This window comes from Pyrgilauda ruficollis, unplaced genomic scaffold, assembly GCF_017590135.1.
Source record: "Pyrgilauda ruficollis isolate IOZ18807 unplaced genomic scaffold, ASM1759013v1 scaffold7, whole genome shotgun sequence".
NCBI classification, from domain to species: domain Eukaryota; kingdom Metazoa; phylum Chordata; class Aves; order Passeriformes; family Passeridae; genus Pyrgilauda; species Pyrgilauda ruficollis.
Genome location: NW_024528821.1, coordinates 7,881,032 through 7,953,120, shown reverse-complemented (window position 1 = coordinate 7,953,120; position 72,089 = coordinate 7,881,032). Strand labels below are relative to the sequence as shown.

The window sequence follows — 72,089 nt, the reverse complement described above, 5'->3', positions numbered from 1 at the left end:
TGGGGCTTATAAGTTTAAATTCTCATTGATGCCGTGTTAAATTGAGAGAAGGAAAGTTTCTCAGCTAGATTTAGGTTGCACAGTATGCTAGATTATCAGAGGGTCTAAATGAAGCTCATGCTATTGGATTCAATAGAAGAAAACCCTGTTAGATACATTTAGCATCCAGCCCAGTAGTGTGAGCCATCTTCTCTGACACAGTCTGAGCTCTTGGGGAAAAGGGTTTACAACCACCTCTCTCCACAAAATCCTGCTTAAGCAGCAGCAACTATTTTAGAAATCTATGTTCCATTTTGCTCTAACACTGCAGCTGAAAATGAGTTGGGACAAAACCAATTACCAATGAAGCCTAAATAGCATTTCAGGAACAGCCTTTGGCCTTGCAGCCATCTTATATTCTTTGCTGAGGTAGAAAATTAAATTCATTAGATATATCACAACCTTTTTCCACCACCAAGCCTTTTCTTTCTGCTACCTGGCTGGAAGGCTCTGCCCCATGTTGTTAGATAAGCACCTAGTCAAAGAAATTTAATAATGTGTAGTTTGTGGAATTGATTATTGCCCAGTGTTACAAGTGTTCCTCTAAACAAGAAAAACTAAAGCTGTAGCTGGTGCCAAGACAGGAAACAGAAGCTCTGTCACTTTTATACTTCCTTCTATCCTCCAGCTATCCATGGGGAAGAACAATTTGAAGTCTTAAAAGAACTTTGAAACACTTTCAAAGCCCTCTCAGATGTTTCCAGAGGCCACCTCTCTTTCAAATTGTGAAGCAGAGTTAGGCAGGATTAGAAAGGATCTTCTAGGTAATTAATTTTCTGACAGCGAAGGAACAATAGAAGTGCATACAAATTCACAGATCACAAGGTTTCAGCTAGTAGTTTTTCGAAGAATTAAATGACAGGAAACAGGATGGCCAACATTTTTAATAATGTCTTCACATCCGTCTCAGAAAATTTGCATGCAGTACATTTTAAGGCTGTACCGAGTATTTAATTGCAGATAGTTCATGCCAGCCTGCACAATGCATTGAAAGTTTGACAGATAATTCAGATTTTCCATGGGCAAAATAATGCTGCTGAAACCACAAGTGCAGCAGCTTTAATTTTCAAACATACATTTTTTCTCTTTAACTTGAACATCCCCTTTTAGTGCAAAATAAAAGAACTCTATAATATAGCTGACCTATTTTTTATCAAACTTTAGTGGTATATCTATCCAGTCTAAGATAATTTACATTGATTTGAACAAAACAACAAAAGTTGAATGTGTCTTTCTGGGGGAGAATACACTGTCTTGTAATACAACAAAATAGAAGACAAAACTATTTTTCAAAAAACATATATGGCAGTATTTAGGATATACAAGGGATATTTGGTGAACCTACTGCTGAGTAAAATCAACAAGTTTAGCAAAATACAAATAAAATATAAATATTTTTGTCATCCTGTGTTCAACTTTGTCACCTAAAACTGATTTAGCCAGTACCTCTAGATTAATCACTTTGCCTTGCTTCGCATTCAATATACTTTCTACATAAGAATACATTGCCCAATGTTTCATAGGAATCACAAGCTGATCCACTGCTATCCCAGGTGTCTATAGAGGGCTGACAGAATTCCTGATTCACATTGGGATGTATTGCTAGATCAGGTCTAAGTTTACATTACAAAGAGATCCATGAGAACTGTAGTGTCAATCAGTGATAAGTAAATGGAAAAAGAAATTACATTTATCAGCATTTCTAAAAATAATAATGGAAAAAATCTCAGAAGACAGTGAGAATTTTAGCTTCCTTTCCTCAATTTTCCCTTTAAGCTGTTAATCCATCCCAGCCTAGATGATGATATGCAAGCCCTACAAAAAAAACTTAAGTATGGAAGGTGACAGCACTGTTCCAGCTGAAGTAGAATTTCTCTCTGTGAGAGGCAGAGCAGGGGCAGCAGCACACCTGGCTGAGCTGATTATGCAGATGTGGTGGCTGCTGCCTTCTGCCTGCCTCATGACAGAGCAGGAACCTACCTAGGAACATTCACAAGGTGAAGGAAGGGGATCACATCTGTGTTTCCTTCAGAAATCTGCTTTGAGGCTCAGCAAGAATGTTTACAAGGGTTTAACTGTTAGAGAGCAGTTTAGCTACATCCAGAAATAACCTGACTGCAGGCTGGAGAGCCAGATCCCTTTGGAATTCAGTACCTTTGGATCCAAGCACTATGAAACAGACTGCTGCCCAGCAGTAACCTTTCAATATCACAGAAACAACACAGAGAAAACATGCAATCATCTTTTCCACCGAAAATTCTTCTACAAGCTGTAATTTTGATAGGAAAAATTACATATTTTTGGAAGCCAGGAAGAAAGCAGAAGAAAACCTATTACATAGATCTCATGATAACTACTCTCCAGTCACTTGGGAAACACAACACTTGTCATGTATTTTCTTTTCATTTTACTGATCTTAGAGTACACAGTAAAAGAAACACCTGTAAAAACAAATGCAAGTGTGATTGCACATTCAGACACAGTTACGTTTTGCCACCCAGCAAAATTGCTGATGAAAATTCCCAGCAGGAGGTCAGGGAGTGACAGCCACTGCTGTCGGACAGGCAGAGGCACTATTTCTGTAACACAGCAGAGACAGCTGCACCTCTCAGACTAGAACTGACCACATCCTACAAATTCACCATGTAATTTGGTAAATTTCATCTTCTTGACTTCAAATCCCTTAAAAAGGTGCCCTGAATCCCCCTTCACACATTTCTCTGTACAAATTTACTGTGTACTCTACATGCTCTTCAAATCACATCTTGGGGGCAATTTGGCGGTGAGAGAATGGCTTTAGAACACATCTCATCCTTGTATACAGATGGGCACATGAGTACAGTGATCAACTGATGTCTCAGCCCACCCCTAAGCCCACCCCAAAGCAAGGCCTTGGTATGTCAAGAAAGAAAATTCAGGAAAGAAAACTTAGTATCTTTACCTTCATACTAGCAAAATCCTATTCTAGAAATGCAGAAACTAATAAAAAAAGGTAAGTAATTTGCAAAGCTCATATCCAATTCTATCCTATCTCCCTGGACAGAGTGGCAGTAACTGTGCAAAGTCTGAATTTAAATCCTAAGCTCTTTTTGGAGCAAGCAACAACAACTGGCAAAACTTGATGTGTTTTAACAGGAGGACAAAGACAATAATTGAACAGCATCTAAATGTTCTTTAACCAAATCTTTACCTATACATTATATCTGTTACTTCCTTCTTCTTTAATTTTTTACACCTGTAAAGCAAGCTTTTCCAAGTTTCTTTTTGCTTTGTATTAGCTGAATTTAATTGTAAGTGCTGAGAAGTCTTAGTCTCTCAGCTCATTAGTGAAATGCATCAAGAATTAAGTAGACAACTGACATTTTATCATTTTTTACCTTTAAGATTATTTTAATGAGAACAGATCCATTTTTCTAGTAAATTCATAAATAACTTTCCTCATAATGAATTGACTCTCCATAAAATTCTAAGATGGATTTGAATTTGCTAGGAGAAGGATGATTTCCTTCATAATTAACTCATGTATCAAAAGGGATCATTTACAATATCTGTGGTCAATCAGAGCTGTTACACAGCAGCAGACTAAGGCATGACTAACAAGTACATGAGGGAATCAAAACAGATAGAGAGAAAAGTCATAAATCTTTAGCTGACATCCTGAAATTCACATTTGAAATGGGCAGTTTTTATCAAAATGGTGGTTTGTGGACAAGGTACAAGCTCAAAGTCAATGTCAAATCTAGAATATGTAGCCAGCCTTTCCTCTCTTCAGAGAGTGGCTGGAGAAGCGAGCAGTGGCTCTCAGAGTACCCTTAGGCACCCATGTGGACAGAAAGGCACCAGAACCTAGTTTACTTCCATCAGCAGATTTTCTAAAATGCTACATTTCTCATGAGTGCCTCTGCAAATGGAAACATTGATTACAGAACATAGTAAAGAGATGGATACTCTATAAATACTTATGATCAATAGCATTCTTATCTTCCTTATCAACAGCCTCCACTCTAAAAGAGTGACTCCTCTCATCTGAGCTTCTCTGTCTAACCCAATTTGTTCCACCCCAGCAACTTTTTTACCCAGACCAAAACCACTCTCAAAATAAGGCTGCTTGAGCACCCGTCACTCATTCCTATGAAAGTCCCAGCAACTCCTCTCAGTGTCTCCCAATCCTTCTATGAATGGTTATGAACAGATTGTGTTGTCCCTTGGAAAAGAAACTTTGCAGTGTTCACCCATTTTTTAAACCTTAGTTCAAGGAAGTTTTGTTTAAACCTTTCATTAGTGCTACAGAGGATGTTGGCCTGAAAGACCATATCTACCTCTATGACTATTCAATATAAAGCATTGGGAGAAGCATAATAGTCATAAGAGGTGGGACCACACCTAAGAAGAGGAAAAAAGGGTGACAAATAAGGTCTTATGTTGAAATCAAACCAAAAAACTTTTTAAGGCCCAACGTCTCACATGAGTTAGGTCTGAGCAAGCTCTACTGCATTGATTTTGTTTCTATGACAGAAAAGGATTATAAATTAATATAAGCATTGTAAAAAAGTCTCCACTATAATTCTTTATTGAATTTTCCTTCTAATATTTCTTTATCCCTGATCCATCCTGCCTACTCATTCCTGTTTTTTTTAGTCTTGGCAGACAAAACATTATTATTCACAGTTAATATTACTATTAATTAAAAAGTGTGATAGTTTGTGTCTTTCTGGCATAAAGGCTTTCTCCAGGACCACATGGTGCTAGGCCTAACCTACAGCTCTAGAGGCAGGAGAGAAATGCTTAGAGTTTTGCACACCATATGGAAAGAGCAAAAAATAACCAGGAAGCACACAAAGGGACTGGGAACATGCCAGTATTTAGCAAAAGCATTCCCTCCAGTCTGAGGTATGCAGCAGCTGAAGGAGAAAGGATTTTTGGGTCAAGGCCTACTGTAGTTTACAGCAAGGGCTCATTTTGGCTCTCCTTGCCTTGGAGGTAAAATCTTGATTATCAGCTGCCACTTTGTGTTTAAAAGGCAATCGTTCAAACTTGATTTCTACACAGGGATAGCTCGCCCAACTAGAGGGTTAAATAAGACCTGTGATACAAGAATTCCACTTTGTCAGTGTAAGGAGACCACCCTTAATATTATAGCAAGGATTTACTCCTAATGAGAGCAAATTGTGTATACATCAACACGCTGTACTTATGAAGCTCTTTTACAAATATCCTCAATGGTTCCAAGCTGGGAACACTCTAATAGAAATGTATTCTACAATCTACATGCTAAATCATTCTTCTGAAGGTCATGTTTTTCCACCTCATTGTGTTTGAGTCAGCTCCTGGTAGACAGCCATATTTCCTGAGATGCAATGCCATAGAGAGCAAAATAAGGGGAACATTTTGGCCTATATGCAGAATATTTTTGCTTTCAGGGATTTAAATGCTCTAATAGCTACTTGGAGTCTTGCATAGGGCAAGAAATAATGAGGTTTGTAAGGAGCAGTCAAATAAAGAAAAATAAAATCAGCTATATTTGTGGCATTACTCTTCAGTAGAAGACTTTTTTTACCTAGAATTTTTGGTAATGTGACAACTAGTTCAAGAACCACAACATTTTGAAGAGGTATATCTGGTTTTTTATTTTATCTTTATGAGCCTGCTGAAACACAAATAAGAAGGTGTTTTATGTTCTCACATTCAATACTCATGCCAGGACACAATACTTGAATATTCTGTACTTCAAAATCAAATATATATCATCTTGGGTTTAAGATCCCAGATTTTCATTTACAATGTCTGTATTTTTCACTGTATGATCTTTATAATCTATTTACTACTGTCTCCAGAAGTATGTGATACTTTGTGTGGGAGACCAAAAAGACACACTGAGGCATTTTGCGGTTGGTTTTTTGTAAGGGTTTGTTTGGGCTTTTTTTCTCTTTTTTGTTTGTTCATGTCTAAATACAAAATGTTACATTAAAGCCAATTCAAAACCTCTGGTAATCAATAAATACTCCCTATTTATAATTCAATCAAATATAACTATTCACAAATCACGGTGAATTAACTGATCTGTTTAAATCTAAATCCAGACATCTATTTTTTAAAATAAAATTATTATTTCTAGTAATTTCAAAAAGCAGCATTTCTTTTATTGTGTATCAAAATTAGGTGATATTTAAGGCCCTTTCCAACCCAAAGCATTCTATTATTCTATAAAATTAAGCCTGCATTAAATTCTAGTGGTTTTTCTATTAGCAATCTTTTCTGTATTTTAATCATTTTGCAAGCCAAACTATCAGTTGCTCAAGCAGCTCAGGGTACATCTTACCCTACAGAAGCCCAAAAGAAAGATGTCATATTTTCCATGAGATAATGTTTCCTCCCAGAACCATAAGTACACTTGCACATGAATGTGTGATCACTAAATCTAACACAATCTGACTTAATCAATTCAGACAGCACTAATACCACTCACTTCCACTTTGCTGAGCAATTATTCAAATTGTACATTAGAAAACATGCTCTCACAACCATGGAAATTTTGATTTGGCTGAGACCCCTGGATGTCCACTCATCATGCCAGGAGTATCTGATAGATCGGCTCTCTTTAAATAATATCTGAAAAATAATCAAATGCCTGTTGAAAGGTGCTCAACTCCCACATGACATGTAAACTGGATCCTAAGTAATCGCACTAAAAGGCTAAATTCAGACAAACACAACTTCTGTCCACAATATACCTACTGCTCTATTTGTCAAATATTGCTCTATGTATTTCTCTACATATTTTTTAAATCCCAGCAATTATTCCAGTCTTTGCAGTGCAATAAATAATTGTCACTGCATTAATTATCATATTACAGCTTCTTAACCCTACAAAAAAGAGGGTTATCTGAGAAATCCACTCACACAAGCAAGAGGGGCTTAGTGACCTGTCAGGCTCTCATTGTCTCTAGGTCCTACCCTTGCCCCACCAGCAAACTGGGGATCTCCACGAACAGCAGACTGCTCGCTGCAACGACGTAGAGCACAGAGCCCAGCTGACCTTGGTCCAAAGCAGAGACAGCAGTGAGGACAGCTAAGGGACAGTGCTACAAAAGGCTGCCAGGGAAACCTTGCTGTGAATGCTAACCTCAGGAGAAGCATTTGTCACTGCAGAACAAGGTTCTGAAGGCACTCACCTTCAGGACAGATCTGTCCATTCTCCAGTTGTGAGTGAAGATGCCACTCAGCATCTAATGGATTTCAGTGCCAGGATCCTGGCAGGTTCTGTCATTCATATCATGGTGTTTCCTGCTCTGGGGAACCTGTGGCACCTCAGGTGTGCTCTTGGTGCACCTGGACACACCTCCCACTGATAGGGTAAGAGCAACACAGGCAAACTACATTATGAGTAAAGACTATAACCTGTTATTGCTACTAAATATCCTACTTTTAATTTCAAGAATTGTGATAAGCATTTTAAGAAAAGTGTCTCTGGAAATCCATAAACAAATGACAAAATGTTGCACTTATCTCCAAAGTAATTTTACAATTCTGTTGCAAATCTTTTTAATTGTAATTGATTATGTCCAATCTTCCCTGAGAATTTAATCCTATGATTCAGCTCAGTTACTCTATTTTGACTGACCTTGACTACATGAGATGCAACACTTATTGTTGAAATGGAACAAAATTGGTTCCCTCTTTTGAATGTTTTGAAAGATTAAGTGTGAAATTATGGATTGAATATCAACCAGAGTAATACCAAGGTCACGCAAGTTAAATCAGTTGCATCTGAGCACTCAGGATGAAATTGCACATTAAAGGCTTTTACCACAAGGCTTTGCTTTGATGCACAAAGCACTCGACTTTTCTGAAAAAGAGGGGAACAGCACAGGGGTAGCAACATAAGCTGCATGAAGCTGTTAAGGCAACTCAATAACCACAAACTGCCAAACATTCGTGCCATAGATTAAAAACTAGTCAAAGAATGTTGACCCTTCTTATGACCAAACTGCTAATTCTGATAAAAAAAAAAAAAAAAAATTAAAAAAAATATATATATCACTCAGCAATAGCCTATAATGAAAAAAATATATATATATATCACTCAGCAATAGCCTAGGCAACAGTAGGAGCCAAAACCTCCATTGCTGGGGCACAGCACATGCAGTTAAAAGAGTTACAGGGGCACAGGGAAACAAAGGCATTTAAGGGATTAACACAGAGGAAGCCATAACCTTCACATCAACACAGGCATACCCAAGCAGCCTCCAATTTAACTAATTGTGCCAGAGAAGCAACCTGATCACTGCAGCGCAGAGCTGAGGGGAGCTGCTGGTTCACTCTGCCTTTTCAATCCCCAAAGTCAAAAGGATTCAGGACAGGATGAGGACAGACAGTGCACAGACTACAGAGCCCTTACACTGCCACACAACTTTTCTTGGATTTGGTCCTCCTGCATGTCATGTTTTTCCTACTACAACTGGCATCGTGTTGATCTGTTTCTTTGCATGTTGAGTAGATCAAGTTTAAGACCATCTGTGAATCCCTAACCAGTGCAGTGCACATCCTAAATCCTGTCCCCATTTGTCCAAGTAACCCACATGTCTTTCAAGCCTCACTGACAAAAGCACAGAGGTACAAAAAAAAAGCACAGAGGTACAAAAATAAAGAATTCTCCAAGGCACCACCTTTTTCATTCGCCTTCCCTGAACATTAAATCCTCACCACCTGCTCCCTTTGCAGGTTTCTTGCAAGCTGCTGTTGTGCTTTATTTTGGGGAACTTCTTGAGCAGGATCCTTGAGCAGTGGGCCCGGGAGGTTTCCTGGTTGCCATGACAGCGAGTTTACAAGCCACATCCTTAGTCAGGGGAGCGTATGCTGCCTGTGGAAAGAAATCTAACCCAGCTGCACCTTGCTTTTCTTGCCTCACAAAAAGAATTAGTTTCTAGTCCTGAAGTGGGGTGAGGCTCCAAGGAGGGCAGGGCCACCCCTCCCATGCAGCTCTTGGGGGTGGTGGTGGCTCCGTGTCCCCGAGCTGTCCCTCTGCCTTCAGTCAGGCTTGGCTGAATCAGCCTGTGTCACTGTCCAAACCAACAAATTCAAAATGCTAAACACTGGGACAGTACAGCATAACACAGAGATGTGCTTTGATAGCAAATAAAGCTTCTGCATTATCTGGATCAGTAAAATCAACACCAAAACACGTAACTGATCTGTGCATCTCACTGCTCTCAAGATTTATATTTTATGTATTTTATGCAGTTCAAGAATTTCCTACTAGGTTTGTTCTTGCTTCTGACACTTTCTTCTTTTTCCCATCAAAACTGTAATGTAAAGTTCTATAGCTACTAACCCTGATGCCAAAGAACATAAAGCTGGAAAACTTGCTCTGAAATCAATAACATTTGGTAAAGAATTGTAATCCTTCTTAAAGGCAATACAGATAGAGTGCAGCACACTCAAATTCTTCAGGTTTCTGCAGTTATTTAATCAAACTCTTCTCACATTTAATTTCCACTACAGAATTTCTTGTACCACACCATTCCCTCAGTGTACATTCTGTCATTGGCAAACATAATTTCATTTTTGTAAATAGATTCTGTCTCATGTCCTTACAATTCTTCAACTGAAGCAATCCTATTCTGAAAATACAGCATTGATATACTTTCAAAACTCAAAGACTACCAATATCTGCAGATGACAAGGCAAAAAATTCTTGGATTTGCATATTATCCAGCTGATATCTTAATAAAAAGAGCTGAAATTCCCAGCTGATGGACACTGTCACTGGCAATTACATGGGGTTTGTCACCAAAGTCCCTGAGTTGATTTTCATATATCTGTTCACACAGTTAGCAATAAACTCTGGAGTTCTTGGGCCCCTCTTCACATCACTGCAACCTAATTGACTTAACTGCGCACCAACAAAAAAATTCAGCACAAAGTTTGGCATTACAAAGTTCAATGCCAGGTAACCCTCCAAAAGTAGAGCCAAGAGCACCACTAAGATATATTAAATATATTAAGAGGGAGGAAAAATTCTGGTACATTTAATTTGTAGACCAAAAGGAGTGTCCAGAAATGACATGTGTATACAGACGATGTACAGGAAAAATTTGTTCAAGATATTTTTCTGACAAATACACTATTTTCTCTTAACCCTGGTAAAATACCATCAGAATTCTAAGCAACTCCTCCAAAACAAAGATTGTCTATTACAAATAGATAATATCCAGAAAGTGGACCAGGCTTTGTGTTTTTATTAATGAAAAGTACCAGTATGACAAATATGGGTTTCCAGGTAGACCAATTACTTAAAATACAAATAAAGGGTACTATTAAGAAGTGTTTATTAGAGATCATCCATAATGACATTCAAAAAAGTTTTAAAAATTTGGTAATTTATATTTACTTATATATGCACACATACCTAGTTTTACATACCTAGTTTTAGTTAGAGGTTTTTTTTATTTTTGTAATTAAAACTAATACAATATTTTTTTTAAGTAATATTACTTCAATTTTATGAACTCCCAGTAATACTTTCTTTATTGGCATGTTCCTTTGGTAGGTTTTATGAATTTCTAGCAATTTCATTCTTGATCTCTTTAATTCAGCATGAGAAACATTCAATTTCTGTAAAGGCACTTTGACTCAAATTTATGTAAAGTAGTTTCAGTTTACTGATTGATGGTTTTTATTTCATATCATTTATACTCTAATTAGATTTTTTCCCCTTTTGAATAGGGTTTATGAATTCATCACAAGGACCAAGTTCTGAAAACCACCTTAAGATATGGGTTAACTAATATAGATAGGTTAATTACCATTATGGACAAGCGATCAAGTATCAGAAATTTTCTGCCTTCATCATGCTTCCTGAGAATTCAAATCTGACAAGTCACATGCTGGACTCTCCTTCTACCTAAACACTAGCTTTGAATTCTGGAAAAATTTAAACCCCAGAAAAAAGGAAAAAAGGGTCTTTCTTTGCCATGTTGTCGTACAGCAAAAAACCAAGAAACAGCAAAACTCCTGCTACAACTCACTGCCCTGTTTGTTCTACATCACTGCAGTGTTTTAAATAAGTGAACTTCCATTAAACAGGCTTAATATGAGTGCAGCAGCTGAAATCAATGATATTAATGTCTGATTCTTATCAGGTAGCAGCCAGAGGGAAATTAACCTTGTAGCTGAGAAGTGCACGTAAATCTGATTTCCAAAACTTTACACTTGATGAGCTACCTTGGGGGGAAATTTGGGTGGGTAAATGTACAGCTTTTCCACTGCAGGTTTCCATTGAATTTAGCAGTACTGCACACAAAACATCTGCATAGAAATTAATCATGAATACAGATGTTGTAAATTAAACTCCCTCAGAGATTTTATTACACAAATCAATGAATGATTTTCCCAGTATTCTTCAATAAAGCTCTAATTAGGAGTATATATCCCAAAAGATTTTCAATGAAATGCCAGACAATGCTAAAACAGGAATCCTGGTCTTTTGAAAACATGGTAAGTACAAATCTTTTTCAGTAAAATCTTTTGCTAACTCTGAAAACTTTTTACCATCCAATATATTTGAGATCAGTCATGTTGGTGTGGATGACTAAAGAGAACTGAAAAATAAGAAATCACTAAGATTAGTGAAACCCTCACCCTCTTTTATGGTCATTTACTGAAAGGAACTACTGCAATTGTCCTTTACTGGTTCTCACATTTAGAGATGACTATGGCAGTTTTTCAGATGAAATCTCCTTAAAAAGGAACTTTCTTTTATGACAGAATCAATAAAAAGGCCTTTTCATTCATAGCTAGAAAAAAAGGATTTGGAGGATTTGGAATACAGCAATTTTCCCTGCCTACCATTTTGAATTGGGAATCTCCTAATAATGAAACAAGCACAGCACAATGTCTTTTATTCAATCTGCTAAAACTGGGCTGATGACTGTAATATTCATGTAATGTACATGTTCAAATTCATTCCTGGGCACCATAACTAAAGGAGAAAGTCAGAGGGAAGACCATAAGTAACTGTATAAACTGCATTTCATATAGAGATAAAAATGCAAACTCTTCATTGTGCTACCTGTAATTCTAATAAAGACTATAGTTCCTTCAATTTCAAAGGTGCTTCAATGCTTCTTAGTACATGGTATTTTAATTTTTAACATTTCAGAAAAAATTTGGTTTGGATTAAAAATATTCAAGTTGGACTAGAAACTCTTGAAGGAAAATGTTAAAATTTATTCTCAGTTGTAAATAATTTTTACTAGGTTCCTTAAGAAATTAGACTTATTGTGTCTTGGTATTGCTAAATCTGCACTGAACTCTTAGCTGAAAGAATTTGTCTTGGAAATAAGAAGGAAATATCAATCTATATTGATATTTGAGAAAATCAAGAACAAAAATTTCTACTCAACATTACCCACATTTTACTTTTAAATTCATAAAAAGAACTGAATGATTTTTCTTTTAATTCAACTCAAAATTGTATTTTCATTATTTTGATGAATTTGTGGTCTCTACAACACAAGTGATCATCAGCCAAGTGGCTTAAAACAGAAATACAATTTCACTACTTGTTGTCATTAGCTAAGCACAGGAGTATATACTTAAATGCTTGGATGAATAAAATTTATTCTTGAATTCTCTGCTAACTCAAAGCTTTAAAAGTAAAATCCTAACTGAAATAACAGAGATAAGCTTTTGTCTCTTGTCAGTACTGACCAGTTGGACTACCAACACTGCTTCCTTGATATTTGGCATTTTAAACAAGACACAGAGAATGATTTACTATCATCTACCATAGGAAATACTGGCAATTGTTTTTGCATTTCAACAAAAATATTCCAACTTGAAAGAAAATGTTTAGATGATTTTAACATTATTTTTTAACTGAGCAGGGGTTGCAGGGGTGACCCTGAGCGGTGCAGGTGAACATTGTATTGGCATTCAGGGCATTTGTCACTGGTACCGTCAGAGCATGACACAAACAGAACCTGCCCACCAGAGTGGGCTGAGCTCATGCTGAACACTGGAGAAATTGTAATTGGGAGTATAGATTTTCAGCAATACACACTCTCACTGTGAGAAGGTGACTGCATGCTCCATCACACTGACCTTTAGGAAACGAAAGGCTCGGAAGGCTTATGGGAATAGTCCTGGGTCTGGTATTTAACTCCTCTAAACACACTCTTGTTAAGACATAATGACTTGAGATAAATTCATGGTGAAACTCCCTGGTTTATAGTAGTGCCTATTCATTTCCTTTGCCTTGCTTTCATCTGTTATCATTCAGTGCTCTACTCATCTGATACTGTTGTTTTGCTCTTTCTGCTGCCTTCTCTGACTTTTTTCACTTTTTTTAATGGTTTTTAGTAGCATAACCTTGAAGAGTCTCTTCATGTTTAAGTTAATTAAAAATATTTTTCACACCCAGTAAGCAAGATGTGACTCCATACTATGTGTGCTTAATGGAAGAAATATGCTTTACATGCTTCATTAAGTTATTTGCGAAATTGCATTAGTGCCATTCCATTAGTGTACCTCTTTCAGCTACATCTGTGGTCTGCTTTTGACAGACAAATTACCAGTTTCATAAGTCTATTTTGCTTTAGTAATGATCTTCTAATATGCTGAAAAATATCCATCTTAATAGTAATGGGAAAAGAAAATAATAATGTATTTTTCAATATAACAGGAACAAAATTATCTGCTGTGGGGCAAAATAATTACCAAATTTCTTAAAGCAAGCAATTACAGGTTATTTTGGATATTTCATTAAAACTACAACCTCACACAATACAGAAACATTAACCTTGAAATAAGATGTCATAATGAAGTCCGTATTGATTAGAAGAAGTGAAAGGAAAGTGTTTACTACATCAAAATCTTTTAAGACACCTACAGAATTTTAAAACAATCAAAATGATGTTGCATTGACTATGCACTAAATTGTGAGAGCATTTTGACACCTTTTAAATCTGTGCAGTAAAAATTCCTTTAGGAGAAGCAAAACATTACTGACACTGGGTGTGGACGTCAGTTAGAAGCTGGGATTTAACACAAGAGTGATTAATTTTTACACTGTTTCATAACAAGTTCCTATTTAAAATCATACCAAGCTAGGTGTCCAAGCCACGAGATGCTATTTTACAACTTCCAAGATTAATGATAATTTCCTGTTTGTTTTCAATTAGCTGTTCACTTAAGATCAAGGTCTCGTTATGCTAGGCATCATAAACACAAGAAATTACAGCCCCTGGCCTGGAGAAGTTACAGTCAAAGAATTTGGACTGTGCTGTGCTCATCTTCTGTGCTGGTGCAGGAGTAACGATGCATAATAGGTATTTCAGAAGTGTTATTAAACATGTGTCCACAACCTGCCAGAGTGAACAGGGAAAAGAGGATGAGGACAGCTGGAAAACTCATTTAATGTCCCTTTTGATAGCTCTTTATCAACAGATGATCAGGTGATGAGGATTCTGATATAGTAACAGATATCTACATAAATCATTTCTCTTTCTAACATATTGACTATTCCTGTCTTTCCTCTTCTCTGGTTGCTGACCTTCAAAATGAATTTGGGACCTCGTGTCAGGATTTAATTCAGTTATATTATGTGTGCTAAGATAGTGAGTAGATAGTAGCTGTCTCACTATACTAACAAAAATAACCTGAAGGGAAAAAAAAAAAACCACCTAAATTGATATTTATTAGAGTCATTCATTGTCGTATAATAAATCTGTATGCCAAAGCCCGAGTTTAGGAGCAGAAGTATGCTATGTCAATTTCCTGAGGGTATTCTGATATTCAGGGAGTGTATACTGAGTGGAAAACACACAACAGGGAAAAGTATCAATGACTGAGAAAACATGAACAATTACAGCATCAGTTGAAGGCAGCTGTCTCTACACATGTTGATTTTACTCCAAAATGAAAGACTCGGCAGGATTCTGTCAATAACAAAAATACAACAAGCTAGATGGCTGGTTTAGAGCACTAAATAGCAAAGTAGGGCAATTAGGCACGCCACAATTTAAACTGAATAGTAAATAGGTCAGGCTTGTTTTGCAGTTTCTCCGGACACTAAAATACTGCCTTTCAATATCTAGAAGGTACATGAAGCTGAGAAGGCTTTTAAGTTGGTCAACTCACAACTCTGTTCACTTACTAGATCTTGTTACTATCATAGAAGAGCACAATGTGTCTCACGTGGAAGAAGGAATATAAATAGTCTTGTTAAGATGAGCCTCTATATTTAAAATAATCTCATTCATTTTGTCTCCCCATATGACAGCTAGGACATCAGTATTCAGTATCACAAGGTTTCCAGACTCAGAAGCAAATCAGGCTGATCTGCAATTTTGCACCCACACCAGAAGGAGTTTCAGCTTTTGACTGTCTTACTTTAAGATATGTGATACATATGCATAATAAAAGCCAAGCAGTTTTTATGTGTCCCTGTAATACAAAACCTCCCTGTGCTCTACAATTCTTGCCATTATCTGGCACCTCCTGTTCTTCAGCTTTTGCTACAAGTGCTGGACCCCAAGTGCTGTGAGAGAAGTCCCATTATAAAGGCATGAGTTCAGAATTCCTGCCATTCCCTAGTTTTACTCCTTGAACATTTTGTAACCTTTCATTAACTGACTTACTCTAGACTTATGGTCACTTACTTCTACTCATAAAATTAAAGACCAACACCTCAAATGGTGTATATATAAAATTCCTCACTTATTTAGAGGCATGAACCACATTCCTGATACATTCATGCAGCTTGTGCAGCTTTAAAGGGCTTCAGGTAAGGGCAGAGCCACTGAGAATTTCCTCATGTAAAACCATATGTCAGGTTCATTAGTATATTTGCTTCTGCCATTTACGAGCACAACTGTAAATTGCACTCTTCCTGCCCTCACAGATTTTAAAGAATATTGACACAGGAGAGTGTCTGGCCTGAAAACAGCTCACAAAAGTCAAAGCTACAAGACTCACAAACACCTGGGACAAATGAACCACAGGGAAAGAAAAGTGCCATTCAGGAAAGGCTGGAAATGACTATTAATAGCTACAGACTCGTGACACTAGAAGAGCAGCACACATGGGTAGACAACAGTGCCCTACATTCACAAAAAGGTTACAGAGAGCACCAGCAGGCAATGAATCACACTCACAAATAGAAGAGCTGCTTCACAAATAAGTGGGTTTGGTGTTTTGACTTTCTTTTTATTTACTTCTTTGCAATAAAAATGCTGCTATTCTCTTCAACTATTGAACCCAAGAGTACTAAATGTTGCATCAGTAACACAGAAGTATAGAAATGTATAAAATTCAATATTTAAATAAGAAACTGATTTACAGACAGTATACAAACTTTCATTCTCCTCTTGAATCTTACAGACAACTCCTCCATGAAATATGTTCATTTTTGTAATACAGGGCAAGATTTTATGTTTTAAAGAACAAACATTATTCATCACACTTGGGATGTGAACAAAAAGACACATGAAGGAGGGTAAAGAGGTGAGTCTGGGCAAGGCAGCGTGGGGGTGCCACCTGAAAATAGACACTCTTCTCATTGCCTCTGTCTTCTTCAAGACTCAGAGCTATTCCTGATGTCACCCCCATAAAGGGTCCTCTGAAAAGCCTCCTGAGGACAGCAGGATCTGAAAGGTAATTTTTTTTTTTTTTTGACAGTAGTAAACCTTGAAGTAGAGTGGTTTTCAGTTTTGTGGATAGCTTTTTCCCTTCAAAGACTGAAGCAGACTTCAGTCAGAGGAACAGGAATAACACCCCTGTTAATGTACAACATATTTTAATGCTCTGGCTCCACTCAGGTAGTAGAATAATTATGTGTATTTATAGAAGCACTTATAAGAACCAGAGATTTGGATTTTGGCATGTGAGCAAAGTAATCCAATAAGAAGTGTTAAGGCCAGAATTTCTTGACCTTTATATTTGTCAAAGTTGTTGGTTCAATAAAGGTCAAGATGTGTGACAAAATTCAAGCCTGTCTAAGCCAATTAATGACAAGTAACCAGACCATTAAAAATCTCATTTATGCTGAGCAGTCAAGTGGGTTATGTGAGGGCACTCTGTACCTTAGATAGTCTACACAATTTGTTACAGGCTTGCTATAGGATAATAAAGGCCAGAAGGCAGCTGAATGAGAGAATACTTAAAGTTTTAAGATTAATAGGATAATCTATCTGGCTTGCCCAGCAGAGAATCACAAATAAATAAAATAGTAACACTTTCTTATTTAATTGCAAATATTGGTACTTCACAAGAAAATTATGAAAACAAAAGTTGAACATTAAGAATATCTGGATATACTGCACTGATAAAATGCAGGGGAATAAACTCTTCAACACAGCTATATGCAGTTCATAACCATAAGTGGTATGCACAAAGATACTAAAGAAATAGTTTGAAAGCACCAAACTGCTCAGGGGTCTCTTTCAAAGAGAGAGAATTGAACAAATAAAATACATGCTCTGGTTTTCTCTAGGATAGAGTTCACTTTCTTCTTAGTAGCTGGTATCATGCTGTGTTTTGGGTTTAGTCTGAGAATAATGTTGGTAACACACTGATGCTTTAGCTGTTGCTCAGTAGTGCTCACTCAGTCAAGGACTTCTCAGAGTCTCATGCTCTGCAGGGAGCAGGTGCACAGGGAGCCAGGAGAGAGCATGGCCAGGACAGCTGACCCAAACTGGCCAAGGATATTTGAAACCAAAGGACAGAAGAACAAGCACATTTCTCTTTTTTAGACACCCTGAATTTTTCCATAGCAACAAAATGGTATAACTGGTTCAGATATCAGTTTTTCTTGCTAGTAACAGCAATCATCGGTTCATAAAAACAGAATGTCTTGGGTTACAATGTAAGATGTGACCAAAAGTATGTATTCTCTTACCATCTTGATAAGCTGTTGAAACAGGCGGGGCAGTGTTCTTTATCTTCTCCATGAGTCATCCCTGATAACTCACTCAGGGGCCATTGTCACTGATGGACCACCAAGGTGTCACAGCATGACTCACAGAATTACAGCGTCCCTTTGTGAGATGTCCCACTCTGGGGAGAGGAACCAAGTATTCCTGCCTGTGTATAATCTGAGTTTTGGAATACTGTGGGCAGCACCTACCACTGGATTCCCAAAGCACAAGAGCTAAAGAACCACCATTGGAGAAGGATCAGATCTTTCTACAGGTAGATCACTTTGACAGAACCACATCCATCAATCCAGCAGGACTGCAGCCGCCATTTAATCACACTGCTACCACCAACCTGACCAACAGGGTGTCAGGTTACATTCTGTCAGTTTAAGCCAGTGTTTCTGTAATTTTCCAATTAATTTGTAGTTCTGATTTGGAATCTCTCACTGGTTTGCTTACAAACTAGTACAAATAAGAAATCCTGCTTTGCTAGATAAGGTGTGATGCTGGTGAAAGGAAAATGTCCAATAATAAAAGCCAGCTTGTACATATTTTCTGTTAAATAGGGGCATATAAACTATGGCTTTTATTTCAACTTGCACATAACTCTGTTAAAACCAGCACTAAATATTGCAAAGTATCAGTTGTATTTTTAGTCAGATTGTGTTCCAAATGGGTACAATAAAAATTCCTTCCACCACTTCCTTTGCAGGTAAACTCCTGCACTGGGATGCTCTCTGTGAAGAGGGAGAGTCTGTGTTATCACACTCAAAATCAAACAAAGCTGCCCTGGCAAGGACAGACTGACATCATGTCCATACTGCCTACACAGACATCAAACATGGACATAAATACAGCCAGGACAGAGCATCTGCCAGGGGGTAGAGCTGCACAGCTGGGAGAACAGCTAAGACATGGCACAGGGCTATGGGAGGCTTTGGGATGGTGGGCAGGGGATGGCTGGAGCCTGCAGAAACCCCAGCACAAGGAGCTGCAGCCCCAGGTCAGCCCCTGCCCGAGCTCCACAACAGAGCAGGAGATAATCTCATGCTGGGATAAAGAAAGAACCTGCCCACAGCAGCACCGCCCCGAGCAGCAAGGAAAGGCTCTGGAACAGAGAAGAGGCATCAGTGTTCTCTCACCCTCAAATGCCAAAAAAGGACACATTAGCAGCATTTTGAAAAAAGAAAAAAAAAAAATTGAAGCATTTTTTCTCAAAGTTGCTTAAATTATCTGACAATGCCCTTTTTTTTAATGGGTCATCATAACCTCCCTGAAGGCATTGCATTAGCTCAGTAAATTCCAGCTTGCAGTGCATCATTTTAAAGCAGACTGACAGACACCTTCACAGTAGGGTAAGTAGCTTTCAAGTTTTATACAGCAAACAAGTTTTATGTTGGTAATTGAACACTCTGTATCACATCTGCAGTGCTTCTGTGACCAGAGGCAGCAGGGCTGGCAGGGCTGTGCCCCAGCCCCATGGAATTCATACATGGAACACAAGGTGCTGCATTATCTTAGGCTTCAAATCCATTCATTTGCTACTTCTCACACACAGAAACTTCAACACATATGACTGTGCTTAATAAGTAAATATAATGATATATAATTGAATATCAATTCAACTGTAAAATGCTCAGTGTGCTGTATGAGCAGCTACTGATGTTGGGGCCTGGGATATGTCATAGTCTCCAGCTCTGGCACTTTCTGGAAAAGCCTGGCAAACAAAACTTAAAGTTACCTCCACGTGAAGCAGATACTTACCCCACACTTGACTTCCTTCTTCTGGTCCCCACACATCTCCACATAGCTGTTTTAGTGCTAAATCAGTAACTCTTCTCCCTTCCCAGTGTGTTCCCTTCAATGTGAAATTTAGACCTGTTCCTTACCCACATCCCTGCAGCCTCTCCTCAGCCCTGGCCAGCTCTTTCTGGCCCTCTTCTGTCCTGATGCCTCCTCTCCCCCTTCTCCTCAGCTTTCTCTCATTAATAAAATACGGAAGAATCTTCTTTATGTGTTTTTCCCATTTTGCTATAGCTGAATAAGTGGGATTTTAATCCTTGAAAAAATTTGTCTCCTAGTATTCATAAGGTTTATAAACTAGTGCTACACTTGCTATCTTGTGATGAATAGTTTTTTATCATGCATTCCATCTGTGACAGTAAAGCAATTCCTCACTAAGGAAAATACAATCACCAAAACACAGGAATTTGAAATAAATACATGAAACTGTTCCTTTACAGCTGTTATTTTTGTGAGTGTTGCCAGACATGAGATACAAGAAAACATGATATCTTTACATAGCCTTCTGCCACACTTCAACTTTCCTTCAAATTAGACCCACACAGGAGAGTATATATGAATATCTCCAAGAATAAGATGAAACTCTGCAGTGAACCATTCTTCTACATCAGCCTCTGCCAGGAAAGCTGTAAGCAAATTATCAGCCCAAAGTACCTAGAGTGTTTCAGGGATTTGGGAGGGAGGGCATTTCTTTTGTTGATTGGTTGGTTGGTTGGTGTGGTTTCTTGGTAATAAGTGGCAGCAATTACACTTGAAGGATCTGAAAGTTAATTCTACAAAAATCTAGCCTCTGCTTTTTACAAGGCAAGGTTACCCACATTTATAAGCTTACTTATGAACAATGAAATACTACTGGAAGAGAACATCTCAGAGTTAAAGAAAAAATAAACATTCTGAACATGTGCCAAACTCCCCACACAACCCAACAGCTTCCCATTCACAAGATTCAAAATATATTTCTAGGAATGAAACAGAAATAAATTTAGAGTAGAAAAGCCCCTCATAATTTCAAATTCTAGGTAGGAGAGTTAAAATTCCATTTGGTTGGAGTTTTTTTCTAATCTGTAGGATCTTAGTGACAATACAACTATGCAATTTTATTTTTTTTTAATCCAGAAGACACATTAAGTACTGGAGACTCTGCAACATCCAAATCAGAAACTCTGCAGAACACCAGTCTATTCATAAAGACCTGATTTGCACGTTCTCAGCACTTGGCTTCCTTTGAATGGTATGACTAAAGAAACTGAAAACTGTCTATTAGTATTTCTGTAATGCAATTTAATACATGACTCCTCTCTGCTTTTACAGGGATTAGATGGCACAATCTCTTTTCACACTGCTTCTATTTGAAGCTCCTGCTTCACAAATAGATACAACCCTGAGCTTCCCAAAACGGAAGGTAATGTATTTGTATTTCTTTCCAAACTTAATTCTTTTACTCATCTAACTTCAGAATGATTGAGGAACAAACAAGCTGCAGGTAAGCTGGCAGTTTTTTCGTTTAGAAGTGCATTGCACTTTTTTGTATTCTTCACCTTGCCTGGCATTTTATTTTGCTGACAGTTTCCTTTAACAGAATGCAACTTAATTATACTCAGCATTACCTGATCAGCAGGAGTTTGCTTCTTTGAAACTTTTTTTGTCCATTAAATGTATGAATTAAATCTGGCCCATAGCTACCTTTACAGTCTGCAATGCTTAATTTAACATCCATATTACATTATGTTCATACTCAAAAGAAATGTAATCTCAAAATGATTCATAGATGCTCACAGTTGCCTACATAATGAGCACTCAGAAGGCTAACAAAAATTGATTGTGCCCTGGGAATTGGTGCACAACATATAAACTATCTGTACAGCCTGAGTCAGTCTGCAAACTCCATACTGATGGCAAAGCTCACCCTTTCCATTCCTTATTCTGAACCACTCTTCAAAAGAGTTATGGGACAGGATCAACACTGAAGGAACAGCTTTGGGTGTCTCTGGTGTAACAGACACACACCTGGATCATCTCTCATCATAGGTAAATCTGTTTTCTGCTTAAAATTTGAGTTCTGTGTGGGATGGCAACTAAAACAAAGACCACCTGGCCAAAGAACTCATGAGAAGGGACAAGAGTAGAAGAGAATGCCACAGGAACAAAGAAATAAATCATTATAAATCAAGCAGTCTCTTGGTACAAAGTTAAGCTGACTTGCAGCAAAAACAGTCAGGCAAGATTCCGGGTGCCTGAAGAAACACTGCATAAAAGAAAGGAATGTTCCTGCCCTCAGTCGGGATGCTCCCAAAGAGTGGGGAGATCAAGGCAGCTCAATGCCCTGAATTGTCTCAGGCATTGATGCTCTCTGTATTCCCCAGAGCAGGAAGTAATTTGCTGTAGAATCTCTTTTTTACTAGCTCTGCTTCAAAGCAGACAAGAGTTATTCCCAGGGCATGGATTTGACCAGACTGTCAAACAGAGGCTAGCATTCCACTAAAGCCATAGCCTGAGCTCTCCCAGAGCAGGGGTACAGGCTCACACAAGGAGGTAGGAAGGGTCACAGAAGGAGGCAGAGAAGTTCAGAGCCTCCCTGTGCCCTCTCCACAGGAAGCCAACACTCATCTGGGACATGGTGAACTGGTTTCAGTTGTACCTCCTGATGCCAAGTCAGATGTGCCTGCCTACCTTCCAGAAAACACCTTTAATTGGAAGGTGGAACCTAAAGAAGTCCTAAACTGTGTAGTCAGCCTTGTCATTTTGACCTTGATTTTATGCTTTGAATAATCTCCCCATCACCATCATTTTCCAAGCCCGCCTTCCCACTGTGTGGCTGTAGCATATGATGGTGACATTTGCTTTCTGTTCCTTCTCTCAAAGCTGTTCTACTTTGTAGACCAGTTTTCAGAAAGAGAGAGAGCAGCATGGGGCAGAGCTCTGCAGGCCTAGAGCACTAAGCACAGAGGGCTGTACTTTCCACACCCCACTCCAAGGCCACTTACAAATATCATATACTAAATTATATTTGGACAAAATAACATTTCTCATATCTTAGAACAGAGCCATAATTGGCTCTAGAACTTTATCAAGCCCCAGGTCCTACCAGAGTATCAATTATAATAATAATGCCAGTAGTGGCTTCACAACTTCCAGTTCAGCCAAACAGCATACACTTACAGCTTCCCAACACTCTTCTGAGGATTCAGCTCCAGAGTGCATCTATTCAATTCCAGGCAGGATTGTGGTAGACAATTCTAGACTCTCTTTAATAATTAAATCAAGACATGGTATTTTGCTCTTCTTGAGTATGTCAGACTTACTGAGAGTAGTTGCATGCAGGCAGCAGTAATGCTCTTGATTTCTTGCTAATCTGCCTCAAAGGACACATATCCATAATACCAGTGACTTCAGCATGCTCATAATAGAGCAGAGTTTAAGCATCTACTTATGTGGGAAGATTTTCTTATATCAGAGCCATATCTTTTATGATAAACATAGATTGAAGTCCTATTTCTGATAACAATTAAGTCCTAAGCATGGAGGATTTAACTGCACATTAGAGCACTGCTGTTCTCAGAGGGAGTTTGTTTTCAGACATCGTGTCCAGCAGTCCATACTCAGGAACACAGCCACAGGTATAAGAGAAATCAGCCATCCTTTCCACAAGCTGCCTGGTTGTACCATGTGCAGAAACTCAATACCACCACATCTGCCACACTCTGAGTATAATTGCTACAAATTGAAAATAACAGCATTTCCTTTCTACATTGTTTCAGCCTCAATAGCTGCACAGACACCCGAGATTGAAATCAAGAGTTGTAGATGAGAAATTTAGATATAATTGAGCATGAAGCATCTCATTTCAGACAAATTGTTTTGCTTTAATACATACAAGTGTACTGGTGAAAGATGCTTTGAATTGCAAAATCCAATCAATGAAAGAGTAAAAGAAATTAGTTACATTTTGCAAAACACATAGGAAAATGTTTCCTATTGAAGTAAAAAGAACATTTCCTCTCTCATGAAGCAGGAGATTTTTTTAGTAACTATTCTACAGTACATAAATCACGTTCAGGCTAAAAGTACATGTGTTACAAGAAAGAATTTCAGTAGCCAGTATAGCTCAAGAAGTTCTTACCTTTGCTGAATAGCTAATTAGAGCACTCATTTATCATTCAAAAAGTCTCAGAAAAGCATGAAAAGGGAGGACAAAAGAAACAATAAATACATGTGGTGGTGAGACAGCTGAATAAGCTATGTCCTCACTTGAATTTAGTAAGTCTCAAAATTTAATGCCAAGGGAAACAGAGTGAAAAGACCATTGCAGGGAGGTTCTGCAGCGTGGCTCAGGAGGTGCAGGCAGCCTCTTGGGAGCTCATAAGCAGCCACTGTGCAAAAAGGCAGTAATTTCACTGAGTTTTACCTCTGCCATATTGGGACTGGCAGGATTTTGTGAAAAGCTGATTAAACTAATGGACTGTTTTACCTAGGGCTCATTTCTTCTTAGACAACTATCCACTTAAAAGAAGAGCTCTGTAACTGTTTGCAGAAGTGGGGTTTTATAGAACTTACAAAAAGGCATATTCCTGTCCAATACTTTACTGAAAACTTAGAGAGTTGCTATGCCTAAAGTATAACACCCAACCCAGAAGGGTTTAATGGTTTGAATAATCAATGCCTTCACCTTCCCTTCTACTTTTTTTCTATATGAAACATTGCCCAGAGTGTCTTTTGGGGGAATTTGTTGTGCAAGATGCTCCAGTTTTGGCAGATAATAAAAATCAGTCAGTTCATAAAAACACATCTTTGAGATGCTATAATCTCTCTGTAAAAGCATGTGTAGAAGAAAGGGGTCAGAAGAAGCAGGAGGGAAGGAGTCAACATATGAAACACTGAAAAAATTTCAGAGTCCTGGAGCAAGTAAGTAAATAGAAATAAGCTGAAAAGGTGAGAAGCTCATGAGCAACTACCCCATTCCCTTTTCTGATAAACTGTTCTGGTGGTGACACTGCTGGAGAGCACTGATCAAATCTGCAGGATTTGCAGGGCAGCCTGGCAAATTGTTCTCTGTAACGGAATCCATTATAAAAAATATGTGCTCCTAACCATAAAACTCTGGCTATAACCAACAATCTTATATAGAAAAAAAGTAGCAGTGAGAATTTATTAACTAAAATAAGTAGCATACACACCTGCAAGCTGCTACAGCCACATAATCTATTGCACTGTAACTGAGGACTATACAACAAGTGCTTGTTATCTCAAGCCATGTAAGTACTACAAATTCAAGACCTAAACCAGCCATTTGTATGGTATCAACATATTAAATTCAGGGCTGCTTTTGGAAATCCTTATTATAGAAAGACTGATTTATCTGGTGTGCAAGCAACAACTCAGTATAATGGCAAGCATAAAGCTAACAATATATTTTGCAAGATTCACTGTATGTATGTCGTGATATAGTTTTTAAACATGCTTACCACACTGTGGCTGTAATGTAAAATTTAGACAATGAGTTAACTTTGTGAATGCAAAAATCTTCTACTCCCTCCCAGTTTTTCCATTTATTTTTCCTTTAAAAAGACTGGATAACTTTTTAGCCGGTCACATCTCTAGGGAAAAAAACTCTTGATCCGTAAAACCTCTACTAATAATTTGACACCATTTAGCAATTCTGCTTATTAAAACTATTTACAAATTAATTTACAAAGTACATGAATTACAACACTTGTTACTTGACTAGCAAATGTGCCCACATGATCACTGTTGAGGTCAGTGAAGGGACACTAACAGTGCCTCCAGTTTATTCATTTGTGCAGAAAAACTTCCACCTCAGTTTCTTTAAACCCCTGAGTGTAAGTATCTGAAATATGGGGAAATAAAAAACAAATGTAATATAAAATTGCCAAGGTGTAGTGTCCTTAACTTTTCAGAAGTGAGGAAACAGCTAGTTTTGATTGAAAATAGAATTATTTTAGGGTGGTTAGTATTATTAACATGGAAGTTTTATTGCTCTTTAGGTGTACAAATACCCATGACTGTCTGTGGACCAGGTGTTCAAGTGTCTCCCTCCAAACTATAAAGTTCTTTTGCCTCCTATCTCCGCCTTAATAAATTTCTGATTCTGATTCACAATATCCATGGAAAGATCATATTTTTGATGAAGGATGTTATAGTTCATATAACAATAGGATATGGCAGACAACAATAGTGTCCCTTTAGTAAATGGCACTTGAGCACAAATTCCCCTCTATTGGTATACACTTCAAATGTTTTTCTGCTAAAAATTTAGCACAAGTTATTTAATACTGCTTTTGGTTACTTTAATTATTGTTTAACTGCAAAATAAACTTATTTTACGCTTGTGTCCAAGCCTAACCTTCCCCACACATTACAAAACTGCAAATTCTCTGTAGTTTATTTTTTAGTTGTAGATAACTGTTACATAAATTAAAAATGGCATTGTGAACTGAAAAGATTTTTGTTACTTTATAATGAACTATTCTTCTGTCCATAATATGTTGTATTCACAGCTACAGATTAGCACCTACTCATATCCACCCACATGCCAGGATGAAAAGGGAATGAGAACAATGGATATTTTGGATATTTGCCAACTATGGATGTATTGCCAGCTAAGAAAATGCCACAAGCAGAAGGCAGAGCAGGAAGCTCTCCTCCCAAGTGAGGGTTGAGGCAAGATCAATCTGCTTCTTGAAGTACTGAGGCCTTTCACAGAAATGAAAAAACAACATCAGCACACATCCTGGGAAAATTCCAGATAAAACCTCCCCACAGCATGGCAATGCTTAACACATCCTCAGTTGAAACAACTGCTACATCATGTCCCCGAGGCAACAAGAAGTCAGAAAAGATAAAACAATTCTTTTGTACACTGTATAGTTTTGCTGTGGGCTTGAGGATCCATCTGCCTAGAAGGTGTTTGAAAAATGAAAGGTGTTGTCTTGTTTTTAATTGTTATGAATGTTTTTGATCAAACAGTTATTGAAGAAACACAGCTATGATCCTACAACACTAACACATTAAATATTCTCTAATTTTTTAAGAACTTTAAAATAAATATTTAAACCAAATGAGGTGCAAAATGTCTCTGTTTAGTGCAAGCCCCCCATTTCATATTGAAATGCATCAATTTTGGTGCACCAGGCACTAACTACCCTTTTCTTTAACAGCATCAGCAGCAAAAACATGAGAAACCTGCTCAAGCCTGGAGTGTTATAACTCAACAGCAAGCAATGTGCCTTGGGCTGATTCCGTCAGGGGAGGTCATGGACTGGGAAGAATATTTAAAATAATCAATCCTCTAGGCAAGTTCAAGAGTGTAAGGGGAATAATGTAAGAGCTTTAAAGTCTCCTAGATCTATAATGTTTGTGTAGTGAAGTGAAAGGGCAGGAAGGTAGATTACTACACACAGAAGGAGAGTTTTATTTGGTTAAGAATTACCAAAATACTCTGTGTGAAAAGTATAGAGAATCTTAGCCAAGGAGTTAAAAAAAAGCAAGGCAGCCATCACTCAATTTTTGGAGAGAGTTTTTCAAACTCTGAAGGCCAAGCAAATCATCAGGTAAAGACAAAGCATAGCCACAACAACAGGCATTGAGTAAAGCTTACAATTGGATGGGACTCAAAGGTGCCACAACCAGGCTCCCCCATTTTGCGCCCTACTACAAGGAGGTGTAGCAATACTGAGATTCTGCTGTCTCTCTAATACCAGTTATGCTGTCACACAGTGATGGCCAAGGGGCTGGTACTCAAACATTCATTTCCCTTCCCTCATTAGAGCTGACCTACGCTACACTTCCTGTACTTTTGCATCCCTTTCTGCCTGATTGTTGGCAGATGAAGATTCCCTGTATCTGGAAAGACTCACCCACCATGTTAACACTAATAGGAACACCACTGATTTAAATAATGTCCTGTAAAGAATATGATGCCTTAAGATTTTAGCCTTTATATTTTTCAAATTCTGTACTGCATTAGTGCTTAATTCTAAGCTCCATATAAAGTGTCAGTTAACTGTCTTCACATTTTGTTCAGACAAAACAATCCCTCTGGGCCTGAGATCCAAAAACACCCTACAGCTTCAGGCCCCAAAATGTATAAACAAAAGGGAATTGTGGTAATAACTTCATTACCTGAAGGTGTAATTGGAGGATTAATGCCTGATATGTAAATAGACCAAACTTATATCTGGCTGAAAAACTCGTGACCATTGTCCAGCTTGGCTGTAGCCTCTGAGACTTCTGACTGCCCAAGGTGTGCCTTTTGAAGGCCTTTCATAAAAGTCTACTTTTATTCTCTTCACTTCGTCTAGCCTCTGTTCTAGGTAGCCACTCCAAGGCATCAAATGTACTCCCAGTCCTTGTGTTATGCATCTCCATTTGGGGATATTTCTCCCTCTGTTTCCAGCTGGTGACAAAGAGGCCATTTAGAGCAAAGGCACAGGTGAGTATGGGGGGTTAATATACACATAAAATATTAGATCAAGATCTTTGAGATTTATAACCAAAAAAATTGTTGGGGAGCCTTTACTCATCTTGATGCAATTCCTGCTACATTACTTGTTTTATTTATTTAAATAAAACAACACCTAGAGGGCAAATAAAACCATTTCCAGTCTTTATAGTGGGAGGTTTCCCCTCCATCTTTAATTCATGGGGTTTTTTTCAGCATTGACTGTAACTTGAATCAATGCACTCCATCGGGTTACCTGGTGATCATACTCTCTACAACATGCAGGTACAATGGAGTAAGTCAAAACCCAGGGACAGTCTCAATACACTCCCACATTATTTCTCAGATTTCTTTTACCTCCATCTTTTTAACCCCAAAAAGATGCTTGTAGTGTGCATACTAAGTTCAAAAGCACACAGCTCACCCTGACCACATAATAAACCTCAGCAAAGCCCTGTTGCTGTAGTGCTAAGAGATCCATACAGAATTCAAAACAGGTTTTCCTGAGCTTGTTTAATGACAACGAGCCCACAGCAATCAGCTGGCCACAACAACTATTCTGCACTCCACCCTTTTCCTTTAGGTTGTGTTTTACCCTCAGTTTTGAGGTTGGAAATCCCCACCACACTAGGGAAGGGTTGTGGGAAAGCAAAGAGTTCCACTAAAAATATCAGAGGCAGATTGTCTTCAGTGCAGCACACCGTAAGCAAGTTTTTAAAATGAAGCCTCCTTTTAAATAAAATGAGACCTTCAGGAAGCACAGCAGAAGATTATGATCCTCTTCATCTAAGTTTTGTACCAGTCTTAAAAATTATAAAAGAAATGTTGCTCTGAGTATTTCACTCATTTTTTACCATTATCCTTTTCTCCCCTTTCAGAAAAGGCTTTCAGTGTGTTGATTATATTTCTGTGCTGAGTTCCTGGAAATGCTTAATCTAAAATGACAATTTGACTAAATACGGTGGCTGCCATTTTATTTAGCCACAGGAGAGGTGAAAAGTCAGTCTGCTGCTTCACTTAGTGAAATGGACAATGTAACTCAGAGAATAGATACATGACATTTTCTGTCCATCAGTCTGTGCTTTCTTTTTACAGATTTATCTGCTATCTAAAAGCTAGTTGTTTACCAAGTCACCCTTATCTTTCTTCTTTGTGAAGCTTCACTGCAATAAATAAAAAGCCTTGTGTTTGATGTGCCTCCAGATCATTTTGATTTCAAATACACTCAAGATTTCATTTTGATTGCCCTTCCAAAAATTATATTTCATATTATGTCATAACATCAAAATATTCCAATAGAGAATACTGTTTCTGGGTTGGGTTTTTTTCCTGTTTGTTTCCCAAACAAAATTAAATGTCTGTCTTACAAAATTTTCAGGGCATCTTCACTGAATTAAAATGAACCAGAATTAATGGAGCTGCAGAGGGTAGCTCCAAAAGTAAACAGAAAGATGACCATAAACTCTGTTGTCTACCAATAACTTCCTATAACAGAAATTATTGTATTGATTAATCCACTAGTGAGACAGGTCTTAGAAAGATTATTTTCACTGTTCACTAAAACTCACACAATATTTACATGAGCTCAGAACTTCAGCTGACAAACACACTGATAGCAATGAGAAGTTTTAGTCTGATACAATGATTCTAGAAATAAAAATTAAGACGTTTGTCTGTCATAGTATTAGAAATTAGCTACTTTGCACAAACCTAGGAATATAATTTAGCTTTTTCCATTCACATGCAAATAACACTATTCCTAGTGCACAAAAGATATCCCAGGGAAGAAATTAAAACATTATAGAATCTAAGAGCAGGGTTATTACATGTCAACCAAGTTCTGTGCTATGCTTTGTTTCAGGTTCTGTGTGATATGACAGCTGCTTCTATTCAGACGTTATTTTAAAGGAAACATTTTCTGTAATTTCAGCTGACTCATTCAAACTAGCAACACTCCATTTTAAAATACCATTGAGAAAATGCAAAGCATTTCTTCACTGGAGACAGCATTCACTGTTCTAATCTAATGCAAATGTTAGTTAGAATCAACAAGCTTGCACAAATGCCAAATCGCTTGTCCCCCTTTAGATGATTTCACACCTAACATAGCAACAGACAATTCGTCAGAAAACACATTAAAAAGCATTTTAAAATGTATCACTGTGTATTATCTCTACGGTAAATAACACAGTATGTCCCAAATTGCTGTTCTAAACAAAGAAAAAACACAAAACCAATCCTGAAACACAAGGTCTGTGATACAAATTCAACTGGGACTAATATTGCAAACCCTAATAGAGACAGAACTCTGACATGAATAAAAGCTTTTTTCTAGTAAGGGACAGCCAACAGGTTGCCAAAGATGTCTTCCAAAGATAAAAATGTTAAGTAGTAAGACTACTTTTTCCAGCTACTCCTGTCTATGTCCCAGCCTATTTCATTACACAGAAGAGACATGTATGATAAAATAATTTATGCAAAAATGAGGAATTCACAGATGTCTGAGTAAAGGACACAGTGCCAAGATCACTTTGCCTTGTCAGAAGTTGCTCCAGCCAGGGCAAATAGCACTGTGTCAGTGAGAAAAAGGAAGAAAAGCTTGTGGGCTCAGCAGTGCCAGAACTGTGGATGAGGCACTGAGGGATGAGCCATATGGTGATAAGAAAGTGGCAGCCATTTAGGTGGCCATAGGAGGATTATTTGTTTTGTGGGCAGTGATCAAAGCTAAAACAAACAAAAAAAAAGCAGGAAGACTGGGGAAAGCTCCTGGTGCTGCCAACTGGAGCAGCTGATGCCATAAACCAGGTTAGTGATTATGCAGATAGAATCCTTTATAAATCTGTCCCAGCATATGGTGAACAGGAGAACAAAGATGGCCAAATTACTGCAGTTTCTATTGGCACTCCTGGAGATATCCAAGAGCTGTGAAGGAGTAGGACCAGACATGACTCTAAGACTGGTGACTGCTCCTTCAAGATGAGGATGATGAAGATCAAAACTGTTGCTCTCAGTGGGGTACTGTTTATAAGACAGCAAACAAAAAGGAAAAAAGATGAAAAAAAGCACCCCAATATCAAAGTGAGGATCTCTATTCATGTTAAGATGTGATCCTGGGCACTGATGGGACTGTTTTCAGTGCTTTGCAGCCAGGAAGGTCCCTCTCCATGCACGGGGGTTTGCACACCAATTTGACCCAGCTGAGACACATAAGCCAGAATTGCACACAGCAATTCTGAAATAACAGTCCTGGCACCTGCTTTTACCTAAGCTTCAGTACACCTTTCATCTCAGCATCCCCTGAGCCTTTTATTTTAACAGGGCAACTGCTCCTTGCCCTTTCATCCCTCCTGCCTACTTACAGGAATGTGACCCCAGCTGTTAACCCTCAATCTCGCTTTGTGCACTCCCCAGGCTCTCCTTCCACAAAACCACCCAGACATTATTCATCTTGAGGCTCAGGACAGGTGCTGCAGCAAGAATGGCAAACTGCTAGCTCAGTGGCAGGGAAGGTGAGCCCCCAATATACTTGGCATGTCCTGGCCAGTCCCAGTGCCAGCTCTTTCTCCATCTAGCAGCAGAGATGCTGTGTGTCACATTGTGAAATACTGATCCCATTAACTAAACCAGAACTTCCCAGCACATCACCTGGGGCCAACCAGCACTTGGATGGCACTGAATTGAAGACACTCCTTTGGAAATCTCACCTGGATGAAGTTTGCTTTGTTGGCTTCTACCTGTAATGTTTACCTTGTTTTATACTCTGCAAAACTGGGCTTCCTAAAAGCATCAGGGTTTGTATTCTAGCTTTCCTAGAATAAACAAAAGCCAGTGTACCCAGTGGGAACAAAAAATTTACTGTAAATTTGACTTAAACATGCCTGAACTTTCTGCACAGAGCAGATCATCAGTATGCACAGCAGACAATACTGCAGGACACAGAAACACATTCCCAAGGCTGTGTCAAATCCATCACTGGCTCTGCTAATTGATAAAAGAATGTTTGAGGCTGGAAGCCAGTTCAGGTTCATGTCACATACCCCTCCCAGACGGCACTGAAACAAGATACTGGTGCTTGGAGGAGCCACAGCAGGGTTCTCCTCAAAGACCTGTTGCCATCTGTTGCCAAACCACATCAGAAGGGGATGACAAGAGTCTTTAGTCCATCACCCTCTCATGTGCTAAGTGGAGAGACAAAAAGCAGCAGAGACATTCACATGCTGTCAAAAATTTCAGGGACAGATTAATTGAAGCTGGCAGAATGGGATGTGCTGGTACAAACAGACTGGAGTGAAATTACTCAATATTTGGCCAATTCAAGTATACGCAGTTGTCATAGAATGTTTCTGTAAGAACTTTTCATTGAGTTTTAATTATCCCAAAGAGGTGAGATGGGTGAGGAAACAGGCTACACACAAAGAGGTAAAGCTACACACAAACACCAATGTTGTGACATGTGCAGACCCTAAAGCAGAACATAAGTTCTGTGCCCTTTTCTGCAGGCTGAGACGTAGGAGATTCTTCCTCAAGTGAGCTCAACACTCTAACATATTTCACAAGGAAACACAAATCCATTAAGGACTAGCCTTGGAGAGGAGAATGTCACTATTTAATTCCACATTCTCGTTATATTTTCTTCCACATCAGTTGATTTTTTTGTCATTTTTTCAGGTCTTAATAGAGCATAAAAGTTACAACTTGCCTCCAGTTTGAATTTTTTTCTACTCTATTATAAATATTTATCAGGCAAAAAATACAAAGTAGTGAGAATGAAAAGAGGTAGTATTAAAGTATAGGATAAATCATTATGTCAAAAAGCTTGCAAAAATAATTGAGTATTCAATTACTCCAGATGTCTGTTTGTCCTTTCTGACAACAGAGTTGCTTGACAGGCACAAATTTATAACAGGTACAAATTTAAGTGAGAAACACAAAAGCAACTTCTGCAAGTGTTTATAACTTCAGAGGACGGCTGGCTAAAAGCAGACATATTCACTGGAGTTTCAGTCACATGACACTGAAAACTGATTATCAGAGCCATTACCACACCCAAACAGTGCCTCTTAGATTGAAAGCAAAAGCCAAAATGTAAAATCTTATCCCAGCTCATTAAATGCCTATTAAATAATAAAAATGCACCAGTAGTAAGTATTTCAGAATGACATTCACAAATAATAAAGTATATAAGGCAGGTTTTTCTCCCTAGTGTATTACTGTAACAAAGAGATGGGTTTTAGAAAGGTCTAAGGGGCAACAGCAAGTCACTCCTAGAATTACGGGTTTGTGCTATTTCTTACAGCTCCACTTTACACGGTTACTCTTCACACATGTCGTCACTCCACACAGGAGTGACAGAGCACCCAGACACAGATAACATCACACATTTACAGTCATAAAGCAAAAGATCACCAACCAAATAGCTTCTGTCACTGTTAAAATGACCACCAGCATGTCTGTCCCAGTGCCCAGAGGCAGACTGGACAAGCTGGTGGGCACTGCTCTCCCACAGAAAGCACAAAGTCTGCTGGATACTTAAGCAACAAATAAGGAGGGACACCCTGGGTGAGCTGTGCTGGGAAGCCCCTCCAACCACATCTCTGGCATCTTTTCCCACACGAAGCTATTTTGAAGCAGCCCAGCTCACACATCCCAATCCAAGACCACCTTCTCAGAGCCAGCTGCCCACCCCATCCCCAGCAGCTCCCATGGGAGAAAAGAGGTGTACCAGCCACATCAGAAATGAGGCCAGCTAGGAAACAAAAGGGGCAAGGCAGTAGATTGCAGAGGGGGCAAAGAGGCTTCTGCGTCAAAACCAGCCCAAGAGTAGTAACAATCAAGGCAGGAAAATCTGCAGTTTCAGCCAGTAGAGTTTTCTTGCCAGCACCTGTGCTCTGGAAGCCACTCACCATTGCATGTCTGAGAGGCACCAAGCATTGTCCCCTATTCATTTATCCCAGGTGAATCAAACTTACTGAATATAAGGAAAATTCCCTCAGCTGAGAGAGTCCTTTGAGCAATAAAACAGAGATGCAGAATACTTGGGCCATGCTGCTGTGCATCCCCTGCTGCTGTAGGTGAACCTGCAGCAGTGCATTTCTGGGCTTTGCAGAGTGCCTGCCTGCTGAAGGCTTTGTTACCAGCTTGTAGCGAATGGCTCTTGTTAAACAATGAGATATTTCGCTTTGTGTTTGCAGCACAACTGATACAAAGGAATGCAGAAACAATACAACACCACCAAAGCGAGTGAGGAAGTAAGCAGATGTGCCTCAGCAGCACACAAGCTTCCTGGCCATTTATTGTTTTCATTTACATGGTGTTTTCAGCTACAGCTGAAAGCATGGAGAGCTTGAATGTGTTGTTGCTTTGCAAATTAACCAAGGCCCATTTTCCTTTGTGTGATTTCTCTGAAATCACTCCCTCATTTGCCACATTTTAAAAGACTGCCTTTGCTGAGCAAGCAGTATGAAGATTTTACTTGAGCATTCATACAGGATTGAACCACTTTGTCCTTCTTGTCACAAACACCATTTGCACTAACAGTTGTGACACAAGGATTATCTGCAGAGGCTGAGATCTCTCCATGCATTGCCTTCCACCCAGCTTTATCCAGTGCCATAAAGCATTTCAGAATAGTAGGCTCATCACAGTCATCTTTCTGCAATAACCCTGGACACCTCAGACTTCTGGGCTCAGACTGCACAGAGAAACACCTGACCTCTGAGAAACAGCAGTATCTGACACTCAGCAGACACTAAACAGATGCACATGTGCAGTGCCATGAGGTGCTGCTTCTCATGAATTACTTCCCAGACACTTGGCTGATCTGTTTTCTCTACAGCTATTTACCTAGTTCATTCATTTTTCTTACTGGCCCCAATTCAACAAGAGGCTAAAGCATATCAGGACAGACAGGGCTTGAAGTCATACACAAGCTCATGAAACTCTGGCTGATGGTTTAGCCTCATCAACTCCACCTTTGTTATTGAGAGTGGTATGACGAGCTGGAAGCAACAGAGGCTGCTGTTTGAACAATTTAGCAATTAAGAAATCAAATGACACTCTGGAATGTGCTCTGTATGTAGATGTTTTCCACAGATTGTTGTTGCTGTCTTGTCTTGGAAAAAATGTGTCACAAAATGAGAATTATTTCCTTTTTCACTGTGGCGTAGACATGATATTTATATCAGCAAGCAATGCAAATATTTCATAAAAGCCTTTAATGTAATTCAGCTAACAGTGGCAACAGTAATCAGCAGCTTGCTTCAGACACTGAGCAATCTGACAGCTTTGATTGCATCTCAATATTTTGGTAAAAGCAGGGGTTGGTGTGAAGGGGTGGATTCAAAGAGCAGCACGATTGAACACGTGTGTACAGGGGACAATCACGATCTCTATGAAGTATTCATACTGTGCAAGAGAAAACAAATGGGAAAGAAAAGGAAGAAAAATGAGGTTCTTCAAATGTTGTCCATATTAAATGAATATCAATTGTACCCACTTCAATGAATAACTTCTGCCAGTAGATTTATGTATGTATGCTTTGAGATGGTACTGAATAATCCTCTCATTAACAAAAATAGTTGAAACATGACAGACTTAACTTCTGTTTTAGGCACCACTAACTATAGTTTGCATGTTTAGAAAATCATATGAACAGATACATACTGGCTCTAACAGAGGAGGATATTTTGAAAAATAAAGTTAGCAAAGTCAGGAATAGCATTCTTTATTCATTCATACTTTTAAAGGTGAACTGAGCAGTAAGTTGTTTTTCACTTAGTTATACCTCCTCTGGATTTAGCAAGGCATAACCCTAAAATATTTTCACAAAATATCTCCTGTGTTTTCCTAACCTAAAGCTTCATCAGTTCTGCAACACCCCTTAACTGTAATTATACTTCCTCTGGAATTGCACCCTAAATAGAAATTGAACTATTCATGCTGCAAATTGAAACTCTTCAATGCGAAGCCATACAAATAACTTGTGTTAGCATTAACCTCCTCCCAAAATTTGGTAAGATCACTCCTGTTTCTCAGAAAGATCATACTAATTGCTGTTATTTTTATTAAGTCCAGGCAAACACATTCAAACTAACAATTAAATGCTTGAATGACCCAGAAAAACTTCCCTTTAACCTTTACAGTAAGTGGATGACCTCGTGAAGACCCAGCAAGCCACAGGCAGAGGTGCTGTCTGTATTTGGGAGCCAACAGAGTGAGAGCAGGCAGCATTTCATGCCTTACAATCAGGGTTTGCACTTACAGAACAAAACAAAATCAATTTGGGGACTGTACAGCAAATGAGGACGAAACACACAAGAACAGTGTCCCAGGTTTTCTTTGGCCAAGGTACAAAGCACCCACAGACCAGTGATGCCAAGTTGCAATCCTGCTGCCTGGCTGCAGCCCTCTCTGAGCCCCTGCCATGGGCTCACCCCTCACACGGGACAGCTCCCCAGGAAGAGCTCCACCACCACCTGCCCCAGCCTCTCTGACAGCTTAGCCTTTATTGAAGAACTCAGTTAATTACTGTTCCACCCCCACTGTTTTTCTCATATCTTCTGGACTCTTGTACCCTCCCCTTCCACTTTTCTGCTAGCCTGTGCCACTGTAACTCATTAAACAATGCCTTGGGTTGGACTCAGATCTTCCTCATCATCACAGCTACAATAGACACCTGTAGTAGTAGTAACAGGAAAAATACTAGATTCTCTTTTTCCCCTAGAAAATACTGCTGTTGCATGTTAATTATTATTTTTCCTAAATACTGGTATCAACAGCAGATTTTACTGGTCAGATGCTCAACTTATTGTCATGGGTGTTGAGGCAGCAGGACATACAGAGACAGGACACGGTCCTTCTGCATTTCCATGCCCATTGGAATTTTCACAGGGAAGACACACTCCCCCACCCCACTGCTCATCTAAGCCAGAGTAAGGAAAATTCCAAATTCTTTGCTTGTTATGCTTAACATTATTGCTGATTATCTACTAAAGAAATCATCACTCAATAAAATGAAAACCTCTGATTTAAGTAGTGTCAGATTCTAACGCACTGTGTGCAAAATAAACAGGAAAACTCCTTTGCAGTAGGAAAAACCAGCATATATTTTTAGAAAAACCAATCCTGCAAGGGAAAGGAATGAGGCTGCAGGAACAAGCACACACTTTTCACCTCTAACTTCTACAATTTTGTTACGGAAAACTTTGGGACATTTACTCGGTGTAAATGTGTTGTTTCTGTGAACGAGCAGGGCTAGAATTAAATTATTTCAAGAGAAAAATTGTATTAACATCTGTTATTGAAATGCAGCACTATGATAGCACACTTTACACTGGGAACATTTCTACAAACATTTTTTTTAAATAACAGTGCCACTTCTCCTCCTCCTGAACAAGCTATTAATATCCTCAGGTAATCATTACCAAGAGAGTCCAACTAATTAATTGTTGCAGGCCTAGTTACACTGTTATATTTGTTAAAGGGACATGGTCATGATAACATTCACATTGTTCATCTCTAGAAAGTGGTAGATTTACAACAGAACCAACTTCAGCCTGAAAAAGAAAATTCAAAGAGACACCAATATGGCCTCTACATCAGGGACATTATTTACTTCCTAAGCTAGGAGCAGAGTTGTCATTGATGAAATGGCTGGAAATGCCTTTCCTTGGCCAAGGAAGAAGACACAGTAAGTCCATAACTCCTTCTGAATATTTCTCAACCACAGAGCTTGATAATTAGGGATTATTTACATGTAATTGTGCATGTTCACGGTATGCATCTTAAAACCCAGCAACTCTTCTGCCACACATCCAGGTGTGGAGCCAGGTCTCTCCTACTTTGTAAGGGACTCACCTGTAGGGTCAGCAGGGCAAGGTGACTCCTGAAATCAGCTCCAGGCAGGCAAGTGAGGCAGCTGGCAGCTATACTGGCTGAAGAAAGGCAATTCATTTTGTCCTGCTTTGTGAGGGTGTTTTTGTTGTTTGAAGCAATAAACAGGGTCTTGATGAAGAGCCTGAAAAGTGATCTGAGCATGTTGTTTAATCCTTCCTGCCTGTTTCCCTAGCAGTCTAAGCTAATCATGCCCAGCCCCATCTGAAATCTCAAACACACAACTACCTGCCTGCCTTACTTATATTTATTACCTAAAACAGCCATCTGCAAAAAGATGGATCTTAACAGTTCTGCACATAAGTCTAGGACAGAGGAGTGTGTAGTACTCGTACAGATATTTCCGGGTGAGATCTGTGCTCTTTAATTAAGCAAAACACAAAGAAGGACAAGAACAAAAGGCTGTAGCAACTGTGGAATCAGCTCACGCTACCTTTCTTGCCAGATGTACCGCTGAATTTTAATAGCTCATCCTGCTATTCTCTCTGCTCCAGTTTCAAAACCACATTACAGGCAAGTACAGTGTAAGGTTAGCATCTTCAAGAGTCCTTTGCAACTTGTTTTTCAAGAAGCAGCATCTGTGAATGTGATTGTTATCTGAATCCTTGTGTTACTCTACATCAGCTGTGAGAATGCTTATGCTGACTGGGAATAACAGAACATTTCCCTGCCGATTTGTGAGCCCCAACTCCACAGGCTGCCCATGGACACTTCACACCCAGTCTCCTTTGTGAGCTGTTTCATACAAAGGCATGAGAGCAGCCAGAGGATCCTAAAAGTAATTTCCATAAACTCCTATGCAGCAACACTGGGAAATTCTGCTTGTTGAAGTGCACACTACTAACACCATTTGGAAAGAAAAAAATATCTGAAACATCCTTAACTGGGCTGAAGTAGTCACATGCTCAGAAATGGGAGGTATGAAAAGAGTAATTTCTACTTATAATGATGTTACATGACTTAAAGATTTGAATGCAAGCCATGGGGAGAGAACATCTCTTATATAAAAGGAACTGAAATGGATCTCTTTCACATCTTCAGGTAATCCAATTGAGAAAAGCAGAACATTTATATCACTATCATTTTCCTTGCTGTGGCTACCACCCTACATATCTGGGTTCACACAAAATTAGAAAACATCCAGATAACTACAATTCTATGACTGGTGTTAAAAAACAGTGTTGAGAGAAGATGAGCATCTTTGCAAAAGCTGCCTGGCTTAAAGTCACCCCACAGTGCAAAGCAACTGAGATGAAACTTTAATGGGGGACAGATTGTTCCCACCTAATTATTAAGGACAGCTCCTCTTTTAAATGAAGGGGACAAGTTCAGGTTGCTCCAAGGGCTGGAGAGCAGTCACAGCCTCCTGGCTCCCTCCAGCACCCCAGGGAACCTAAGTCAGTGACCCAGTTTTTCAGACCTCTCCCCTCACTCTTCCCTGCCCCACTTCTGCTTCAAACCCTCAAGCTAAGGCAGGAAAATTTCTCAGCCTTGTACCAGTCTGAGAAACCCTACAGAGTTTTTGCACCTTCAGTTGCAGCTTCTGAGCTATTTACTCAGTTTGCCAGTGTGTGAGCAAAATGCCCAAGCAACAGACAGCCAAGGCTCCAGGACAGTGTAACCCAGCAGGTGGCTGGGCTAGGGATGGCCTGCACCGGCCTTTTGGGCTGCTAAACACACACCTGGGAAAACCAAGTCCTTAGCAAAAAAATTCTGTCCCAGCTACTACCACAGCATGAAGTAATCAAATACTCAGCACATAAACAGCTGGTTCTGAGACCCAGTGGGTGCCCAGACTCCCCTGCCTGACCTGTGTCTGGTCCTCATCTGTCCCCATGGAACAGAAATCAGCCACTGAGGCTACAGAGCAGAGATCACTGGGGACAAAACTGACTACCTCAATTCACCCAGCAATTTCTTTCATGGAAACTGTGTTTCAGTACCAGAACAGATTTCTGCAATATAATCCAAACACACAATTCAGCCAAAGTAACGATGTCTCAAGAAAAAAAAGAACAAATATAATTGAAAAGTAGTGGTTTATAACTGGGCTATAGTAGTTACTGGCCTCTTTTAATGGTGTCTTTTATCATCTTATTTTTTTCTTTTTTTATTAAAAGAAATAAATTTCGTTGCTTGTGTGTGTATAAAAGGATAAACAGGACTGGATTATTCAACATTTTCAGAGAATCTCTGCACTGATAACACAGTATTGTGAAGCAGCAACTAAAAAGTTGCAACTAGGTGAATTCAGTCTTTTCTTTTTGCCCAGGTGTCAAAAAGTCAATATTATGCCTTTTTTCTTCTCTTGGTTAATTATCATTGTCATCAACCCACTGGATGGGGGTGTAGTATAGATTTTACTCAAAGTGCCATTAGGCTATTAAATACATATTCTCTGTGACGAGTAATTTAAATTCACTTGAAGGCTTTTCTGTTTTTCAGATAAGTTAATTCAGTTGTGACAACAAATATGTAAAAATGTTGCCAATGAACATTAACTACATGTCTCTGCTATTTTGTATTTCAGTGGGTTGTCAAGGAACAGATTTACAGCAGAATGCAAAAAATGAACACTTCTGATGTCTAAACATGTTTAGATGGTACTTTACCTGACACAAATAAAAAATTGTTCATAATTTGCATTTATAAGGCTCAGTTGGAGCAACGAAGACTTTATATGAATTTATATGCATCAAAAGCCTATTTTAGTCTTTTGTGTGAGAAGCACTGTTTCATTACTGACAATTCCCTGGTTTTAATGGGTTCTATACTCTATAAAAATGCATGTTCTGAATTTAATGGGAAAATGCACTACAGGATATGAATGTATCAACAGGAATACATCATTGTAAATTATTCTTAAATCAAACGTTACAACATTCTGGCTCTAGCCAGCAGCAGCAAACAGGACAAGGATGCCCAGCAGCCACCACAGTCAGCACCACCACAGCCAGTGCCTGGGGCTGCCTGGTCACCACGGGTCTGCCGTCGAGGCAGCTCATTGCTGGCTGTGCCACGAATCTGTGTCACTGGGAGAATGACACAGGGGGGTTAATTTTATTCTTCGTTACATTGGTGTTGTTATACAGTGTTTTCTCTGTCTGAACTCTATGGCTGGTCATATGTCTCATTCTCTCATTCCCATTGGTGGTTTGCAGATTTATTACCATCCCACTCTTTGGAATAATCTATGTTAATTAGGAAATTAACACATTGCCAATCCTAAAACCACTATGATGACACATGACAACATGAAGGCAACCAATCACTTCAACTGAGTTTGTAGAAAATGAAAGTCAGTCAATGAAATCTTAAAGTTCTGACCATGTCACAGGTAAAAAATATGCTTTTAAAAAGGATTCTACTTTTTTGTGTATCACAAAATTATGATGACAATACATGCTAAAAAAAAGAAAATAAACAAAAAAAAATCCCAGAGTAGTCAATTTTATATTGACATAAAATACTTTTAAGGCAAGAATTTTCATGTATTTTCATGAAACATCTAGAACTGTTTGAAATATCTAATGAAAGTTAATAGAACAGAAAATCACTTTTTCTTCAGATTATTAAGTGTGCAAACAGGTTTATTGTCTTTTGAGGCAAAAAGTGATGTATAGTGGGAAACACCAGCATTTTGTTATTACAGGGACCTACTGAAAGGAACAGTTACATATGGGTTTTGTTCTGCAAATTGAGAGACATACTGTACTAAAGCAAGATGCTTACCTTGGGTAACATGAATTTACAATACAGAGCAGAGAGATGATTTAAAAGTTCTCCTCAGTGGCTTCATAAGCAGATATTCTACAACACTCATCCAATGCTTCCTTTGGCAGGCCAACAAAAAACAAAAACTGCAAAGTAAGCCTGAGTATTGAATGCTGAACATGCAGATGAGGTACTGGGAACTACACTGCAGAAATACAACAGTCCAACAGTGCTTAGAGAGCCAATTTATAAACAACCTTTATTGCTCTCCTCTGCTTCATTCTACACAATAAATCACTACAGTACATCCTAACATCTGTGACCAATGTTCCTCAGAGAACTCAGACAAGCATAACAAAGACAGATTTACCTGTACCAGTGAGAAAACAGCTACAGATGCAGGTTGAGGTGTCCAAAAACAACTGATATATTACTTAAATCTCTGTTCCTACCTTGAAAGTCTTAGAGAATTTGCATCACTGTGAACTATTTTCTGAGTCAATTCTTTCCCAGATATTTTCTCAGTGTAAGGAAATGAGCTCAAGACAGCAGGTGGGTAGAAGAACCGTTCAGGGCAATATGACCCATAATGTGCTCTACAAGAAAAGAAATCAAAGTGTTTCACATAACACATCACAGCAGTCCCTCTGAAGGTCTGAGCTTCCCATGTGCTAGAAAACCTCACTTCCCAAAACCTACAAGACAGAGAACACTGTAATTCTACATGGAGCCCTTAGTATTTAAGGAGCTAGAGGAAGGGGAAGAACTCCAACTCTCCTAAACATAGCCTTCAAAGAGACAAAGTGGGAAGAGAAGGTGCATTCCTTATGTCAAACCTTAACACAGTAGAGCAATAAATTCAAGCATCTGGTGTAGGATGTGCCAAGTGAGTGAGAAAAAACTCCAGTGCAGGGAGCTGTAACCTGGCAGGTGGGTAGGATGGGACATAGAGTGAGCAGGAGCTGACCCACAGAGTTCAAGCTTTGCCTTGTCTTGCAGGAAAGCAGGCATGGCTATCCCCATTTTAGCTGTGCAGAAAGAGATGAAGCACATTGTTCCTAGAAGCAACTAGGTCTGGCACAGAAGAAATTGCAAAAGGAAAGAACGAAGCCACGAATCTCCTAGTGTGCAGCTTCAGTGAAAGGTTCCTGCTCATGGTAACAGTTCTCCCTTATCCCACTGAACTGGGTTATTTAAAAAATGCTGCTTTTTATTTCTTTTCCCAATAGAAAATAACTCTATTTGCTCTACACATCACAACAAAACATTAACAAAACTTTAGCAATCACTAGAGAAAAGTGTCCTCCAAAATTAGCTCCGTATAAACCAAAAGTAACTCTTGTTATGCATGAAGGAAGCCTAGATCTGGAAAAAACAAATCTCTGCTCCCTAAGCATTTAAGGCTACTCCTTTTTTCTTGAGGAACTGAAACATTTTTTCTCTAGGTTTTTCCTGAAAACCCCCTTCCCTGCAAAGGAATGCCCATGATAACTGCTTAGGCACAGCTCTGCAGTAAAACCTCACTGCCACCTTTCAGATTTTCATCATTTTCGAGCTCTGCAGCAAAGCTGCAGCACATGCAGGCACCTCTCATGGTTATGGGTCCCTCTGGAAATGGCCATGCCAGGGAAATGAAAGGAAAACAGACCAGGATTTATTACACAAACCCATTATCTGCCTCCTTCTTTGACCTCCCCTTCAGTATGTGCTGTTTTCCAGCCTCTGCAGCATCCAAAGCTCAAACATTGCAGGACCAGCCTCTCCTGCAAACAAAGGGAGACCAGATGGAGCAAGCTCCCACAACCCAAATGTGGTTTCTAGACAGAACTCTATTGTTCCTGGCCCTGTGATGGATCACCTGAATGATCCCAATTGCCAGGACTGAGGAAGGGCAGTTCTGACCCCACCAATGCCCATGACCTGTAGCCCTCAGCTTCCCTCTGGCCCCTGTGCCCCAGCACTGAATTCCTGCCTTGGCAAGGGCAGGGAGATGGGGGAACTTGAAGGTGAAAATGGACATTGATGTAGAGAGGGGATGAGGAAGGTATCATGAAGAAAGCAAAGAGAAATTACTTAAGCCAGAAATTCAACTTGCTAAGTGTTGAATTCAGCTTGGTCTCAGTGTTGTCTCAAATCATGGTCCATTTCAAAAAATCGCTTAAACTCAGCTGATCTTTCCTGGCTGCACTTGCATAAAATATTTTTTCAAACATGAACCAGTTTTTTCCACCTAGTAACCATCAAGGCACTTAATAACTAAACATTGACTTTATACTCCCTCGGACTAAACTTTTTAAGCCACCAAGAAGATATGCTATATACGCAGCACAGCACTTTGCAGCTTGACAGATGGACTTACAGCAGTTCTTCCATCTCATTAGCAGAAAAATTGGGACTGTATCAGGGAGCTTTGAATGAAAACTGGAATTCAGTTCTTCTAGTGCCTTCTCTTCTCCTGCTGCGAGGCCAAAAGCACATGTTGTGACAGAAACCCAGAACAAGAAAGGGACATGAAGGAAGATGAAAAGGGACTGGGCTCCTTTTGGCAGGATGCAGAGCTGGAGTGCTGGATTTTCCTCCACCTTCACTCAAGGCCAGATCTGACAATCACACACTTTCTAGGCTTGCTTGTCCTTCTCAATGACAGCCATCTCAAGGAACTGATGGGTGAGATGTCCCAAACTCTTCCTGCATATTCTAAGCTAGAAACCAGAAACACTGCCACATCATCCTGCTGATAGAAAAGTCTGTGTAAAGTCTTCATTAATCTTCCTGCTTAGAGATGTTATACCTGGGTTTGATACCAACTCCCACAAACACTGAATAAGTGCCTTGCATTTCTCAAAGCTGATTCACACTCAAAGACTGAAATGCAGTTTTCTATTATTCTATGTACAAAAGCACACACACACTTTCTGGCTTACATCTGCTCTACCTTGGCTGCAGGCTTAGGGAAAATAAGACAGAACTGCTGCACATGTTTTATTGGCAAAGGCAGATGGTCAAACTGGAGACATGAAAAATCTCCCAAATGTAATTACCTGAGTGTCCCTGAGCCACTGGGAAAAATTGAAGTGAAATCTCTGATCAAATCAGGGAAACCTCTAAATTCAACCAACTGTAAACTGCTTACACAGACTTTTGCAAAAAGAGACCAGTAAAAACTTCCCAACATCATTCAAAGTCACAGTGATACCCTCAGGCCTCTTTCATCCTTCAACTATTCTTTAATATGCTGAGAAGTTTTTCAGTTGTTCTATTTTCTTCTTGCCCTCATTGGGCTGCAAGAGGAAACTGAATTTGTTTCTTCTCAGGATGTACAGAATTTGAGCAGAGGGGGGTATGGGGGTGGTAAGGTAATCAGAGGACCAGATGTATTTCACCTCTTACCTCCCTAACAGATGGGCAGCTATTCTTCTACTCACAAATCTGTATCTCAAAATGCAAATATGAGCCAAAGCCCTGAGGGAAATGGGCGTGAGGTGTTCAGCGGGTTTTTTCCATATGTTTTTGGTGAGCTCAGGTAGAGGGAAAAACTTCTGTCCCCATGCATTCAACCACAGCATTGAATACAAATTCCCTGAAATAATTTCAAAAGTAGATGCTAAAAAAAAAAAAAAATCTTTTCTCACCATGCACCAGCACAGGATTCTCCCTGCCTGTCACAGAGATGTTGATCTCTCTGGGATGGACACCCTTCTTTCAGAAGGGCCCACCACAGGTTATGCTGACAGCTCCATCCTGCCGGTTACTTACAAGTTAGAGTATTTATCCATGTCTCCTCCCATTTCCTAGTCATCAATGAGCATTTAGGGAGAAATAATCAGGACTCCCGTTTTTAGGAAAAGACAGATATCACAGAGGAATGCTGTTTCCTGACTGCCATAGCTGGAAAACAAGAAAAATTACAAACTCAAAGTCCTTAGGTTGCAGTAATGGTCCTACCTACAAATTCAGCTCTCCATCTGCCAAACTGGCCACAGCTCCAGCCAAGTAGGCAAAAATATTTCACATTTTGTAATTTAATTTACCACTTTACCAAATTTACAATTTACCACTTTAGCCTTAATCGTGCCTGTCTCTTCCACCTCCATTTTGACTGTATAAAGACAGAAGTCAGGATCCTTACACTGGGAAATTATAAAGAACAGCACTTCAATATACAAAAAAAAAAAATCCTTTTCCATCCACTGTTACAAACTGCAGCAGGGCAGGAGCTGTTGTTCACACAAGAGCACAGTTCCTACCAACAGTGCTGCTATTAGGCTGAAGGGAACAAATATTACTCTTCTTTCAAAAAGATACAGGCCAAGGTCAAAGCTTATGTCATCACCAACGCAAAACATGAGAAACATACACATTGCTTTCAGCAGGAGTACATTTTGCTGACATGCAGTTTTCTATTCATTTAGGACATTTCCATCTAAAATTAAAAGCCAGAGGGTACAGTCTGTGCTGACCTTCTTCTAACAATTAAATAGAACACAAAATCTTCGGGCTTCAAGGGAAAAATTGATGCCAATTTAGTCTTAGATAACACAGCATCAATGAGCCCAATCAATAGTGCACACAAGATAGTCAGTAATTTAGGCATCTTGTTCCATTTCTTTTTTGGGGGTATGCATACTAGCAAAGGAAAGAATTGCTATAAGGATTAAAGCATAGTAGACAAAAGCTGATAATTTACTACAATTGCAGCTCAGTATCACATTTCTAAAAAGATACTACCAGAGCAATTCATAGCATTCTCTGAGACTCATTTCCTCCACCAAGATCTTGAAAAAGTATTCGTCTCCTTTGGTTAGCTATTAATTGTACTAGGAACTTATTTATACTAAAGAATAGCCAATCCAGCACAAAAGGAGTTTATTGAATATTTTCATCTGAATAAAAAAACATGGTTCTGTCTGGGAGCAGAGCTATGCTGGCTGCATTACATTATTCTCAAAGTCAAATTCAACACATCAGTTTTCCAAGACTGTAAAAAATAAAGGGACAGAAATTGAAAGTACATTTAAGATCCTATAAAGCATGATTTATAAGGCAAATGCACATGATTACCCTGTATTAGAGGCATTTTATTTTATTATGTTTCATTTTCAGTAGATTTAGATTTTATTTTTCCTCTCCAGAAGGAGAAGTTCTGATTCATCACAATTTATGGGACTATTCTGACTGTTGCTTTATGGCTGCCTGATCCAGCTGTGTCTTGATGGAGGTGCAACTGAGTTCTAGAATTTGGCTCTTTTGCTCTTTTATGCAGGGGGTCCCCAGTGTCAAGAAAATTCAGTGTCAGACCACAGCTGAAGCATCTGAAACACCTCTCCCCTTACATGACTTTTTTTTGGAAGAGCTCTAGCTGACCAAATTTTCAAACGCTGTTCTTTCTTTTCTGAAAGCACTGGGCCCCACTAAATTTCTTTTAAACAAATTGCAAGTTATCATACTAGGCCTTGAGCTATACTTTATTCTAAAATAAAACTTTCAAGCCAAGGCCTTTCAGTGCCAGGCACATGTGACAAAGCCTTGACAAAGGACTGCAGCAGCTACAACAAATAACTCAAAACGAGCTGTTTAACAGGGAAGATGTAGCAGCAATCCTAATTCCCACAGCCACAGATGGCCAGGATGAGTTCTAAAGCAGAACACAGACAGTCCAAGGCAGATATTCCAGTGTTAATCATTTAGACTCTCCGTTCCTAGGACTGAGACTTTAGCCTCTATGCAGGTGCTAACCCCACACAGTCCTGGGAGTCTAGATGACTTCACACACCCTGGATCCAAAGAAGCTTTCCTGAGAAGAGGCACCTTCTGTTTTTGCAAGAAGTGAGGTGTCTCAAGATGTCTCTACCAGTACAGAATATATATTATAAAAGAGAGACAATAGCAAATTCTTCTAACCTGCCAATGATGTGTAAGCTCATGTTCTAGCTCCACACCTCAGGGTGTTCCTGTGCCCCTGGAGATAGGACATCATTTAACTGGGCAGACAGAGACCATTCTTAACACAAATTTCTGTTCCTGACAGCCCAGATAGGACAAGGTCATTTCCCCAAGACATGAGAGGCTTCACCTCTGAGTAGCTGCTTTGGTGGACTTAGGTGAGTAACAGGAAAATGCAATCCCCTAGAAACAAGATGTTGGCAAAACATGATGAACACAAATTTGTGTTCATCTTCCCTGGTTGTGCACCTGCAACGTTTAGTAAGAATTCTGTTTGCATTATGTACATTACATACATGCAAGAATAATTCATTTTTTAAACAGTTACTGTCAAGGAATCAAATTAGGAAAAGTTACTAAGAGGGAGACATTAATGTTGTCTAGTAGTGTTTTCTAGAAAGGTTATAACACAAACAAAAGCAAGCTGTCACTGAAGTACAGTGTTACTTCACATGGAGTAACATCTCCATGGTACTTAACAGGGAGAAACACAAGTCTGTGACCTCCATTAAAAAGAGGAACAAACCCACACGAGAAATATCTCTGACTACCTACTTGAGAAACAACTGAGAACTGAACCACTAAGATCAGACTCCTTCCACATGGTTCAAGTATGCATTGATTGAAAATGTCAAAGAATCAAAATCTCATTAATAGGAATTTGTCCTACATTGATCTGACCCTCCTTCCAGTCAGCAGAAATGTTGGGTTGTGTTTCTGCAGTGGAGAAATACCATAAATGGATAGTTAAGCAAAAGAGAAAAATATATTAAGCAGGAATACAGACACGTTTTTAGCCTCAGACAATGCAACAGATCTATGATCATTTCATTATTGAAAGTTTAATTATCCAAGCAGGTTGTGGGGTTGTTTGGGTTGGCTTTTGTTTTGTTTTTTTGTTGTTGTTGTTGTTGTTGTTGTTGTTGTTGTTTGGGGGTTTTTTTAAGCTTGGAAGATGATTTATTAATCCTGTTATATGGTTCCCATCACAAACTGAAGAGCTATTCAGCCTGAGTCGACTCCCACTCAGACCTGGTAAAAAACTGAGGTGAAGATGAAGAGAAAGAGGTTTTCAAATTACACCAGTCACATACTTGCCTCCAGTGGGAACACTATACATGGTAGCTCACCAACAGGTGAGGAGTTTAGGAGGCTTCAAAGCCCAGAGGCAATCTTTAAACACTCCAAAAATAAAGAGCAGCTCATGCAAATCTACATAGCTCCCAATATCACCTCATGCCAATGGGAAATGTCACTAACTTTTTCTACAAAGAAATGTATATTGAATAGCCAAAGAAAACTGCAGACTGCAGTTAAAAGGAAAGTTTCTATTTCTCAAAACAGATTAATCAAATAATTTGCTGACATGAAAAAGAAGCAAAGTATAGAATTTCTTGACCATCAGTTTAGGCACAGCCTGGTACTAGATGTTGTCACAAGTATCGTGCCCTCCTTTGCCTAAGGAAGCAAATCTTTGTTGTTTTCTCCCGATCTCTGCTGCAGTTGTCCCCAGCTGATGGGCTCAAGCCTCTCCAAAGAGCCCCTGTCTTTTCTATTGAAAGGAAGCATCTGCACTGAAATTTGCTCCACTGAAATATTGTCTCTGTTGTGACTTCCCTATGTGTCTCTAGGTGCTGCCTTTTTCCTGCTGCAACATCTCCCCCACCCCTTCCTTTTCAGCACACACACTTCTCAACCTAGACCACCTCTCAAAGTCCCACACAGCCACATTTCCTGCTATTCATTTCTTATTCATTCCTCTGCTCCACCATCTTTTCTTCCAGGTTATTTTCTCCATCTTGTAAAGCCGTCTGTTTTACATCTTTCAGCAGACAATGCATGCCTGATCTGAAGTTATTTAGTTATTCTACTAGAATACCACACAGATACCACCCCAAGCTCCCTGACTCTCATGAGCTGCAATTGCTGGAGCCAAAATCATCATTCACTTGGTTAGATGTGGCCCATTTTTTAAAATACTTCCAGTAAAATTGTGTTGCTCTTGTTTCTAATGTGCCTCCTGCATCTACTTTGGGAGACCACTGTTATAACCTTCCATTCCCTATTTTTTCTCCTCCTTCCATCCTGAATAATTATTTCCTGTTTGATTCTCATACCTTTAAGATACTTGTCTGGTTATATCAAAGACACATCATTGTCACTTAGCTAACTCATATGTCAGATTCTTCTTCCTTCCTGGTGTGAACTGTATTCCTAAGTGAGTTAATTTCTGAGATTGCCACTGTCTAGGAATGAATGCCACAGAAAGACTTTAATTGTGGGTTATGATAGTGCAATCACTAAAAAACATCTATGGCTACTCCTAGGAGTTAAAAATTATACAAGTCAAACGGTTTATTTTCAGTCTTCAGAGCAAACCAGGTGTCTAGTTAACGTCATGCAGCCCAAATTCATGACCCACAGAGAGAGAAATATTTCCACACTCTCTATCTGCTGCTCTCTAGAATTTTTGCTAATGTTTGTTGCCAAGCACCGATTGACTGCTGCTCTTTGCTGTTTCCTTGTCAGTGCCTCTTAAGCCAGGAAGCTTATAAAACATTTAAAAGCATGTTAGTGTGTCAAAAGTTTTACAGCAATAAATGAGATGGTACACACAGAGCGAGAAGTCAATACCCAGCCCTCATCCTTACAAACAGCTGTGGAGTCCCACTTTGCAGAAGGTGCTACAATGACACAACTTGGAGTCCAACAACTTGCTCCATAGCTTGATGGATTTGTCACTTGACATTTGCCACCGACACTTATGCACTCACAGACAAAACCAAGAGACTTGTTGCAAGTTAATTTCCTAGTTATAAACAAAAGATAATAGGACTTCCCTCTTTCACAAGGGTTTAGAGAGTGTAACTACCTTGATAATTACAAGGTGCTCAAAAACTATGGCATTGGGCCAATATAAAACCTGAAAATATTGATACCATAAGGGGATATTAATTTTGAAAATGTGACTTTTTGTCATCAATCCTTCTTAAGCTGGAAAGGGCAGATCAGGATTTTCCAATTTACAAGCTTGAAAATTGCAAATTGGAAAGAATTCACTTCTGCCCTCTACTGTGAGATAACCAAGTATGAGCGACAAGAAGACATGTTCCAATTTTATTTTCCTTTGAAAGCCACTTGCAAAAACTCCTGTTCTCTACAATTCTTACAGTGAATCACTGAAGTAGAAGACAAGCTCTCAATAGTGACGTGAAGATGATGAGTAGACATTCATTTCCATCAAACACATTCTTCAAATATGGCATTTTCTAACAAAGCAATTGTTTAGTGATTTTCCAAGGTAATGAGCCAAAACAGAATAATTAATGTCAATGGTAGATGATGAACCCTTAGATGTAGTAGGAAGCTCATTGCCATTAACACACATTATTGCATCTAATGATTCTGATTTTAGAAAGCTCCTGTAAGGAAACTGCATGACCACAAGCAATTACTTGCATTCTCTACATAGCAAGAAACAATCTGAGACAAGACCTTTGTTTCAATGTATTTGATTTGTGACAGAATTAATGTTGTGGAATTGAAGTTCAGTTCCAGATACTTCTTTGTTCGATTTCCAAACTCACAAGCATTACTACATTTCAGTTATGATTGAATACAGCTGTATCTGACAATGCAGGTTTAAATACTGTAGAAATATCTTATAGTCCTCCAACAATATTTTGTCTTTTAACAACTAAGGTCCTATAGAAAATGCATATTTGCTCATAAACAATGGGAAATATTGTCTTGCCATGAACTCTACCCTAATTAGTGTGATCTAAACTTAGGCATAGATCACACTTTAGTATAAACTGAGCTTTACTCAAAAGACATACTTTAAAACCATCGAAGCTGAAATTAATGTGTGGAGCTACAAGGCCCACATGCTCTCCCCACCTTTCCCTACTCCACTGTCTATCCCACATTATGTCTTCCAAAACCAGTTCCTTTATCACTACTCCTACCAAGGTGTTCAAGGTAGAGCATGTTATACACTCACAGACACATTGTTCTATGGTGAAATTCTACCTTTCTTTAGTCTGAATGGAGACAAAATGGAAACATTCTCCCTGCTGCCAGCTAGGTATGGAAATACACATAGATGTAGCTACTGCCTGTTTTCCTGACACAGTAAGTCATTCTTCATTACTGACTGCACACAGCACTGTACAGAGATACCCAAGAGAGTTTCCAAAAGCCACACTAGGTTCTAGAAGCCAGAGGTCAGCTCAACAAAGTGCCAAGTCAGGTACCAAAAATACCACTCCATTCCTTCCTGTACCATTGCTGGCACAATGGGCACATATTCATTCATGGGGACCAAACCTACCAGCCATTGTCAACATAGCAAATTTCACACAGCAGACACAGAGACCCTGTGGTGAAAAATACGTGAGGTAACTGAAAAATCCAGCTTTGTTCCTGGGGACATCAGAGTAACCAGCAAAGACAGGACTTCCCAACCATTCCGTGATTCTGTGACTTTGTTTCCAAAGTACAGGGATAAGTTTCACACTTGTTCTTGGAAGGTTCAGAATATATGATGTGATTTTGCTCAGTTACAGGCATCAGGCAGAGAATAAAAGTTCACATCCACACAAACTGGTATATCAGGCTACATTTAATAATTCAAAGTGTTCATGTGTCTAACATGCATGTTTCTGAAAAAAATAGCTGCTGTTTGACTGTAATTAGCTGTAGGACTTTCAATAAATTGAAGATTAAGTGCAAGGGCAGACAGAACAAATCTTCTGTAGGTCATTAGCAAGATCAAACACAAAACTGTCAGCATTTATGCACTCAAGGTTTGCAGGGGAAAATAACAGACTTGAGCAAATGGCAGCATTATCATTGCTAAGGTCACTTCTTAGAAAGGACATCCTCACACAAACCCAGGGCATTTCCCAGGTAAATGATATCCAGATCAGTTCAGTGCAGTTTCATTAAGACAGATGTTCACTATTCTTCCACTTCCTTTCCACTTTCACACCCAGGTTACAGAACAGGATGAGCAGGTCTCCCAACCTTTGGTGCAGAATATTCCTAGGAATATACCCTCCTGATATATTCATGTTGCATTCAACTCATTAATCTCCCTATTTGCCAAGGGCACTCAGAATTGAGCAATAGCACCAAAACCATCCATCCTTTTGTCATGAACCACCCCCTGGGATCAGCATAAACACCCACTCACAGCAAGAGGCCAAACCAGTGCTCACAAAAAACAGACTTGTGTGCTCCCAACACACCTACTTCTAACCTTTCTCTCAGACATACAACAGGGAAATTGGAATAAGAGATGCCCTTTGTATATTTCTATGTCTTTTGTGGGAAACTGCCCTGGTTTCCTGTCTCCATTCATCTCCTCCTGCTCTTTTAAGTCTATAGAGGGAGTTAATCTTTTTTCAGGGGGAACTGTAGCAGCATCTTATTTTTATGCTATCGATCATGGCAATGTCTGCGTGGAACACCTAATGTAACATAATTCAGTCTTGGAAAGTATGAAGACTGTCAGTCAGGGAAGTCTCTAAATGTTTTGATAGGAGCCTTGCCCCACAAAAGTAAGAAGAAAACAGTAAAAAAGGAGAAGCAAGGAGGAAAATTAAGCATTTTCAAATAATTGCCCTAGCTGCTTCCTAAAGACCTTGCAAAAGGCCAGGAGAAGGGAAGCAATAAGTGACATGCAGGAGTAACCTTGCAAACAAAGATGGCTCTTTCTGCAGCTAATTTCAATAGCAGACATGGTAACAGTCTGGGATTCAGATGGCAGACATCTGTCCAAAACTACAGATCTCCCTGATGTTCTCAATCAAGTCCCTTTATCTCAATTCTTCTTCCCATCCTTGCCTGCTCTTTCCTTTCAAAATGAAAGCTTTCAAAAAAAAAAAAAAAGTTTTGACAACAAAGACTTGTTCACTCCTCTTCATGTAACTGCATCTTTAACTGAAGTAGTAGTTTCAACATGTTACCAGAATATAGTTACTCAAAACATACAACAGTGGAGACGATTAAAACTGAAGCTATTGTGACCACTAGAAGGTCTGTTCAGTTATAACAGGAATTCCAGTATTCCTCATCTCCCTCTGTCTCCATGAAGAGCTCAAGAGAAGGACTGCCAGCCAAAAGGCAGGCACCTCTCCTCTTCCTTGACAAAATCAATTTCTCACCTCCCATGTGAGGTGTCATCTCTGTAACACTTGGGGAAGCACTCCTGGCAGGAAGATGCTGTGCAGGCAGAGCTGCTGCTAAGGCAAAATTGAGAGCAGAGTCTACACTGTTGTCACTGCTGTGGTGACACCTAAGGCACCTCTGCTTCTAGGTACACATCCAGCCTAGGAAAGTAGCCCCAGTACCATGGAAAATGGTATGGCTTTAGTTTAAGACTGGCCTCTATACTTTCTTTGTCAATAAATGAAAAAAAAAAAAAAATAGACTGTAAAAGCAAATAGGGATTTAGGACTTGTTTGAGGAATTTTTTTAAATTATTTTCTTCTACATCCTAGGTTCAAGAACAGCCTAAGAAATGCTCTTTAAAATTGTTTCAAGACTGATTAAAGCTGACAAGAAACTTCAGGTAGATGAAATCATCCTAAACTCAGAAGTTAGTCAAAGGCTGTGTACATTGTATTTGAAATCAATAATTCTGCACGATTTGCAGCCTAAGCTCCTTCCTCCTCTCTCACAGCAACAAAATCACATTTGGGAGAATGCTGTCAAGATCTATTCAGCATAACCAATAACAGCAGAACCCTGAGACAACTCCAGCTTTTGCACATGCTTACAAAGAGAGAACATACCATAAGCACTGACACCAAGCAGTCACCAGTGCTGGTGGGGTTGGCTGTCCTACTGAAGGCCAAGTTCACTCCAAGACCAGCTCATGTACCCCAAACCACAGCTACAGAGTCCTTTTTCTGCTGCCTTGCTGTCTTGGAAATTTGCTGTCTTCCCCACCACTTCTGACCAAAAGAGACATTTGAGAATCTCATATCCAGCCTTGGATGATACAAGGTGAACCTTGAGGCTTCCTTGTCAAAAGATCTGTACTTCTTCAGTCAGGGGATACATCTTCATCTGGGTTACTTCTGCTCATTCAAGACGCAAAACTATTGTTGCTAAGACTTGTCTGTCTCATTGCTCCTTTCTTTGACAAATAAATGCTTTTAGAATGATGTATTTGGTCAACACATTTAGTGTTTGCATTCAGAAGAATACAAAAAAATGGAAAAGGTTCTGCAGATTTCCATGGCACTATCATCTCACAATAAAAGTCTGTAGGATATAAAAATCCATATATTTTCCATTTCTTAATAGAGTAGTAAGCAAAATAAGATGTTTTTAAAGCTAAAATGATACAAAAGTAACCCAAACATATCTAAAAGAGTTTGTGGTGGTTTTACCTCTTATTTGACTAACTTGCTTCCAGCAGTTTCTGACCAAAGCCTTTATCAGTTTTCACAAAAGCAAAAATAAAGGTGAAGAATAGGACAGTCACACCAACTGACATTTGCACTCACAAATAGACGTATTTAATTTCCAACTTCAGAAATTAATGACAGCATCTATTAAATTCACCTGATCAGGAAAACACAGTTAAGTGGAATAAAACTAGCATATTCTAAAATATCTCACAAGTAAACTAATTTCAAGCTGGGATGAATTCAGGATCAAAACAGCAAGTGAAGTGGAAACAGAGAGCTGGACACTAGATCAAAGGCTCTCTGCCTCCAGACCCATATTTGCATTGCTACCAACAAGACAACCATTTACTTGTCATTATTGTCACCAGGTCATGAAAGAAATTATTATCTTAACTGTAACACATATTATTTAGTAAGAGTCCTTGTGTGATTCTCTCACAATAATTCATGCTTAAATTTATGGGAGGCATAAAATTCCTGTGGCAGAGTGCCTGTAAGGGAACTAATGTATCTTGTACGACAGTTATTGACAGCAAAAAGGACTCTTAACTTGCAATACTTCCTTGTTAATTGGTACCTTTGGTCTCAAAGAAAGCATATTAAATAAATGTTTTTCAGTAATAAATCTACTTTATATAAATATATAAATAATAATAACATATAAAGCAAATAATAAATCTACTTTATACCTTTAAATTTGAACCTGTTTTGCCCTTAGAGTGTTTTCTCCCAGTCCTCATCTCAACTCTTGAGCCCTTTGTTAATATTTTTCTCTCTCCTCTGCCCCACTGAGAGTGAGAGGGTGAGCGAATGGCTTTTGTGGGTGCCTGGCATTTAGTCAGTGTCAAACCACAATAAGCATAGGCAAAAATCTTTGCAGGATCAAGGAAACTGTTTATTCCACTTCAGTAAGTGCAACTTAACATTTCCCGTATGTATATAACATTTCCCTTAACATCTTGAGGAAGAATTAAGAGAAAACACAAAAGCAGGCAGAAACCAAATGAAGAACAATGGCTGGAAGCTGCAGATGCAACCTGAGTTTAGCACATGCACTTTGATATCTATAGTCACAATTTCCGTTTCTGCCAAAAGTTGAGGAACAGGGTGTTCAGGCATTGGCCTCAGGAACACAGTGAAACTTGGAGCAAGATTTGGGTAAAATGAATGTGCAACCACGGAGAAGAGGCCTGACTCCCTCCAGGAGAGAATGTCAGGAAAAGAGTTTGTCCGGAGAAATGATGTGCAGCAAAGGCTGCAGTTTCAGTCCTGGAAAATGTTGATGCCCACCCATCCAAGTATATCCACCTGATGATTTTTTTGTGTGTACCAACATTTTATGCAAAAATCACTTGGTGTTGATTTGAACCAGGAATTCCACCTAATGAAGCCTCAAAGGCAGTGATAAAACCTAGCACCCTACAGGTGCTGGAATGCTGAGCACAGAGTTGACAGCAAAGGGAGCCCAGAGTGGCCCTAAGGCCTTCATTATGAACTCAAGTGTTAGGCTACAAGATCTAAAAAAGAAACAAACCACCCCAGCCAGCAACTACTTGGCCAATTAGTATAAACTAGTACTTTGAGAGCCATGAGCTTTCCAAGGAAAAGAACTTCCTTATGCTATAATCACTCCTCTGCACAGGCACAGAGATGCCATTGAAAGATGTGGGGAGAGCAACAGCCCCAGCTGACAAAGTTACAACAGGAAAAACTGAAAAAATAAAAAACCCCAAGCCTTAAAAGTGACTGTGGGCTCCAGACCTTTCTTCACCTACTTTAACACAAAAGAAAAATTCAAGTGTGAAATAGAGACACTACACATCATAGGCTCAGATCCCATTCTGGACAAGGACTTATAGCCTTGTTCCCCCCAGGCAGCTCCTTGAGGACTGGTGTGTTCCTTCCCTTGCTGTGGGGCAAAAAGCTTCCAATACCTCAGGGGGGAGCAGGCAGATGACATCTCACATGGGAAGTTTTAAAACCGGCAACAAAAAATGAAAAAGATGACCTAATAAAGCTTCACCCTCTGAGCTGGGTCTCACAGGGATTGAGGCAGATGTTAGAGACCACAGAGTGTATCTGAGAAAGGACAAATGTACAATAAGATAGTCTGGCATTTCTGCTGAAGATCAGAAAAGTACACTGTTCCAAGCACAGAAAGAGCTCTTACAATTTTAGGAAACATATCATTAGATCACTATAATATACATTATTATGCACTGCCTGCTATGAAAGGGCAAAGAATATGTGATTTGGCATAAAACTGGGACAGTGGAGAGATATAAAACTTGAACTTGCACAAACCCCATCACTCTCAGTTAAACCAGCAAAACACTTTGAAGCAACAAAGTCACCGTGAACTGATGCTGTACCCACACACCTGTGACACTTCTCAAATGGCTGGAACTTCAGAGAAGTTGGATTTATTGCACTATAAACCATACAGAACTAAAAGCTTATATAATGCATTGATAGCCAAGGTTTGCAGTTAACCAATCAACATTTGCAGGCTTTTGCTTAACCTTTAACTAGACTGAAAGGAGTAACATCCCCAGGCCACCTTCTGCTCATGTTCTGGTAGCCAAATATTACTCATACCTGTCCCTTCAGGACAGTCACAGCTGAGACATTTTTTTCTATCTTTGCATGATCAGCATCATGTACCAGAACTCTTCCCTTCCTTTAACTCACAAATTTCTACAAACAGGTCCTGGCTTTCAAGAGCTCCCTCATTACACATCCAACTCTGATAGCCTTTTGTGGAAATTCAAAGAAAAAAACTTTTCAAAAGGACTGAGACATTTCTACTGGGAATACCTCAGAAATCTACACAAGTGTCCATGCTGCTTTTGTCTTCTGTGTTTTGTTCTTGTGAATAAGAATTAGCTGAACCAGATGTTCATAAGTGATTAAAATGTTAGGCGATAGCAGCAAATCAAATCAGCAGGTTTTACAGGAATATTTGCAAATACTTTATTGCTGTATTCACTCAACTCCAATCTGAGTTTCTTTGGCTCTACTTCTTTCTCCCACCAGCTACTTCTTCTCTTGATAGCTTTTAACAGATTTGTTGAAGTTTCATTCCTGCTGCAAGTCTCTGTTTTTCTTAGTATTAAATCTGGTTCTGTGTTAACTGCATATTGAACATTTTCAAAGAAAATCCCTTCACACTTTAATCTTAATGTGCGTCTTAAACACCCTTTACCTTCTGTAGTCAAGTACTAGAAGTTCTGTCACCCAGTTTTTATTCTTTTCCCCCAGTATATATTTTCAAACAAAACTAACTTTAGAAATGGGGGTTACAACATGATGAAAAACAGTCAAGATGGAACCACAGTACTTTCATCTCTGTATGAATCATCCAACAGAAGAAAACAAGGACACTGATTAGGCTTTTTGTGATGGAAAGCATGGTGAATGTTCTGCAGGTTACATCTAATGAGGGTACAATTTCACAATGGGCCCATTCTTTCCTGAGCACCTGGGTAATGTCAGTCAGGTGCTCAGCTGAGGGGATTGTGTGAACTTTACAACATAATAACTCAATGAAACAACACAGCATAGTGACTATGTAATGCTGCACTGCAGTATAGGCAGTGTCCTCAAATTCACTGGTTTATTTTTGTGTGATAAATGACTCTTACTTCTGTCCCTCAGGAAAAATGACTCATTGGCTCTTAGCTTCCTGCAGAGAAGTTTGATTCTGCTCTGCTCCACATCCTCTGTTACTACAATGTTTCCTTTAGGCTTTAGCTGTTGTCCAACCTAAGCCTTCAGGAATACCATAAAACAGCAGGTTTCTTTGTTATCCTTGGGCTTTTTACATCCCAAATCAAGGTGGGGTTTGTTTGTTTCTAAGAAAACCACCACAGCCCAGTATCTCCTACAAGTCACAGCAGGAGGAAAAGCAAAGCCATAGCAACATTTGTGCAACTCTAGTGGCTTTTAGGATACCAGATATGATGCAACATTTTGGGGAGAAACTTACACAAGGGAGTGATGGAGAAAAAGAAAAATGTCTGAAAGAAGGCTGGCAGCCTGGTGATTTAGATCAGCATTTTCTACAATAGCAGACTCCAAAGAAGAGTAGAAGAATTGGAAGACACAGGAAGGAGTGAGGAGAAAAAACTCAAAATATTTTATTCCTAACACAGACACCCCCCCCCCCCCCCCCCGCCATCATTGATGGAGTATTTTCAAGCAGAATCCTCCTGGCAGCTCGTAGTTTAACCCCACCTGGTAACTCAGCCCCACACAGACACTCCCTCCTCTCCCAGCAGGATCAGGGAGAGAAAAAGAAGAGTAAACATAAGACAGCTTGTTGAGATAAAGACAATTTAAGAAGTAAGAGATGAACAAACAAGCAAAGCAGAAAAAGGAATTAATTCCATACTTCCCCAGGGCAGGCAGGTGTTCTGCATCCCCAGGACAGCAGGAACAACAGCAACTTGGGAAGACACACACCATCACTCCAAATTCCCCCCTTCCTCCTTCTCCCCCAGATTTCTGAGCTGAGCATGAGCCCTGTGCTCTGGGGCATCCCTGGGGTCAGCTGGGCTCGGCTGCCCTGGCTGTGTCCCCTCCCAGCTCCTTGTGCACCCCCAGCCTCTCGCTGCTGGGCTGGGCTGAGGAGCAGAGAAGGGCTCGGCTCAGGGTAAACCCTGCTCAGCAGTAACAAAAACATCTCTGAGTTACCAGCACTGCATCCACCACAAACCCAAACCACAGCCCCACACCAGCTACTGCAAAGAAAACTAACTCTATGCAGAATCAGCACACAGCCTATTTCCAATAAGAGTGTACACAGGAGTAGCTCTTGGATGTTTGCAAGGTGCTCTAGCTCAAATGACTTAACATGTTCAGGTCTCCTGAGTATTGTTTATTTTTTAAAGACAATTTTCTTAAGATTTTATTTGCAGCTTAAGGTTAAGAAACACTGAAAACTAATGATTTGCAACCAAAATGAAATACATGTCTCCTATTGATTTTGTTTTATTTACTTGGAAACAATATTGATTCTCAAGAGATACATCTAAACACGAAGGCTGAAGCCCAAAGAATTTCCATACCATTGATTAATAGATGCTATCTGTCACTTTCACTTTTAATGAGACATTTTCTCTTCCATGAGATACTGTATTCTATCGAAAGGTCAAATGTGCATTCTGTACAAGAGAGAAACAGCTCACAAATAGCCACAACTCCTGAACAACTGATTTCTTTTCTTCTTTAATTAAATCAGGAATAATTGTTTTCCTTCCTATCCCCAAAAGTTTTTTTTGTTAATATGCTTTGTTCTTTTGATATTCAGCTCTGTTAACATTTAACCTATGCTTTGGTTGGAATTAGTTTAAAACTAAGACTTCTTTTGCCCTGTGGGTTTTATAGTACACAATAAAAGCCTGATTCATGACCAGGTCAGTGCATTACAAATAATAACAAACCTCATTGAAGAAATCCCCATCACTCTTTGAGGCATCTTTCCTTTGGGCCAAATGCCATTATCTGTGCAATGCTCTTAAACAACACCAACAAAACCAAAAGTGACAGTCGATACATAGACATTCATAAAGGAAGATGATTTGCAACAATATCCACCAGCCCATTGGGAAACACATATCACTAGGAATTCAGTAAGTGATACAAGTGCTCATTATGTATTCAGCTTGGTAAATTATGAGAAAATTTCTTCCAGGCCTCAGAGAGAACAGCTTTGAATAAATCCTTGCGGATTACCAATATTTCCAGTAGTACTTGGCAGCACGAAGACAGAATACACAAGTTATAATAGGAAGGCTGAAAAACAGGGAATTTGCATCCACAGAAGTTCAGGGTTACTGGGTAGCAGGGCTCACAGACAGGAGCAACAGAGCCTTGTAACTACTGAAAGGAGAACCAAGCTGAAATAATTCAGACTGGGATGGTCCTTGGGAGGGCTCTACCCCAAACTGCTTCCTCTTGCCCTTCAAGGAGCACCTCCAAGAAGGTCCTGTCTCAAACTCCCTGAGCCATCCCTTTGGGTGGCTGATTTTAGATACTCCCCACCTCCTTGCGTGCCAACATCTCTCAGATGCTCTACCATGTGTCCAACAATGGCTGTTCCTGGAGCACCCCAACAAAAAGAAGTGATCTCAGTAAACATCAGCTCTGCTGCACAGCACGAGGCTTAGAATAGGCCTAATTATTTATGCATGCATAAATGCCCCAATTTATGAGGAGGGCAATTTTAGGCTCTGGAGATAAGCAAATTCTGACAGGAAACCGGTGAACTAATGACCAGCATTCACCAAGTTAAGGGATTCTCCCACACCCCAACAATGATTAAAAGAAGCTGGTTTTATTTAAAATATTTCAGTTAAAATACACATTTTTCTTCATAATTAGAAATTTCAATATGTTATGAAAACATTCAGCATCTCAATTTACCAGACTTCTGAAGCAAAGTAACAAATTAAGTGCCATCATGCCATAAATCAGTCCTGAGAGAATATGTTTCCTAAATAGTATATTAGGTCAACTATCAGCAAAAAAATAAAAAGGGTGATAGTGACATGAACAATTGTATATTGGCTGGAAAGACAAAGAATACAAGGCATTTCTTTAATTGCATTACCATTCACACTGATGTAATCTGGTTGCATTAGCGATTGGATCCTGATGTCCCTTTAGAGGTTTATGATCAAAAAAGGCTTTCTAGCAGCAATACTTGATATTTCAGATGCACATTACCAGCCTTCCTGTTTGTGCAGTGAGAAGAAACACAGCATTCAAAATCCCAGGCTCCCCTTGCTATAACATGATTGCAGGTTGGTTTTTTTTGGTTTTGTTTTTGTTTTTTTTTCTCTCCTGTGCAGTTCTTTTACAGCACTAAAAATGCTGGAAAGAGCTGGAAAGAGAAGATCACTGACTGGGGCAGCAGCAGCCAACCCATCTGCAAAGCCCAGCTCACAGCCACAGGGAACCAGGGCTCCACCACATCAGCTGAGCCCCAGTTTAGAGCCCTGGTCCCAGCTGTTTGTAGGTCAGCACTTTACTAACAGGAGCCCCAAAAAAATCCAATTACTCCCAAACTCTTAGTTTGGGAGTGATTACATACTTTTATAATGGTTATTATGGGTTTAGGGTAACTGTTAATCTAAATAAGGTACCACAGATCAAAACAAATGGGTTTCCAGGCATGGTGTTGAAAATAAATGCTTTAATTAAATTCTCCTTGAAAGCAGTTTACCTTTAAAAGCTCATTCTTAAAGTTCTCCCTTAATTCATCCACCTGCCCACGTTTCCCATGGTTTCTGCTGCCAACTCCTATAATTTCAAGGGCTAGATTCACCAAAATACAGGGCAAGTTACAAGGTACTCACAAAAATTAACTGGACAAACTCCTGCTACCAAACAAAAGTTTTCCTTGTTATGTACAGATACATCAGAAAGTTTGTCCTTAAAGAACAAAATGTTAATGACAAAATGCTATTATCAGACAGATTAAGTGATTGATATCAACCAACTAAAAATCATCATGTGGTATTAAAAAGGTAATTAAAGTTGTATCTCTACATGTCTGTATTGCAGAAACATGCAATGAAGGGAAACACTGGGAACCTGGGAACAATCGAAGTATTCCAAATGAAAAACTGAATAAACAGCTTATCTTACAAAGAAATTAAATGTTCATACACTGCCTTTCAAGATACAAATACTCAAAATGTATGCTTTAAAATCACATACTCTAGGAGCAAAAATTCATAGAAAAGCAAACCTGTTTCAGAGCAGTTTTAGACAAAGGGTGCTTAGCAGTGCTGAAAAAACACCAATGGCATGAACTTTAATTTTCTAACAAATCCAAAAACTCATGCAAAACTTCTAAGCCATTTAAATTGCTGTTGTGTGGAATTGTTTCCACGGATTAATTCAGATTTATACAGGACACAGGCTGGTTAAGCAAGCTTAACACATGGACATTTCAGCATTCATATTCTATCAAGTACACACAGTTTTTATAAGATTTTTCTTCCTCAATTTAAAAGAAAAAAGAGGGGGTTTGAGATATTTTTCTAGTCAGATCATTAAGTTTGTCCCAGTTGGCAGGGCTTTTCTTATATCCAGAGGTCAACAGGATGCTAGGATACCTGAAGAGACACAGATGCATATGTTACCTTAATTCCAGAGTTTTAAGTTAAGCTAAGTTCTTAAGATGTTACCAACCTGCATTTTGCTTCAGTTTCCATTGGTAACCAGGCAGCTTCTCTAAAAGAATCAGATTAGATATGCATACATGTTGTAGTTCTGCTACCTACCACACAGCTTGTATTTTGGCAAAAATAAGAAATACAGAAAGGACAAGAAATATTAGATATCTACAAAGGTGATTATGAAACAGATCCTAGCCCTACTGTTACCAGGCACTCAGTCATTAGCTGCTGAGGGACAGCCTGCTGTCCTACCAACTTTGTCTTTTTGCAGTAAGAAGTTTCGGTTTCAACCATTTAAAACTTCAGCAGAGTGAAGAAAGGAGAACAGACAGTTTCCAGTTACCTTCCCTGTAGTATGGGTGATATTACTTAAAAGAAGAAAAAATTAATGCTGAAAAGACAGTTTAATTTCTCTTTTAAAAGGGTGAAATATTTATGTCAGTCCTTATCCTCATGTCTGCAAAAACACATCTGCCATCAGATGGAACAAATGGCTTCCATTTGCTTAAGGGATATTGGTTGAAGTTAGACCTCCTCTTCCTCTCCCCATATTATTTATTCTGTGTATAGCTGTGAATCTCAGAGTTTCCAAAGGAAAACCTTGTGCTTATTTATGCTTTTGCTCTTCTGTGGAAGCTGGTCATTAACAAAACACACACAGACATTACATGTGATGCTTATCTCAGAAAGGTTTTTCCAATGTCATATATCTTATATCAGGCCGGGGTTTTTTTTGGGTTTTTTTAGAGTGTGCATCATAGCAAACTAAACTTTATACATTTTAACAATGTTTACACCATATTTCTCTTAGCTTTCAATGTGCAAAGCCAAATTGCTCTGTTTTAAATATTCAGGAAGACACACAGAACAGCTACTGAACCAAAGCCAAGAATGTTACAATGCTTTTAATTTATATTGTGATTCAGTCAGGAATTTCTAAAAACCAGGGGAGAAGGATAGAAAGTACTGGAGATCTGGATTACACCCAGCCACGGGCACAAAATGGGGATAAAGAGATGAGGAAAGGGAGAGGTGGCCAGGGCTGCCCCAGTAACCTCCTCTACCAGGGTCATCCTCCTCTGGAAGATGCCACAGGAGATGTCAGCTATTGCAGCCTAGGGACAGCTGTTAACCACCCTCAGAAAATAAGATGCAAAGACAGCAAAGGTAAGGCCTTCCTCTTCTAATAACCTGCCTTATTTTAACACCTTTTTTAACCTTTATTCCACTAAAATTTGGAATTTGCAAGTATCACCTCTATATTTGTTAGTCCACCCCAGGCCACCTTGGATTATCAAACAGAGGTAGTGGAACGCATTTACAGTAACCAGCTCAGAAATTGTCCTCAGCACCCAAAGATGAGAGAATGCACTCTGTAAGCTTCACAAATTCATCTGAGAGCTGTAAGGCCCTATCTGGAATTGCATTTAGGGGCTGGTGCCAGTGCTTGGTGCTGCAAAGCCTTGCAGAGCACCATGCAGGCTGCTCTGCTCACAGGAAAGCCAGAGCAATTAAGTCAGATGCAGCAGAAACCACTTAACCCTTCCTAGCATGAAGGCATTCAGGTCCAGCTTGCCAGGAGTGCAACAAGTGACTGGAGAGAGAGCATTGCATAATTACCAGCTCTCCTTGCTTCCAGAAAGGACCTCCTCTGTGAGAATGAGCTGTGCTGTGACACTGAACTGGAGTGCAGCTCGCATCTAAAGAAAAAGGCCTGGCCAAGGTTATCCACAGTGCTGCTTCTCTGCTACCAGAGGAAAAACATTAAAGATGCTCTGAAGAAAGGTGTTTGGATATAAGCTCTGCCTTGAAGTCTTCTGCAGTTCCCATAGCTCTAATGCAAGCCTGAAAAGCCAGTAGTTTCCTGCTGACTTTGATGATATCTGGGCTTGATCTTTGATGGGAAGAAAAACACAGCTATCAGGTTTTTAAAGGACCTCCAGTAAACACAGCTATTGCTACATTACAGGACAAGTAAACAAAATCATTACAGGTAATTCATCCATCTCCAAGGGAACTTCCCTTTAAGAACTACACATCTGTGACAGACAAAGAATGTTATTATCCATTTTATTCCAGATCTTGGGAGAAGGAAATATGCCAGAAAAAGACAATTTATTTCCATTGGAAAAATGAAAGAATGACTCATCAGATGGCTGCTCTGAATAAAAAATTCATGTTCACAGTAAAGTGGAAAAATCCTACCCTGGGTTTAGGTGTCACATGGTGACAAAAGAGATTTACAGATATCCTTAATAAACTGATAAGATACATCAGAGAAACATGAAATCCTAGTCAAAGATTTAAGATTTGAGAAAGGAATTCATGTTGTTAAAGGACCTTTGTTTGACTTTTAAATGCTTTCACACTTTTTAATACCCAAAAACCCCATGACTCTTGTCAAGATAAAACTTCCAAAGTTTCCTTTTATAGAAGAGCCATGTCCTTGATGTGCTCAGCACTGCGAAGCCATTTGAGCACAGCACTCATTTCCAGCTGCAGGAAGCAGAGCTCTACAGACCCTGAACAGCAACGGATTCCACAGAAGTGAGGTATGAGAGAGGAGACACGTAAATATTGCTAAAGCAACATCTCATCATTTTTATCTTCCTAAACAGCACTCTGACATGATGGATGTGCTTGTGACGCCCAATGCTATATTGGTTGCCACTTTTAAAGATCATGTTTTAAATCTAAAGTGCAGATACAGCTACATTGTAGGCACTAATAAATAAAGGGCTTTTTGACAGCTATGGAAAGGGAGAAGTTAGACACATACTGCCAAGTTAAATTACACTCAAAATTCAGGGCTCATAACGAGTTGCAGCAAAAGCTAAGACAATCAAAAAGCTTCCAGGACATTATTTCTTTCATTTTAATGAAATCAGTGAACAAGCACTTCTCTCAACATGCAAGTCCTGGATCTCTAGTCTACCAAGAACATCACTAAAAGTGGTGCTGCAGTAACAAGCCAGTGTTTTATATAGAGCTGGTATTGAGGACAGGCTGGGTGAAATGTGCCATTTACCACAGACAGAATAAACCAAAATGTCAAGATTTTCACAGAAGTACCCAACATTCCCATCTCAGCCACTGTGTGCAATCATAGCATCACTACCCTGGACCAGATTCAAAGGCAAGTAGTGGGTTCCAAGTGTCATAAACATGTCCCAATTCACATTGCTTTTCTCTGTTACAATAATTTACTGTTCATGCTCAAAATTTAACTGGATGGAATTTATAGGCTGGGAGAGGAAGAATGCCTGAAGTACTTCCTAGAGTTATATATTTATACTAAAAATTGAAAGACATTGGAAAACCTGCTTTGTTAGACAATATTTTGTGATGGTGCACATTTGCCAGGCAGAATGTTCAAATACTTATCCAGCAGTAGTTGTGGGCTGTTTAGATGGATAAAAAATATAAAGAGTGTGAGTCAAGGCCATAAATTTTGATTTATAAGGGGATGCCATTGTATTAGTAAAAAGCAATTCAGTCAATATCCTGGAAACTTTGAATTAAATGTAACTTACAACTAAATAAGAACAGGTTGTGACATTTTATACACTCTGGCACTGAAAATCATAGAACAAAGCAACCATTCTTACAAGTGACCTTGTACAATAACTGTTGAATGGTTAATTCAGAGGTGGGTTACAAATGCATATTGCTAAATACTACAATCTCTGCTTATTCTTTCCACAGTGAACAGACATTTAATTTTTTTTTCCCCAGAAACAATAACTTTGCCAGTACCAAGGAGCAGTGCACAACTTGATGTGCACAGCTCAGGGACAGCAGCAATCAAGCTCACGGGATGGGCACAACTGGAAAGGACAGAGACACAAAGCAAACACTTATCAAGAACAGAAAGCTTTGTAAAGCTTTACAATGCAGGAAAGCACCTCAGAGGTACCTCAGTGCATGAAGGTAAGCTATGACAACACGATTTCACACAATTATCTATCACCATTAGAACCTTCCTGAATTCCTTGCAGGATGTGACTTCCCAGTACCATCTGATTAACCTACCTCTTGAATCTCCCTTCACTGCAGCAAGGGACACTTGGTGACAGCAACACTTGCTGCCTCTGCCCTCCCCTTTGTGCCTCCACCTTCCCTGACACACGGCAAGTGTGGGCAGAGTCACACACTGCAGGAGCTGCAGCAGCCACCATCGGACTCCCAGGGCCCCACCTGTCCCTGCTGGAATAGTGACATGTTGGGGCTGAAAATGGGAATGAAGGCACACCTGCTGGAGCCCAAAGGCTCCCTGCACCACAAGTCCATTCACCACAGGACTACAGGGCAGCATGTCTGGAGTGCACCATGCTTTACTCCTCACACGGGGCTCTGTGCCTTGAGACTGACCTGCAGCAAATGAGGACTGAGCATCACCATCATGGCATGAGCCCTTATTTCCTTAGGATTAGACACTGTCACCAAAAGCACTGCAGCAGGGAGACTAGACTGCTCAGTTCCTCTCATGATCAATCTTTTCAGGTCCAACAAATACCTACAGATTTTAGGAAACCTACAAATACAGAGGCAAAAAGCCAGCAGCAGCCAACAGCCTCCTACTTTAGTCCTTTTAAGTGACTTAAGACCAGCCATACGCAAGAAAATCTGTTATTCTCCCATGAGCCAGTTCCTGCCTGATTAACTCATACCTGCAGCTCTCCTGAGAGCACAGGGCTGAAACACACCTCAGGGCTGTAAATGGAAGTTCCCATTTGTACAGAAAAAACCACTCATTTTCAGCTAATGCCAGCACAGCTCCTGCTAGTGCCAGGGGGACTGCCTCCCTTCCAGGGAGCTCCAGGGTCCTGCACATAACAGCTCAGGGAGCAACAGAGGCTGCTGCTTTTCTATGGGGGGGTTTGTTTTCCCCACTTTCAGTTTCCATGGGCTGCTTGTGTTACCCAACAGCACACTGACAGAGGTGCCAATTCACTAGAAGGGCAGAGGCAAGCCACACCTTTCTAAGGGTTTTTATAATGTTCATACACTGCTGGTACCTAGTCAGATAGTTTTTCCAGCTATTTTTACAATGAGTAATAAAAAGGTCACATTGCTACTGCTTTTCAATCTGCTTAGTTCCACAAATAATTGAGACAAAAGCAGGCACAACATTTTTATTTTTTCCTAAATTGTGTCCGGTTCAGAGTAAGAAAAGAGATTGCATAAATTGTTGTTAAAGGTTTTTCTGTCATTGCACTCATGCACCAAATAATAGTACTTTCTCCTTTGAAAAATTAAATCCATTACTCTGAAAATTTTCAGACATCTGATACAATGTACCTGCTCTTCCTTGCTACATGCCCAGAATCCTTTACTTGAGAGTCCAATTACCAGTCTCTCACCAGTCATACAAATACAAAAAGTAGCTGTAGTCCCAAAATAGGGATAATTTTGAACCTTGTAAAAACAGCTTGTTTGAGGAGATGTCTTGCTGTTCTGGTCAGTTGATTAATGAATGCAGAAGTCCCTGAAACACTAGTGCACAGAAACCTTGGTAAAGTTTTCTGCCTCTATCACCAGTTAAAGAATTACACTGTACCTGGTCCTACAGTCTTCCTGTACCCAAGGTGGGGAAGCAAGCCTTGAGGACTGGCACTGGAGCAGGCTGCCCAGGGAAGGGGCAGAATCACCATCCCTGGAGATATTTAAGCCATGTGTGGGTGTGGCACATGAGGATATGGTTTAGTGGTGAACGTGGCACTGCTGGGTTAACAGCTGGACCCAGCTATCTAAGAGATCTTTGCCAACCTTGACAATTTAATGACCAGTCTGACCAAAACATTTCTAAGGGAAGTCCAAGGGAGCAGTTAAGAGTTTACCCACATAAGGTTTCACAACACTGGCCAAGGCCAGGGTCCTGCCATTTGCCACACACACAAAAGCTACACCTGCCCTTGAAAACAGAGCCAAGGAGCAAAGCACTCCCCAGGACTCTTCTTCACTTGGAGGTACAAGAAAGGCTGAAAGAAAGCCTAACTAAAATATTTCCCTAGTATTAGAAATCATCACTTTAAAAATTGCATAGGGATAAGAAAAATGTAGTGGGCTCAAGTGACACCCCTGCAAGTGTCTTAGCTCAGTTACAAATCCTATATAACACACCCCAATCCATGGGCTTGGGGAGAACACACACTGCTGGAGGCTGCCCAGGGACAGGGTGCCTGTTCCCTCCACTGCCATAGTCTGCTGCAAATATTCACTTGTAAGCACAGGCCAAGGGGGGATGCTATACCAAACATCACCTTGGCCTCACCTGTATATTCCTTCTTCTGGCTCTACACTCCCTTCAGCCCTAGAAAAGGGATTCAAAGCAAGGTTTTGCAAAATAGATTAGCAATAAGCATACCACCTTCCTTGAATACGTGAAGAAAATTGCTTATTTATGGAAAACTAAATCCTTGGATTCACCTCTGACAGGAATCAGAATCCTGTCAAAGGTGAAACCAAGGAGAGATCATTTTTGGGAGGGAAATGCTCCCACACCACATTCCCTCCCTCCCTCTGCAGCTGTTGATGCACCTGCAGGGGCAGCCTGGAGGATTGGACTCCCACACAACCCTGGCACTGCAACAGCGACTTTGCATGGAAGTGAGCTTAAGGAAAAAGCATTTCTAAAGCTCCTGACAAAGAACTACAATGTGCTCGAACACAGGACTCCTGGGTACCTCTAAGTCCATTTGTGAATTTTTTTATAATAGACTGGGGAAAAAAAAACCCTGTTTAGAACTTTTTGTATTAAAACCTGCTCAGCAGATATCAATTTAATTTGATGTTGTAACCAACTGCTTTTACAAACTGTAGGAAGAGACAAGTGTGAAAATTACAGTTATTTATATTCAGGCAAACAGCTGACAAGACTGCACAACAGCCCAGTAGCACAACAACAATAGCTCAGAGTGAAACAAATTAGCCTGGCATTTATAATTTTAAAAAATTTTCTCCTTCCCAGAATGCATCAATTTTCATCTCTTCCTCCATAACACACATTAACACAGTATATCTTTAATTGCTTTTATGCAACAAACTATTCATATATTAAATGCAGAAAAATATTTAAATTAGTTGTTTTATCTGCACAGGCTTTTCTTTGACTTACATGTTGTAATTTAAATTTTGAACGATGTATGCTACAATAAATTGAAGGGTGGGGAAGCTTGAAGCTGCCTCTGACAGGTAAATTGAGGGAGGTTGTTTCTTTTTCATTATTTTTACAGTCTAGGTAGTCTAACTCACTTAGACCTCACTCTGCAGTTCAGATAATGTTATGTTATTCCCTTACCAAATTGTTTTGGTGCTGTGTGATGAAATACTTGCAATGTGATAGAATGCTGCTAACTTGTAACCTCTTATTTTTCTTCAAGTTCAAGTTCCTGAGAGTTTCTCAAGTTCTAGTTTGTTTTAAGAGTCCTTTCAGCTTTGGTGGCTTCAGAAAGAGGAGTTAACTATTAAGCAGTCCAAAACTGGAAAACAATCTTAAAATTTTGAGCACTCGCTTAAAACCTAAGCCAATGTTATAATTTTCTCAGTGCTGGATGCAGGAGTTTGCAATATTGTTACAAGTCCCAAAGCCTAAGAGTGCAGTGACTTTCTGAGCTTATCACAATATTATCTTAATAAATACTAGAAAGTCTCATTCTTTTCAAAATTATAGTTGTCATCTGCCATGAATTAGCCAATTATTTCTCCGTTTAGGGAAATGCTCACCTGCCATTTCTGTCCACGTCTGTTTAAACACAGGCCTCAGGGGATTTCATAAATTGAGGCAGCTCCACACTGAAATTCAACACATTCAGGTTGAGTTGGTGGGGAACAAAATTGTGCAGCAGCATAGTTCTCCTCTGAGAAAGTAAGCTATTTTTCTAGAACTAAACCAACTTCTTGTCCTGAAAAAATATTATGAACATTCTGGTGTTTCTCATCGGCTATACAAACCCCACACAAACTAAGAAAACTGTGCATTATCTCCCTTCCTCCCCATTTGAGCAGGGATCTGAATATTTTTGGATGTGAAAATTAAAGCACACATGTTGGGAGAGATAGAACTTACTTGCTCTGAGACTGAACAAACAAAACCATTACTTAAATTGAGCTTAATTACTCTACTTCAATTCACTTTAAAAAAATTTAGAATGTGTTGGCCTTTTTATATCCCAAAAGAACAACAGAGATTTCTAAACTTCCACATAATCAAAATTAATTAACTATCATGCAGGATATCCCTAAGTACAGAATTATGCAGACTGGAAGGGACTTTCCACACCTTTCAGTCCAGGACCCACCTAAAGCACCTGCTCTTCCCAATGCTCATGGACAGCCACACAAAACAGGGTGATGGACAGGGAAGGGAAAATTAAACAGAAAAAATTATCACAGAGAAAAGCTACTTTTTCTTGTATTGAGAATGGAAATCCACCATGGCAGTATTGCACAAACCAGTCCCAGATGCATTTGAACTTCTCAGAAAATTTATCCAGTCCTTTGATTAAGAGATGTTGATCAAGTCTATCCCTTCTGCAAGCTGGTGGAATGCACAAGGTTGCAAGCACCTCTGCTGGCACTGACACCGTAGGTTTGCTACTGGTGACTGGCTTTTCTTCTCAGGCAAGTTGTGGCTGCCCACTCAAGGCTGCAAAGTTTCTTATTAGCTGAGGAATTGGGCACTGCAACACTTTTTGGCATTTAGCACACT

The 72,089-nt window shown here is 39.4% G+C and overlaps 1 long non-coding RNA gene across 2 annotated transcripts; it reads left to right on the top strand.

Moving 5' to 3' along the window:
* Positions 1–16,422: 16,422 nt before the first annotated feature.
* On the top strand, positions 16,423–26,803 carry LOC121363119. 2 transcript variants are annotated; one of them, XR_005956639.1, is made up of 6 exons: positions 16,423–16,545; positions 16,621–16,695; positions 20,201–20,388; positions 20,877–20,991; positions 21,072–21,162; positions 26,276–26,803. It is a non-coding gene; the product is annotated as an uncharacterized LOC121363119 (long non-coding RNA). The 2 variants fall into 2 exon arrangements; XR_005956638.1 differs by lacking the exon at positions 20,201–20,388.
* The last annotated feature ends 45,286 nt before the right edge of the window (positions 26,804–72,089 follow it).